Genomic DNA, 72,089 nt, shown 5'->3' with positions numbered 1-72,089 from the left:
CATGTCAGCAAGTTGTAGGTGCTGCCATCGGCGCCAACCTTGTGTGAATGCTCTGAAAAGCTAATCATTTGCGTATCACAGCATCTTCTTCCTGTCGGTTAAATTTCGCGTCCGTAGCACGTCATCTTCGTCGTGTAGCAATTTTAATGGGCAGTAGTGTACTTTCCTTACCACGTCACATGCCCGCAACGCCACCATGTGGCATGCATCCTCGTAATGGGCAGTGATCATAACGCTTTGATTGACCAGTGTACATCTTGTATAGACGTCGTGGGATGTTTCAGAGGACTCTTGGAAAACATCGTGCGGAGACTCCCCTGTGATTCGGTGGTGGAAGGGGGAAATTTCATTAAATCACACTGAGGAGCTTTTTAGCTAACCCATTCGTGAGGGATAACATGTGCTTGCAACAAACATGCTGAAACATTTCAATTCAATGAATGTAGACATTATCCTCACAGATCACCAGTACTGAGTGAAAAGTTAAGAAAGGGGACAAACATTCAGCTTTAGAGGCAAGAATGTGGCGATCTGTGGAATAAATTCATAAATGTTATAAGCCATGTACTAGACAAGTTTGTGCAGTGGAAGATAATGATAAAAAGCAAAGACCCACGTTGTTCAATAGGATACTAGAAAGATTCTATGTAAGCAGAAACCTGCGTCTTAGATTCAGATGAAGCGGAATTCTTGTCTACAATCAAAAGCTGAATGAAGTCAAACCAAGCGTAATAACAGCTATGCTATAAGTGTTTTATTAATTCGAGAGCAAGACTTTATCTACTGAGTTCCAAGTAAAGTCCTACGGAAAATCGCCCACTGGATCAAAAGTGTCTCTCTAGAAACTAATTGATAATGATTTATTTTATTTATTTATTTATTTATTTATTTAACCTGGCACCAACGATGAGGAAATGAAGACTGAAACACTAAATTCTTGTTTATGATGTATTTCACTCACAGTCACAATGTATTTTCTATCCTTTTTTCATGTACCGATGCGAAAACGACGTGTATCACAATAACTGAGGGCAGAATCAAGAAACAATAATTGAAGATACTCGATAGAGGGTAGATCACTCCATCTTAATAAAAAGCGTTAGTGTGGAGCTGAGTCAAGCGCTTTTCGAAAGTTAAGTAATCCTGTATGGCCGGACTGTCTTGATCCGCGTGTGAGGATAGGATAAGCTGGATTTCACATTACCGATGTTTTCCGAGCACACACTAGTTGCCATGGAGCAGTAAGACACTCCATTTCGTTAAGCTCAGAATATGTTCTATGCCTATAGAACAGATGGCATTGGACAGAAATTTAGTGAACCACATTGGCATCCCTTCTTGAAAGCAGGGTCATCCTGTACTTTCTTTTAACAAATTAGCAGAATTTCTCGTTCGAGTGATCCGCGGTGTATTATGGTTAAGAAGAACGCCAACTGAGCTGCTAATGTTGGATAGTAACTGGTAGAGATTCCGTTGAGTCCTGACTTTGTTCAGTTTCAACAATAACTTGCTGTTTTCAACGTCAGTGACACCACAGTCTATATCTATAAACAAACTTGCTCTGTGTGTGTGTGTGTGTGTGTGTGTGTGACGGCATGAAAGGATGTAGAGAGGAAAGGAGAAAAAGGGAGGGAGGTAGAGAGACGGGGGTGGACGTGAGAAAGCAGGTACTCTTGGAAAACAGAGGATGTTTGAATACATTTTTCTCTGAGAAACTGTGTTTTTATAACTTATAAAGGTGGCCAACACTTTTTTTAATGCGTAGCGTTGTGCATCGGTAAAAACTTTCTTTTCTTGGGCAGGGTGGGACCAGGAAAATATCCCTACTTTCAACATGCTGTTGTGAAGGGAGGGGACGTGTCGGAAGGGTGGGGAAGGGCTCTAATTTACACAGAGGGAAAACAAAATCGCAAACAGAAAGTAATTAATGAATAGTTATGGAATACTTTTGTCTAAATAACATATTTAAGTGATTAACATTGCAAGATCACAGATTAGTGTAAACGCGACATCAGCCATTGCAAATATAAAGTGCTGGTACATTAATAACGCGTGTAACCACCAGAATGTTGAATGCAAGCATGCAAATGTACATTCATTGTGTTGTACATGTGCCAGATGTCAGTTTGTGGGATGGAGTTCCATGCCTGTCGCATTTCATCGGTCAATAAAGGGATGGTTTTCGTTGTTTGTGGATGACTCTGGAGTTGTCATCCCATGGTGTCCCATACGTGCTCCATTGTAGAGACATACGGTGATCTAGAAGGCCAAGTCAACATGTCGACACTCTGTAGGGCACGTTGAGTTGAAACAGCGGCACGCAGGCGAGCATTATCCTGTTGGAAAACACTATCTGGAATGTTGCTCGTGAATGGCAGCACATCAGGTCGAATCACCAGACTGACGTACAGTTTTGTAGTCAGGGTTGGTGGGATAAACCACGACAGTGCTCCTGCTGTCATACGAAATCGCACCCCAGACCGTAACTCCAGGTGTAGGTCCAGTATATCTAGCACGTGGACAAGTTGCTAACAGGCCCTCAACTGGCTTCTTTCTAACCAACACACGGCCATCATTGGCACCGAGGCATAACCAGCTTTGCCGGTCGCTGTAGCCGAGCGGTTCTAGGCGCTACAGTCTGGAACCCCGAGACCGCTACGATCGCAGGTTCGAATCCTGCCTCGAGCATGGATGTGTGTGATGTCCTTAGGTTAGTTAGGTTTAAGTAGTTCTGAGTTCTAGGGGACTGATGACCTCAGAAGTTAAGTCCCATAGTGCTCAGAACCATTTGAACCATAACCAGCTTTCGTCAGAAAACACAACAGGCCCCCCACCCTGTCCTCCAATGAGCTCCCGCTTGACACTATTGAAGTCGCAAATGGTGGTGGTTTGGAATGAGTGGAACGCACATTACAGGGCGTCTGGCTCGGAACATTCCTTGAAGTAGCCGATTTATAGCAGTTCGTTGAGTCACTGTGATGTCAACTGCTGCTCAGATTGTTGCTGCAGATGCAGTACGATGCGCCAGAGCCATACCCTGAACACGACGTTCTTCCCTCTCGTTAATGCTACGTGGTCGTACAGAGTCCGGTCTTCTTGCGACCGTACATTTTCGTGAACACCGCTGCCAGTAATCATGTACAGTGGCTAAATTTCTGCCGTGTCTTTCTGCAGTACCTTAGAAGGAACAGCCAGCTTCCCGTAGCCCTATTACACGACCTCTGTGAGATGTTGATAATGCCGTCTTTGTCACCCTACAGGCATTCTTGACTAACAACTCACAGCAGTTACAGCATGTATTTAAAGCAAATCTGATTTACGTCCTACTACCCTCACAATTATGGGACTGACGTAAAATCTGAATAGATACCGTCTTTCAGATGTAGAAACAGGCCTACCTACTTTCTTTTACGCAGCACAATTCGTTTTTGGTGTTGCGATTTCTTTTTCCGTCAGTGTATTTGAAATTCCCTGCAGACAACTTAAATTGGAAAGAACACATAGAAAATGTTGTGGGGAAGGCTGACAAAAGGCTGCGTTTTATTGGCAGGACACTTAGGAAATAGAACAGACCTACTAAGGAGACTTAGAATACTGCTGCGCGGTGTGGGATCCTTACCAGGAAGGACTGACGAAGTACATCGAAAAAGTTCAAAGAAAGGAAGCACGTTTTGTATTATCGCGAAATATGGGAGAGAGTGTCACAGGAATGATACAGGATTTGGGCTGGAAATCATTAAAATAAAGGCGTTTTTCGTTGCGACGGAATCTTCTCACGAAATTTTAATCACCAACTTTCTCCTCCGAATGCGAAGATATTTTGTTTACACCGACCTACATAGTGCGGAACGATCACCACGATAAAATAAGGGAAATCAGAGCTCGTACGGTAAGATATAGGTGTACATTCTTTCTGCTCGCTATACGAGATTGGAATAATAGAGAATTGTTAAGGTGGTTCCATGAACCCTCTGCCAGGCACTTAAATGTGATTTGCAGAGTATCCATGTAGATGTAAATGTAGATGTAGACCTTTGTTGTCCACTACGTTAACAGTGTGCCAGTTGATGTAGGCTGCAGCAATTATCAAACTATTTGCAGGGTGTAGATTACAGTGAAAAACTGTGTCAAACTAGTCTTCAGGGGAAGAGTCAACAACAGATAATGTAACAATACTACAAATGTTGTGCAGACATGGAGGTCGATGAACGACGTATAAGATAGAGGTTAAAGAATGGACGAGAGGCAATTACTAAACAAGATTGGACAAAGAAGTGCGAATCAAGCTGCACTCGCAATTGGCCTCGGAGTCTGTCAACGATGAGGTGAGTGGCTGATGTGAACTACGCGCTCTGTCGTATTTTGCATATTTGCAAGCAGCTTGCATGGAAACCGAGACTACATTAAAATTTTTGGGAGGAATCGTTCAAAAATTTCTTTAAATGCCATGCTGGTCCGAGCACTAGATTGCTTTTTGCTTGTAAGATTGAGGATAGGAGTTTAACGTACCGACTACATCGAGAGCGTTAGAGGCATGTCACTAGCTCACACTGACAAGGATATAAATCGGTACTGACCTTGATGAAGGAATTACATTAGCATTTGTCACAAAAGATTTTGAAATGCTGTGGAAAATTCGATGTCTATATGGAGCTTACAGATGTGTCTTCAGCACTCCACTGTTTTACTGTCACGTTGATTTTTCTTTCAAATATGGAGTTGTATCATCGCCAGGTCCACGATATCGACTCTGACACTCTTTCAGTTTTGTTATCACACGGACAATGGTATAAATCAGTAGTGACATTGTTCAAGGAACCACAAAGGCGTTCATCGGAAATTATTACACTGATTATATGAAAGTACTAACTAGCTCCTCTTGTAGGAGCAATATACCGTAGGTCAGGAAGGGGTGAAGAGTGCTTAATGATTGGAAAAAGGCTTACGACCATTCCCGCTTTCAAGAAGAGTCGTTGAACAGTCGCACACGTTGGTATGTTTTTTTATTTTGGAACATCTTTTAATTTCTCGTATTATGAAATTTCTGAAGACCAAAATTCTCAACTGTAGTAATCAGCTTCCAAAAACGGCGATCGTGTGAAACTCAGCTCTCTCTCTTTTTGTCCTCGGGACCAGTAAACAGTAGATACCGGTGTCCAGGTTGATGCTCTGTTCCGTGACTTATGGAAGGTGTTTGGTACAGTTTGACACCACTGCTAATGAACAAAAGATGGACATGTGGAGTATCAGACCAACTGTGTGACGGGATTGAAGAGTTTCTAGCAAACAAAACACATCAAGTCGTTCTCAATAAAGGGAAATCTTCAGAGGTAAATGTAATTTTGGGCATACCTCAAGGGAGTGTTATAGGACGATTACGTTTCAAGATATGACTGACTCAGTGAATAACATAGACTTTTAGTGGATGTCACTGGTGCAGATAGAGAAGTTGCTCTGCAAGAGAATTGTCGCGAAATGCAGGAAGACGTGCAGAGAATCGACGCGTGGTGCAGTGACTGACAGTTGACCCACAACATAAATACATGTAACATGTTGTGCATGAATAGGCAGAAACAGTCATTGTGGTATAATTACATAAATGCAGAATAATCGCCGGAAATATTCATATCAATAAATTATCTTGTCGTATGTATACAGAGCAATCTTAATTGGAATGACCACATAAAACTAGTGACAGTTACAACAGATAGAGATGTGTTGGAAAATTTCTCAAGAAGTTTAATCCACGCGCAAAAGGGCTAGCTTACAAAATCCTTGCTTCACCAGTACTTCAATACTACTCGTTAGTTTGGGACCTGAACCAGGTACGATTGATACAGGAAACAGAGAAGATGCAAACAGAGCATCGTGTTTCGTTACAAGTTCGTTCAGTGAGCACTCAAGTCTAATAGAGAAGCTCAGCCAATTCCAGTGGCAAATGGTGCAGTAGAGGTGTTCAGGTGTAGTATTCTATTAAATTTCTGAGGGATACACTCGTATAATAGTCAATCAACATATGACGTCTTCCGATGTATATATTTTGAAAAGACCGTTAAGGTGTAATTAGGGAGATTCGAGACCACAAAGAGGATTATTAACAGTGCTTCTTTCTGCGAACCATTTGCGCCTGTAAGAGGATATGGGGGGAGGGTGGGAGGGGACACCAAGTACCCTGTGCCAAGAAGTAGAAGGCAGAAATTGAAACCGATATGGCCACTTTACAAGGTAACATCGCCACACCATGCCTACAGAGGTCGGCAAAAAGTTTTCGATGGCTTATCACCTCAAACAAAAATTGCTGATAGTCCATGAAGAAGGTGCCTCCTCATTGTCAAGGTGTAAGACATGGGTTGTTGAGCTTGATGCGACTTTTCTTCTTTTGAACTAGATCCAAGTGAGTGATGCTCCACAACTGTAATCATAGATGAAAACATGAAGAAAGTTAATACGCTATTTCACGGTCGGCCGTACACTCATAGGTGTGTGAAACAGTTGATGCCGCAGACTTGTCGGAAGAAAAATAACTGTACATTTTACATGAAGAATAACTACGAGAGAGCGCAATTGTACCATAACTTCAAGAAATTTATGTGCAAGATGGGAGCCATATCGCTAATGGTTGGACCTTTATAGAGGAAACAATCAGATTTTGTGTGTCAACTTGGTAATGTGGATAAAAGCGAATTCGTACATGTTACAATTGAAACAGAAGAGCAGTCAAAGCACACCAACACGTACGACATGATTTGTTTGTTGTTCAACAGCACATAGTCAGTCTCATTTTAGGTTATGTTTGGTCCTTTCCACATCGATTTTATCCCTTAGCTTTTCTTAAAAACGTGTTTAGGGAGTACACCTGGTTTTTCTCAGCAAAATGCACTGTTGAGTCTACTTAATCGTTCCTCTTGTTACTGATGAATTATTTTTCAGCTTTGTCAATATATTCCATTAAAGTCGCACATTGCCTTCGTACAACAGGAATTACTTTCGTTTAACAGGTTTTGTGACTCCTTATGAAGATCAACTTCATGAGGGTGTGAGGTAGCTGGGAATAATTCTCCTACACTGACGAAGAAAAATCACAACACCAAAAAATAATTAATGTAGATAATGAAATTTCGGGATTAAATTTGTCTAGGTAACACATTTAAGTGATTAACCTTGTAAGATCACAGGTTAAAGTAAGTGTGAAATAACCCATTACAAATGTGAAGTGTTGGTACGTTAATAACCGGTATAACCACCAGAATGTTGAATGCAATCATGCGAACGTGCATGCATTGTGTTAACCAAGTGCCGGATGTCAGTTTTTGGCACGGAGTTCCATGCCTGTTGCGCTTGGTCGGTTAATAGGGGACGATTAGTGCAGTTTATGGACAACGCTAGAGTTGTCATCCGATGGTGTCGCACATGTGCTAGATTGGAGACAGGTTTGCTGATAAAGCAAGCCAAGGCAACATGTCGATACTCTGTATAGCAGTCTGGGTTACAACAACGGTATGTGAGCGAGCTGTTGGAAAACAATCCCAGGAATGTTATTCATAAATGGCAGCACAACAAGTCGAATCACTAGACTGGATTACAAATGTGAAGTCAGAATGCATGGGATAACCACAAGAGTGCTCCTACTGTCATACTAAATCACAGGCCATAGCTACAGGTCTAGGTACAGGTTGAATGCAGGCCCTCAACTGGCTTCCTTGTAACCAACACATGGCCTTCACTGGTATTGAGGAAGAACCATCTTTCATCAGAAAACACACTGATTCTATTTTGCCCTCCAATGAGTTCTCGCTTGGCTCCACTGAAGTCGCAAATTGCGGTGGTGTGGGGTCAATAAATGCACGGTACAGGGCGTCTGGCTCAGAGCTGTCCTTGAAGTAACAGATTTATAACAGTTAATTGCGTCGCTGTGGTGCCAACAGCTGCTCAAATTGCTATTGTAAATGCAGTGCGGTTCGCTAGAGCCATACCCTGAACAGGACGGTACTTCTGGTGAGTGTCATTTGTTTATTTTTTAACACCATTCCCAGTATTATGTTTGAGATTCCTTAAATTTCAACATTCAATCTCTAGTTCTATTTTTAATGATAATAGCTAATACTAAGTACCTGCCTTATTCTGTGCCTTTACACTAAAACATATTTCCTGACTGTATCTCCATCTGGTCCTCTTCCTTTCTTGCCATGTCTGACACTCCAAAACTATCCTAGTTGATGTTATTTTGTTACAGTTCATTTAACCACACTTCTGCAGTTTATGGTTTCCATTTGGGTTTTGAAGAAGCATTCAAGACTTTATGGATCATGATTTTTGTGTTAACTGAACTTTGTGTAGGAGGTGCAGATGCATCTGCAGCTCAGCATGCTTAAACTTATGAATACTCTGCCTGAGATTGTAAACCTACTACTGCCAATATTCCTTAAACCAACATCCTAGGAACCCACTCATTACTAGAAGAGCATTCTGTTAGCAAAAAGGTGAATGGCCTTTCAGATCATGATGCACAAATTTTAACTCTAAAAAAGTTTTTTGCTGTAACACATGTTAAATATAGTCATCAGCTGTTTAGGAAAGCTGATCCAGTTGCTGTAGAAACCTTTGTAAACCTTATCAAGGAACAAGAGTGGCAAGATGTTTATAGCGCTGATACAGTAGACGATAAATATAATGTTTTTCTCAAGACTTCTCTCATGCTCTTTGAAAGTTGCTTTCCGTTAGAACGTTCAAAACAGGGTACTAGCACAAACAGGCAGCCTGGGTGGCTGACTAGAGGGATAAGAATATCTTGTAGAACAAAGTGGCAATTATATCAAAATGTTAGAAACAGTCAACATCTAAATGCAGCACCCCATTACAAACAGTATTGTAAGGTGCTGAAAAATGTCATTAGGAAGGCAAAGAGTATGTGGTATGCAGATAGAATAGCTAAGTCTCAGGATAAAATAAAAACCATATGGTCAGTCGTAAAGGAAGTGGCTGGTCTGCAGAGACAGGCCGAGGATATAGAATCAGTGCATAGTGGGAATGTCCGTGTTACTGAAAAGTCGCATATATGTACAGTATTTAATAATCACTTTCTGAATATAGCAGGTGAGCTATATAGAAACCTAGTCCCAACAGGGAATCATATAGCGCTCTTAGAAAAAAGTGTTCTGAGACTGTTGCTTGAAATGCTCCTCCATGATACTGACAAGAGGGAGATTGAGTTAATAATTAAATCACTAAAGACCAAGAACTCTCATAGATATGACGGGGTATCTAAGAGAATACTGAAGTATTGTTCTATGTATGTTAGCCCTGTACTTAGCCATATCTGTAACTTTTCCTTTAGGAGTGGTCGGTTTCCTGACCGACTAAAGTGCTCGGTAGTGAAGCCACTTTATAAAAAGGGAGACAGGGATAATGTTGACAATTTTAGACCTATTTCTATGCCATCGGTGTTTGCTAAAGTTATCGAGAAGGTTGTAAATACAAGAATACTGGAGCATTTAAATTCACATAATTTGCTGTCACATGTTCAGTTTGGTTTTAGAAATGGTTTAACAACTGAAAATGCTATATTCTCTTTTCTCTGTGAGGTTTTGGACGGATTAAATAAAAGGTTGCGAACGCTAGGTGTTTTCTTTGATTTAACGAAGGCTTTTGACTGTGTTGACCACAAAATATTACTGCAGAAGTTGGACCATTACGGAGTAAGGGGAGTAGTTTACAATTGGTTCGCCTCTTACTTTAAGAGCAGAAAGCAGAAGGTAATTCTCCGCAATATTGAGAGTGGTAGTGATGTTCAGTCCCAATGGGGCACTGTTAAGTGGGGTGTTCCCCAAGAGTCGGTGCTGGGGCCACTGCTGTTTCTTATTTATATAAATGATGTGCCTTCCAGTATTACAGGTGATTCAAAAGTATTTCTGTTTGCTGATAACACTAGCTTGATAGTGAAGGATCTTGTGTGTAATACTGAAACAGTAACAAATAATGTAGTTCATGAAATAAGTTCGTGGCTTGTGGCAAATAATTTGATGCTAAATCACAGTAAGACTCAGTTTTTACAGTTTCTAGCTCACAATTCAACAAGAACCGATATTTTGATCAGACAGAATGGGCATATTATAAGCGAGACGGAACAGTTCAAGTTCCTAGGCGTTCGGGTAGATAGTAAGCTGTTGTGGAAAGCCCATGTACAGGATGTTGTTCAGAAACTAAATGCTGCTTCATTTACCATAAGAACAGTATCTGAAATAAGTGACACTTCAACACGGAAAATAATCTACTTCGCACATTTTCATACGCTTATGTCGTATGGTATTATTTTTTGGGGCAATTCTTCTGATTCAAAAAGGGTATTTTTGGCTCAAAAACGGGCTGTTCGAGCTATATGTGGTGTAAGTTCGAGAACCTCTTGTCGACCCCTATTCAATAGTCTGGGAATTCTGACATTGCCCTCACAGTATATATTATCTTTAATGACGTTTGTTGTTAGCAACATTAGCCTATTCCCAAGAGTTCGCAGCTTTCTCTCAGTTAGTACTAGGCAGAAATCAAATCTGCATGTGGAATGCACTTCCTTGACTCTTGTACAGAAAGGAGTGCAGTATTCTGCTGCATCCATTTTCAATAAGCTACCACAAGAACTCAAAAATCTTAGCAGTAGCCCAAACTCTTTTAAGTCTAAACTGAAGAATTTCCTCATGGCTCACTCCTTCTATTCTGTCGAGGAGCTCCTGGAAGAGCTACAAAATTAAGCAAATTCTAGTGTTATATTGTTGATTTTCTTTATTTAAACTTACGACTTGTCACCTGAATATGTTTTTTTAAATATTTCATTTTATCTGTTTCTAATATCATGTTATAATTTCATGTATTGACTCGTTCCCTGTCTATGGAGACTTCTCCTTAATTTGATCCCACGGAACAATAAATAAATAAAATAAAACGATAACGTGTCCACTACTCTACCCTTGGCTCACTCGCCTGTCTGGCCCAGTTTGCTGAGACGCATGTCCATCCTTAAAACTTGACACGACAGGGCTCCCACTAATTTCATCTCTTATCCAGTTTCTTCCAAATGTCAAAGATATACATTGTAAGCTCTTCTTATCTAATTATTTCTGGCGGTTGCAGTAAATAAACGTATTTAATCCAATTTGTATATTCTTAGTCTGCAGCCAGATTATAAATCATATTGACACAATATTTCAGTGGTCAATCTGGCTACCATGTTCATGTGAGAGCACTTTTTGCTAATGTTGCCAGAACTGATTCCTATCATGAACAGTGACCCTGACAAAAATAATAAATACTGTAGAGTATTTGGGTCAATACATTCTGCTGGCCAAGTTATAGACCACTGCTTTTCAATGTCAGTTAAAAGAGGATTCCATGTTTTACTTAAAGGGTAGCCAGTCTCTATTTATAATATTATCTGCCAATCTAATTTCTAGTTATTTCTTTAAAAAACGATCCCAACAGTTACACTCAAGACCAATTATGTGTGTCTCTTTATACATTATTCTGTTTCACTTGGTTAACACTGTCTTGCCACACCAGACTTCTCAGTTTGTAATAATCATGTATGCTGATGGTGTTCGATACATCTGACATGAATAGTGACAACTGTCTGGCCAATATAAGATTTCCCACAATTGCAAGCGAGTTTCTAAATGACGGACTTCCTCTTTAACTGTACCAGAGGGTTCTCTAATAATGGCTGGCAGACGAAACATACTTATAGAATTAAATCTTTTTAAAATCCTTCCTAACTTTGAAGATATGCTTTTGGCATATGGAAGGAAAGCAGTCAAACTACATGCGTCTACTACTGGTGCCAGCAGAGGTCAGGACTCAAAACTATCACAGGTCTGTTTGTTAGTATAGCAAAATTGAGGTATTCTACATCTTGTGTCAATGTTTCTGCAGTCAGGTGTGAGGACTCCTTAGCAACATCCTCAGGTTCCTGTGCATTGGTACAGTGGTTGAAAACCGATCAGATGTCGATACCGGTTTATATATATTGGTGTTTTGTGAGTGCTGTGTCCCAGAGTTCTATCATCCTTTCTGTAGATCATTATGTCCAGAAATGGAAGCTTTCCATCTCTCCTACCCTCCTTAATGAATTTGATGCTGGGAGGAAAGCACATGAAATGATCCAAGAAATGGTTGGATGCATCAAGTCCAAGTGACCACACTGCCAATGCATTGTACAGTCAGCTGTCTTCTCAGCTAGAAATCCCTATCAGTTTGTCAGCACGCAGTTCGAGGACATTTGTGGCGTCGTCAGACGCAATAAAACAACATTCAAAATTATTGTATTTATTGCTGAAAATGCAAGTTGTTGTTGCTTCTTCTGCGCCAACTGGTGACTATGTAAACCACAGAAGAATCCGCCGAAACTAATGGCGGAATCACTGCTGCAAAATACGCTGTGTCAGCTTGGAGCGGAAGCCGATGACTCCCTGATGTGGTGATTTTGGCACCCACTGGCGAGGAAGCGTGCCCCATCAGTAGCTCTGCTTTAGGAGATGGTGGTGACCAAGACGTATGTGTTTTGATTCACACGCCATTCTGGGCAGTTCTCCACCTCTCCCACATAGTTGTGCTAAATGCTGAACATGACCCGCCAACCATCAGACACTATGACGCTGGAGTTTAGTGCAGCTTCTGTCCAGGACTAGAGGAGTGTTAGCAGGCCCTCAGTTTACCCGTGAGTGCTGGCTGTTGTGCTGACTTCAGTACTGGATTCTGGACTCTATCAGTTGTTGTTTTGGTTCACTGATCGTCTCGCAGGCCAGCAAGTGCGAGATCGGCATTAGAACAACCTTACATGCACATTGATACTATACCATAACCAGAGAATCATGTGCAAATGGCATGAGCGCCATCGGTCCTACTGACCTAGTGCCAAAAGCTAGTTGGGGTGGAGTATTTATTTCAGAAATGAGGTACTCTACTCTAAGCTGTCGTTCGTAATGACTAAGTTGAATCTGTTCTTCCAAAGCCATCAACGGTCTTTTGTTCCACTACGTTTCTTAACTCATTTGTTACAGAGTGTTTACTGCTTAGTCAAACTATTGCTTGTCTCTGTTGTGTACCAACTAATGTATCTTGTGTAACGTTACAGAAGTAATGAATGCACTTCTGTCTGCACTGCTCTAACCAATTTGTATTGAATTGCTCACAGACTCTCTGAAGAGTGGTGAGGTGGTTATTTTGCCTGATCCAGCGACAGTGTTGAAATGTTTATGGTTCTCAGCTCGCAGTTGGCAAAACTTTCAAGTGGTTGAATAACGCCAGTGGTTGAATAACGCTCCCTTATTAATTTTTTCAGGATATAGCACTGTCAATATACTACCAAAAACAGTAGGTTTTTAGAAGACCATCTTCAGCAATCTGTCCCAAAATCTTCTGTAAATAAAATGGTGATTGTGGGAGATAATGCACTCTCCACAGCCACTACTTCAGTTTGTTCAAAGTACTTGTCACTGAATTAAAAAAAAGTCAGCACATGACAGCAAAATTTCATCATTTCCAAGTCCAGATTTCACTAATTAACATTAAGCACTCTTCAAAAGAAACCTGGGTAAAAGGGGCTAGCACCCTCTACATCTACATGTACAGCCACATGGATACTCTGCAAATCACACTTAAACGCCTGGCAGAGGATTCATCGAACCACCTTCACAATAATCCTCTATTATTCCACTCTCAAGCAGCGCACGGAAAAAAAACATCTATATCTTTCCGTGCGATATCTGATTTCCCCTATGTTATTATGATGATCGTTTTTTCTTATGTAGATCGGCGTCAACAAAATGTTTTCGCATTTGGAGGAGAAAGTTGGTGATTGAAATTTCGTGAGAACATCCCGCCGCTACGAGAAACGTCTCTGTTTTAATTATGTCCAACTCAAATTATCCATCATGTCCGTGACTCTCTCGTATTTCTCGATAATACGATACGTTCTGCTCTTGTTTGGACTTTCACGATGTACTCCCTTATTCCTATTTGGTAAGGATCCCATAACGCACCGCATTACTCCAAAGAGAACGATTTGTGTAGGGGTAGACAGTTTCTTTAGTAGACATGTTGCATCTTCTATGTGTTCTGCCAATAAAATTCTGTCTTTGATTCGCCTTCCCCACAACATTTTCTACGTGTTCTTTCCAATCTACATTGTTCGTAATTATAATTCCTAGGTATTTAGTTGAATTTGCTACCTTCAGATTTGACTGATTTATCGTGTAAAAGTTTAACGGATTCTTTTTAGCACTCATGTGGATGAACTCACACTTTTCACTGTTTAGTGTCCACTGCCAGTCTTCTCACCATGCAGATATCTTCCCTAAATCGTCTTGCAATTGGTTTTTGATCTTCTGATGACTTTACTAGATGACTTATAACACTACCGTAAGCCACGCCAGGAACCACTTCTCTTACACTCAATGACTTTCCATCAGTTATTACAAACTGTGACTTCTCTGACAGGAAATCACAAATCCAGTCGTATAACTGTGATGGTATACCATAAGCAAGCAGTTTGATTAAAAGCCGCTTATGAGGTAGGTGTCAAAAGCCTTTTGGCAAACAAAAAATGCGGAATCAATCTGAAATCCATTGTCGATAGCACTCAACACTTCGTGTATGTAAGAGCTACTTGTGTTGCATAAGAACAATGTTTTCTAAATCTCTGTTGACTGTGTGAGAATAGACAGTTCTCTTCAAAGTAATTCATAAAATTCGAATACAAATTATGTTCCAAAATGCTGCTGCATATCGACGTCAATGATGCGGGCCTGTAATTTAGTGGATTACTCCTATTGCCATTCTTGAATAAAGGTGTCGCTTGCGCAACTTTCTAGTCTTTGGGTACGGATCTTTCGTTGAGAGAGCGGTTAAGTATGGAGCTATTGCATCAGCATACTCTGAAAGGAACCTTATTGGTTTACAGTCTGGACCGGAAGTTTTGTTTTTATTAAGTTGCGTCAATAATCCGAGGATACCTAGTTCTAAGTTACTCAAGTTGGGAGCTATTCTTGATTCGAATTCTGGAATATTTACTTCGTCTTGATTAGTGAAGTAATTTGAGAAGGTTGTGCTAGTAACTGCTGTTGCAGCAATGTCATCTGTAGTATTTCCATTGCCATCGAGTGGAAAAGGCATTGATTCTGTCTTGTCGCTAGCATACTTTACATACCGTACGACAAACGACAAGACTCTCTTTGGATTTTGTCGATTCTGAGATAAAGTTTCATTGTGGAAACTTGTAAGCATCTCGCATTGAAGTCCGCGCTAAATTTAAAGATCGACGCCAGTCTTGAGGACTTTGCGTTCGTTTATATTGGCTTGCTTTTCTCGCTGTTTCTGCAACAATGTCCTGAGGTGCTTATAATACCAAGGGGGATTAGCTCTGTCGTTTGTTAATTTGTTTGGGATCTTTAAATTACTGTCGATACTATTTTTTTGAATTCAAGACACATTGTTAATTTGGAAGGCTTGGAGATTATCTCTCAGATAGGCATCAAGGAAAATTTTATATGCTTTTTGGAATAGGTATATTTTACGTTTATTTTTGGACTATTTGGGGTTACGGTATTGTCTCGCTATGACAGCCATGTGTTCACTGACCCCTGTATCCGTTTTGATGCCCGTTAAGTCAGGATTCTTTGTTGCTAAGGGTTCAAAGTGCGTTTTCACAACCGTTTACTATTCGAGTGGGCTCATGTACTAATTGCTCGAAATAATTTTCAGAGTATGCGTTCAGCACAATTTCGGATGATGTTTCATACGTATCTCCTGATTTAAACATGCATTTTCGCCAACATATCGAAGGTAAATTGAAGTCACCATCAATTATAATTTGATGATTCGGGTACGTGTTCGAAATTAGACACAAATTTTCTTTGAACCTTTCAGAAATTTAATCATCTGAGTTGGGAGGTCGAAAAAGGATGCTATTATTATTCAATTATTTTATTTCGGTAGTCAAGAATGACCTCTACCAATACTAACTCACGGGAACTATCCACTTAAATTTCCCTAGATCATCAAAGTACACAAGCAGATCCAAGTGACAAAGGCACAAATCTTCAAATGCTAGATAAAAACCGTGGAACTACATTTATGGTCTTCACACTTTTTGATGTAAGAGCTAAGAACAGGTACCCACCTAAAAAGGGACTGGATGTGTTGGTGGAATGAGGGCTGTGTAGTGCTGGAATGGTAACTAGGAAGGGGCTGGATGGGTGAGGACAATGACTAATGAAGGTTGAGGCCATGAGTATATGAATGTACGATATATTGCAGAGGAAGTTCACACCTGCACAATTCAGAAAAGCTGGTGGTGGTGGGCAGAATTCATATGGCAAAGGCTATGAAGCAGACATTGAAATAAAGGATGTCATGTTAGGCAGCATACTTAGCAACTGGGTGGTCCACTTGTTTCTTGGCCACAATTTGTTGGTGACCATTTGTGCAGACAGACAGCTTGTTGGTTGTCATAACCACATGGAACGAAGCACAGTGGTTCCAGATTAGCCTGTAGATCACATGACTGGTTTCACAGGTAGCCTTTGATTGGATTGGTGACATTTGTGACCGGACTGGAGTAGATGGTGCTGAGAGGATGCATGGGACAGGTCTTACATCTTACATCTATTTCTATTACAGGGACATGAGCCATAAGATAAAGGGCTGGGAGCAGGGGTTGTGTAGGGATGGATGAGTATATTGTGTAGGTTTGGTGGACAGTGGAATACCACTTTGGGAGGGGTGGGAAAGATAGCGGGCAGCACATTTTGCAATTCAGACCATGATGAAAGGTAGTCGAAACCTTGGCAGACATTGTTCCAGTTCTGGGTGGTACTGAGCTACAAGGGGGATGCTCCTCTGTGGCTGGACGATGAGACTTTGGGAGGTGGTGGGAGACTAGAAAGATAAGGCATGGGAGATTTGTTTTTGTACAAGGTTGGGAGGATAATTGTGGTGTGTGAAGGCTTCAGTGAGATCCTTGGTATATTTCGAGAGGGATTCTCATCACTGCAGATGCAATGACCACAGGTGGCTATGCTGTATGGAAGGGACTTCTTAGTATGGAATGGGTGGCAGCTATTGAAGTGGAAGTATTGCTGGTGGTTAGTAGGTTTTATATGGACAGAGGTACTGATGTACCCACCTATGAGGTGGAGGTCAACATCTAGGAAGGTGGCTTGTTGGGATGAGTAGGACCAGGTGGAGCAAATGGGGGAGAAGCTATTAAGGTTCTGGAGCAATGTGGATAGGCTGTCCTCACCCTTGATTTAGATCGCAAAGATGTCATCAGTGAATTTGAATCAAGGGAGGGGTTTAGGATTCTGGATGTTTAGGAAGGATTCCTCTAGATGGCCTATGAACAGGTTGGCATAGGATGTTGCCATGCAGGTGCTCATAGCCATACCCCAGATTTGTTTGTAGCTAATTCCTTTAAAGCAGAAGTAATTGTGGGTTAGGATATAGTTGGTCACGGTGACTAGGAAGAAAGTTGTTGGTTTGGAATCTATTGAGGGTTGGGAAAGGTAGTAATCAATAGTGGTAAGGCTATGGGAATTAGGTATGTTACTGTAAAGGGAGGCGACATCAATAGTGACGAGCAGGAACAGTGGGGAGTCGGTGGAGGAAATGGTTGGTATATTTCATATAGGACAGTAGGTTCCGTATAATAGGTGCCGGGAATGATGGGGGTGAGGAGAGAGACAGACTCTGGGGAGAGGTTCTGGGATGGGCCTAAGGATCTGAGGAGTGAATGAAGATCCTGCTGGATTTCTCGAATGGAAGCATTGTGACAAAGTTTATAGGTGGTTGTATATGACAGCTGGCAAAGTCCTTCTGCCACATAATCCTTGAGGTTCAAAACAACAGTGGTGCAGCCTTTGTCCGAAAGTAGGATTACAAGGTTTGGATCAGTTTTTAGATCGTGGACTGTGGTTCTTTCTGCAGATGTAAGGTTAGCTTGCTTGTTGAGAAATTTGGCGAATGACTTGGATGAGGTTAAAGGTTATGAAATTCTGGAAACTTAACAGGTGGTGATTTGGGGGCAGTGGTGGTGGATCATCGTTGGATGGAGGATGAACTAAGTCACACAAGGTTCAACATTGGTCTTTAGTTGAGTCTTATTGGTAGGTGAAGGAAGGAGAGAAAGTCTTTAACAAGTCCTGCATGACTGAATTTCAGAGTGAGGCAAAAGGTGAGGCCTTTGGAAAGCACTGATATTGCTGTGGACTAAGGCTTCTGGAGGAAAGATTCATGGCTATGTTTCAGGTCTGTTTATGTTCTGGATTCTGTGTGATGGTGGAGGGAGTTTTTGAAGATGGGGTAGATGTAGTAGGTCTGCAAGAAAGGGTTTGTCCACTATTAGGGGCCATGGTGGAGGCTTGGAGGTTGCTGTAGAGGTGATGGACAGTGGTCCTCCAAGGCAGAAGTGGAGAATTTTTTGTGGTGACACAGTGCATGTTTGCTCCACCTTCCCACCCTAGCCTCCTCCTTATCCCCACGCAGTTGCCAATCGCATCATGCACTGGTGCTGCTGCTTGAGTGTGGTGTCAGTTGCCAGTAACTGCAGTCACATGTGTGTGAGTTGAGTTTGCATGTGTGTTTGTGTGTGTGTGTGTGTGTGTGTGTGTGTGTGTGTGTGTGTGTCATCTATTTTCGATGAAGGCCTTGCTGGCCAAAAGCTTATTTGTGACAGTATTTTTGTTGTGCCTATCTGTGATTCAGCATCTCTGCTATATATGGTGGGTAGCAACTTACCTTTTTATGACATTGATACATTCCATCCCAGTTTTCCATTGTTTGATAAATAACAAAGCTGTTTTATAAATGTAGAAGAGATTTTTCAAGTTATGCTACTTTTTATTTTGCATGTCTACTTTCAGTTCCATGTTTTGCTAATTATTGTAGTGTGACATTAGGCTTTATTACTAAGCTTTATAATGATATTGTCATTTTGTTCAGGAAATGTGCTCTCAGTCATTGATCATGCTTTAATTTGGAACATTATTGTATGCTACAGCTGATAGTCTTTGTTAATTATATACATGGTGACAGTTATTGAACTATATGAAAAAAGTAAATTAGTTATAAACTATAGTGTGCACACACTTCATTCAACATGTAAATGGCACTACAGATATACGGATTTAGGTTATGACATCTTCAATATGCCTGCCGTCATTGTTGATGATGTGGGACAGATGAATAGTGAAATTCTGCATGACCTGCTGAAGTGTCAGAACATTGATGCTGTCAGTGACTTCCTGAATGGCTGTTTCAGCTGAGGAATGGTTTTGGGGTTATTGTTGTACACCTTGTTTTAATATAGTACCACAAAAAGAAGTTGCATGAGTTCATATCCAGAGAATACAGCAGCCAGTACTCAGACCAGTCCCCAAAGTGCTCCTCCAGGACATCAAACACTTGCCTACTTTGATGGGATCGAGTTTTGCCTTGCATGAAAAATGCCTCGTCAAAGTCAGTGTCACTATGCTTAATGGGGATGAAACATCTTCCAAAAAATTCACATACCATTCAGTAGTCACCAGGCCATCAAGGAATATCACAAGGATTATTCTGTGACTGGACATTGCACACCATACAGTCACTCATTGAGGGTGAAGAGACATCTTATTTGTGAAGTATAGATTCTAAGTCCCCTAAATGACCAAATCCAAATGAAAAAAGGCTTCATCCCTAAACCAAACCATGCATGCACATACTAGTCCCCATCATGCCCCATGCCTAAACATGCTGTTTGAACATCTTAATGCAAATCGTTCAGAAGTTACGATGATTTCAATTTATATAGTTTAATAATTATCAGCCTGTAAACATAACAGCAGTAACATTAGATACTACAATAAAAAGGTCTTTATAATAACCAGATCTCTTTATTAATGTTTTACCATCTTGAAACTCATTTCTGAAAGTTCTCCTTCAAACAAGCACCTAAGTAAACCAATGTATGTATAACTGAATGAATAAAATATCTTGTTTCATAAAATGTGAGCCAGTCTGCAAGTAATCAATACAGTTCCTCTTTTTTATATTTTAGGACTTGAAGCATTTAAGAAATATTTCCAGAGCTATGCATATGATGAAGAATTGTGCCCTGGTACATATGTTGAATTCACAAGTGTGTGCTTCAGATACTTTCACACACTTGTACATGGAATTTTGAAGTATGTATGAAACAAGGCAGATGACATCATTCACTATTGATATTTGACAATGGAAAATCCAGGATTGAATGTAACAATATTATGAGAAGGAAAGTTACTACTCACCATACAGAGGAGATGCTGAGTTGCAGATAGACACAAGAAAAAGACTCTCACAATTAAAGCTTTCAGCCATTAAGGCCTTTGTCAACAATAGACACACATACACACACGCACTCACTCACTGATGCACACACACACACACACACACACACACACACACACACACACACACACACACACACACACACACACACACACTGGCAGGGAGGTTTCAGTTGCCTGAGACTGCAGGCATGTGAGTTGCATTTACATTTGTGTGATTGAGTGTGTGTGTATGTGTGTGTGATTGAGAGTGTGTGAGTGTGTGTATGTATGTGTGTGTGTGTGTGAGTGTGTGTGTGTGTGTGTGTGTGTGTGTGTGGAGAAAGGCCTTAATGGCCAAAAGCTTTAATTAAGAGTGTCTTTTTGTTGTGCTTATCTGTGTCTCAACAACTTTGCTATATGGTGAGTAGCAACTTTCGTTATCATAATATTGTTGATATTTGGTTTGCTACATTATTTTAAACATGATATATTGTTAATGTAGGTTATGTTCTTGGCTGTAAATTTTCCTTCTCATAGTCAGGAGAACCAACGTCAAGAACCTCATCCAGAGTTAGATTTTCCACAGTGTCCCTAAATTGCTTAAGAAAAATGCAAGGATATTTCCTTTGGGGGAGAAAAGGCCAGTTTTCTTCGCCATTCATTCAACACTCCAAGGAATGTTTATCAGCTGCAATTCATATTCATACAGAACAACACACCATACAAACACCTCCAGAAAAATTCCATATATTTAAATATATACTCAATGTTAATAAATTTCACTTTTTCAGAAATACTTTTTATGCTATTGCCTGTCTACATTTTATACCCTCTTTACTTCAGGCTTTGTTAGATATTTTGCTGCTCTAATAGCAAAACTCATCTACTACTTTTAGAGTCTCAGTCCCTAATCTCATTACCAGATTTCATTCAGCTTAATTCCATTGTCCTTGTTTTACTTTTTGATGTTCATTTTATCATCTCTTTTCGAGATATTATCCTTTGTGTTCAACTGCTCTTCCAAGACCTTTGCCCTATTTGATAGAACTGCAATTTATTTCTTCTTCATGAACATTAATTCCTTGTCCATTACTGCTTCCCTTTCATGTTCTGATCTGAAGACTGTCACCACTGACTGAAATCTATGATCTGATGACAAAGTTTTCTGTGATCATACACAGGAATAATACAAACAAATTCTACATTTCATGGATCAGTAATAATCATGGAAAGGATAGATCACTATTCACCGTAAGGATGACACTTTGAGTTGCAGACAGGCACAATTCAAAGACCGTTACGCACAAAGCTTTTGGGCAAAGACTTCTTCAGAAAAGAAAAGAAAATGTGAATTCACACATGTAGGCACACCTCATGACCACTATCTCTGACCACTCTCACCAGACTGCGATCTATTCTTTTCATAAATGTTGACATCCCAATTTGGGCTCTGCATGTTTCCTGGATCACTGTTTTTTATTTGCAACTGTACTGGAGCTTGTGATGTAATCTTATACTACTGTAATTGGTGGTGGCTCTGTATGTATCTTGGGTATGATAATGTGTTCACTATACTGTTAACAGCAGATTGCCTGTAGTCCTGTTTTCTGATTCATTATTAGGCCTGCTCCTACATTATCTTGCATGTTTATAACACTGTACTTACCTGACCAGAAGTCCTGTCTTCCTGGAACCACACTTCACCAATTCCCACAATATCTAACTTCAGCCTATTCATATCTTTTTCAAATGTTCTGTTTTTTTACTCAGTCAAGGGATCTATTATTCCACTCTCTGACCCATAGAAGCCTGTGTTGTTTCTCATAATGACATCCTTTTGAGTAGCATCTGCCCAGAGTTCCAAATGGAAAACGTTTTTACCGCTGAAATTCTCCCTTTGTCTTCCAGGACAGGTTATTTTTTTTTAAAAAAAAACATAGAAGACTGTCCTTAGCAACTAATGTTTCTAGCTCCTATTGCAGTAGTCACCTTGGCTATCTATACCCAGTTTTCAATGCTTCTGGAGGTCTTGGAAGCAAGCAAGGAAATGTTTAACTGTTATGTTTGTAAGCTCATTTGTATAGCCCACTGGATTTCTGCAATATCTTGATGAAGCTTTCCTTTCAGTCACCTTTACACTTGCAGAAACAAGAAAAAATTGCAAGGTGAGAGGTCGGGCGAACATGGCAAATGTGGGAATTGCAATAATAGAATGTCTGGTCAGATACCTGGTGACAGATAAATCAGTATGAGATACTGCATTATCATGCAGTAAGAACCAGTTCAGAGAATGTCACAAATCAGGGTGACCACGTCGAATTGCTTGTCATAAATGTTTCAAGACTTTTATGTATAGAGTTTGGTTCACTGTTTGACATGTAGGAGTATACTCATGGTAAACTGGTCCTTTACTGTCAAACAATGCAGACAACATTTTCTTTGTCCTTTCAAGTTATTGTTTGACTTTTTTCAAGGTTGGTGATCCAGGACTCCATCATTCAGTACTTTTTGAAATTTATAGTACCAACTTCACCACCAGCAACAATGTTTGACAAAAGTCTGGGATCACATCTGGCACTATCCAGTAGTTCATCAGAAGTTCTTTATCTTTCCTCTTTCTTTTTGTCTGTTAGTTTGTGAGGGATGAGCTTTGCATTAAGTTTCTGTTCCCATAAATCTTATGACACATATCACAATTCATATTAAGTTCTTCAGATATCACATGCACAGTTACATGATGGTCTCCTTGCAATAACTGCCTTATTTGCTCCATGATTGCATCAGTAGGTGCTGTTGACGGGCAACCACCTCTGGGATCCTCTTGCACTAAAACTCTGCCTTCATTAAACTTATTGTGCCACTCAAACCCATGGCTCCCTGAAAGTACCTTGCCTGCATGGGCTTGTTTAATCATTGTCCATGATCCACTGGTACCAGGAAAATGAATCTGTCAAACTTGAAAATCAAAGAGGGAGGGACTCTAATAAAAGACCCAATATTTTTGGCATAGTATATAAATGATTATTTTAGTAGCATAGGAATAAAATTATAGGAAAATTTTTCTAACAGCCCCTCAGGTACAAAAACCAAATAATGGTGTATCATGCTCAATGGTGTTATTCCCTACATCCCAGGAAGAAGTCTACAAAGTAGTCAGCAAAATGAAAAACAAAAACTCAGCGTGTCTGGATGAAGTCCCCATTTTTATAATTAAGGACTGTACCAAGAGCCTACTTCCACCTCTAGTTGATATTGTAAATCAATCTTTCAAGCAGGGCTACTTTCCAGACTATTTAAAACATGCTAAATTAATACCTCTCTTCAAAAAAGGCGATGCAGGAAAAATTGAAAATTATAGGCCAATTTCTCTACTCTCATGCTTTGCAAAAATCTTAGAAGCTATTATGAACATGAATTATTTAAATAAATACAACTTACTGTCTGTTGGCCAGTTTGGATTTCGGTCAGGGAAAAGCACAGAATCAGCAACAGCACACCTCACAAAACACATTCTAGAAGCAGTAGATAAAGGGAACTACACAACAGGCATATTTCTTGATCTAACTAAAGTGTTTGATACAGTAGACCACAACATAATGTTAAATAAATCAGATGAACTGGGAATAAGGGGACTTGTGAAAAAGTGGTTCCAGTTATTTCTAAAAAATAGAAGACAGGTAACTGAAATCTCACATATTTGAAGTTGCTCAAACTATGTTGTAAAGTATACTTCAGACCCAAATTATGTAAATATAGATGTCCCACAGGGTAGTGTCCTTGGCCCAATACTATTCCTCATTTACATAAATGACTTCTCACAGAGCATCAAGCATGGACAAACAATATTGTTTGCAGATGAGTTAAATGTTCTAATCAGTGACAAATCACTAGATGCACTGAAAGAAAAAGCCGAACAAACACTAAACAGTGTACGTGAGTGGGCATCCAGTAATAAACTAATACTAAATTAAAAAAAAAAAAAATGCTGTTAACTCCTATGTCTGCAAAAAACTACACTATAACAACTTTCTATTAAACAATGAAACTATAGAATGTGTAGACTACACAAAATTTCTTGGATTGCATGTTGACAGTCAGTTAAAGTGGGAAGAACATATTAAAATACTTACTAAGAGAATTGCTACAGCATGCTATGCACTTAGAATTCTGACTGCAGTGTGTGACACTACATGTGTCAGATCTGTATATTTTTCTTATATCCACTCTGTTATTACCTATGGAATAATACTTTGGGGAGTCAACAGTAAAAATATACAAATAGTTTTCAAATTACAGAAAAGAGCAATTCGTATAATAACCAGGAATGGTAGTAAGGCTCACTGCCTTTAACATTTCCAAAAGCTGGAAATCCTAACTGTCCCCTGTGAATACATTTTTCAAAGTATTATGTACATAAAAAAAATATTGACTGCTATGTTAAAAATTCTTTAGTACACAGCTATGAAACTAGAGACCAATACAATCTGCATCTAGAAAGGAAGAATAAAGTTAAAACTCAAAAGAGCTTCTTGTACAACGCCGTTAAATTATATAATAAATTACCCCAAAATATAAAAGATATTGACACAATTGGACAGTTCAAAACAAAACTAATTTTTTTTATTAAATAAAAGTTATTACACAGTAACTGACTATTTGAATTAAAACATGTAGCCTGCATTGTAATACATGAGGAAATAATTATGATATGAAATCCAGAATTGTACAGTACTATAAGAAAATTACATAAGGATATAAAACTAATGTAAATAAAGTAGAAAGAAACTTCCACACGAGAAAAATATATTAAAAACAAAGATTCCAAGACTTACCAAGCAGGAAAGTGCCGGTAGACAGGCACAATAAAATAACACACAAACCCACACACAAAATTATGAGCATCCACAACCGGCGGTTGCTTCGTTAGGAAAGAGGGAAGGAGAAGGAAAGATGAAAGGATGTGGGTTTTAAGGGAGAGGGTAAGGAGCCATTCCAATCCCGGGAGCGGAAAGACTTACCTTAGGGGGAAAAAAGGATAGGTATATACTCGCACACACACACACATATCCATCCATACATATACAGACACAAGCTTGTGGATTGAGATTTGAACTTGCAACCTTTGCCTTTAGTGGGCAAGTGCTCTACCAACTGAACTACTGAAGCATGACTTGTCTCTCATCTTCCAGAATTCACAGAAGCTCTCCTGTGAAACTTGTGGCACTAGAATTCCAGAAAGAAAGGATATTGTGGTGATTTGGCTTAACCACATCCTGTGGAGTGTTTCCAGGAAGAAATTTGCACCCTGCAGTATGAAAAATTAATTACTGCCTCTTTGATGGTTCTTAACTGTTAAGTTCTTTACTTAATAGTATTAGACAATCAGTAATGTTCATGGTGTAGCAAGGTGGTTTTTTTAATCTATTACTTCTTTCTACTCCCATAAATAACTAAATTTGTTTGCTGATTTTCTTCTTATTTTCAACACATTAACATGTCTGGCATGTAATATTTACATGAAAATCTGAAGACCGTATTTAGAATTGATTTCACTTGAATTTATTGTGTAGGTTATCATTTTGGTTGTTCTGTTGACATTGAGGTGATTAGTTTTCATTAGGGCATTTGCAATTTGAAAAATATAATTATTTAATGTTATTACCCCAATTTGCAACATGAAATATACTCTGGGCTAGTGAATATATGTGACTCACACCAACAGAAAGTCTGGCAGTCACATTTTCCTGTAAAGTATTTTGAATCATCTGAAATTAATTAACATAAAAAATAATTAACATCAAAGTTCCAGACTATTAGAATTTTCCACAGCAGATTTCATTATAACTATTGTTAGATTATGGACTTTGATTTATATGTTTTTTACTTTAATTGCTCTTTACAAAGTGACATACGTTACTGGCTAACTAACTCATTGATAATTTCAGGTGATGTACACTAAATTGCAAAATGACATTTATATATGTCCACATACTGGAACAATAACAATGTCCATTTTTTTTCTAAATTTCTACCCAACAACTTTTATACGATCCAAAATTATATTAGTTCTGATGGTTCATTCAGAACAGTAAAATCCTGCCTAACTCATTTTTAAAGCATAACGTAGTTTACAAAATAACAATTTATTCTGATGCCAGTCTCTTAAGTTGTTGGAAGTTACCCAAAATTGATAGCTCACAGTATCAAAGCTCACAAAAAAGAACTATGTCAGGTGTGCTCCAAGTGTTGACTAACACCATTACTATGACATTCTTTATGTGATAATATGTGCATTAACATCTGTGAAACTCTATAACACTAATGTTTAATAACTTTTGAGCATTTCCAGGATAAAATTTTCACTCTATAGTGGAGTGTGCAGTGATATGAAACTTCCTGGCAGATTACAATTGTATGCTGAACCAAGACTTGAACTCGGGACATTTGCCTTTTGTGGGCAAGTGCTCTACCATCTAAGCTGCCCAGCCACAACTCAGAACCTGTTCTCATGACTCTACTTCCACCTGTACCTTGTCTCCAACCCCTTCCAAATTTCACAGAAGTTCTGCTGCAAAATTTGCAGGACTAGCTCTCCTACCAGAAAGGATATTGTGGAGACATGGCTTATCCACAGCCTGGGACATATTTTCAGAATGAAATTTTCCATGCTGCAGAGTAAAAGTCACTAGCTGCATTACACTGCCAAACTGAAAGTGTGTGTTCAAAAAGTCTCCTCACCAGATTAATTTTCTTTGGCACTATCCTAACAGTGTTGTGAACTGCATAGATAGCTGTTAGCTCCTTAGGAGTAGCCGGCCTCAGACTGTCGTTAGCCCTACCCTTCTGACTGTCACATGTACAGACTGAAGTCTCCTCAAATACACCTCACCATGGCACTAATCTCAACAGCATGGCACACTGCAGTGGCTCAGCATGTGTATGTGTACCCTGGCCATTGGTGATATGATGTCTCCAAATGACTCAACAAGGAACACACACTGAGGCTGAGCCTGCACACACACTCCTCTAAAAAAGGGCATGCAGGGTAAACTGCACACTGTAGCAGCATGCCATAAGATAGAAGCTGATAAGCTACTCATATTACTCTACAGTTTTTTTTTTTTTTTTTTTTTTTAATTTTGGCCCAGCCGTTGTCAGATACTGCAACAGAAGTAAAATAAAACAGTGGAGTAATGCAAGCCATGCTTTACAAAAACAAGTTAAAGGGCAGTCTTACCAACTACAACAGAGTCATACAGGCAACTCCAACCCAACAATTTGAACTTATGTCTGCAAGTTGAAGGTACACTTGCATGCATAACATCATCAAGTGAAACAGTAAAAAGTAATTCCTACTAACTGCCACTAGTGGAAAGCATGGAACAGTATTACTGTATATAGTCATTTACATAAAAAACTGATGCCAATATGCTTAAAAAACATTCAAGAACCACATGTCGCACAGAGGCCGATTGTAAATTAAAAGATACAGTTTCAAAGAACCTTTTGCCATCAGTAGGGCCAGGTCCCAAAAGTATTTGTTATTAATAACGAAAGTTTCAGAAACAATGTTATTGTATCCCCTAATCATATTTAGTGCTACACATGTATAATAAGACTTGCAGTCTTCCTACATTTACAAAATACAGACTGAAGCCATCAATATCATGTAAGTATAGCACATAATAGGAAGACTTGCATCATTAAAAAAACTAAAATGAATAAAAGCATGAATTAAAGGTCAATTTGGCAGTGTCTTATGGTGTTATAACCATGAAAATATCCAAAGGAATGCCAGTGTGGTGGCCACTCACAAGCTGAGTAGCCAAAGCTGTAATACCTGCTTTCACCTTAGGTATACTACTGCAAGATCTGCAAATGAGTGTGACACTGTTAAATCAGTTACTTGTGAAATATTAAAAAAGTTACTGCTAAATTTGTTCTGTTCATTCAATAATAATTGTGAGAATTTGTTTCCATGTGCTGTAAGCTGGATCATTGGTAATATGTTCAAAGTGTATTCCTTTTTAACCTTGTGCAGAATTTACATACTCTTGAATAGGTGACCCAGTTCATGTGTCTGTTTTGACAAATGGTTTCTGAGTACACTGCTGCTCACACTGTAGTTGTGCTCCCTGAAACAAAATGCCAGTTTCCTGTCAATCTGGCCAACACCAATCTTACCACAACTAAATCTATTTTTTACGCTCCCAAACTGTCACATTATCAGAAACAGTAACACAATCTACTTAAAACCTACACTGGCCTTAGCCTTCCTAAAATTCTCATCAGTTATTTCAGATTTGACGTGTTTTGATATTTTGCTCTCTCATAATTGTTTCCCTTTTGTAAGCTATGTGTTCACATTATTTATCTGCACAATTGCATTGAGCTCACTTTTTTCTACATCTTCTTCAAATTTTATCATCAGCCTAACATTTATTGTTAACTTGAAAAATTTTCCTATACAGGCCTACTTTCTTGGGAGATAGGTATTAGATCCATGAAATTAATATGTTTCTAATTCCTGAGTTTGACCATAAATCAATTTTGGGTTACTAGCACTCATCCTTTTGGATCTTGCATTTTGACAATTCTATCTTTTTATAATAAAATGACATCATCTTGGAATGTGCCTTCCTTGTGATGATTGTGGCATTTAGTAGCTAGTCATTGAATGTCCATTATCTTACTATGATCTGGCTTTATAAAAAAATTTTAACTAATGGACACAGCACAGCTTTGGTTAATCTGACTGGTTTTCAGAGTATTTTCACTCACAACAGCATTCTAAATGTTAATCACAGGTAGACATTTGCAATCTACTATGAAACTTTTTGATAGTGGCCATATTTTTACAGTGCACTTTCACAAGCAAGCTCTGGCTGACGAATATCATAAATTAGTTTTGATTACGTAGTTATCATATTATCATACATGATGCTTCCATACTGAATGCTAGTAGTGGACTCTGATGTAGAGATTTGATTTGGGTTGTGGTTAGGGGCAAACTCTTTACACATAGATGTTATAATGATTATTTACAACTGTAGACTGCTGACTTATTATCTGGCAGTGGTATATACAGGGTGCACATGAAATGATGGAAGAAAATGAGATAGCTGGTAGAAAAGGTCATAACAAGCATATTTCACATAGCAATCCATGTCCACATCCCTTAGTGCATGGTGCAGACTCAGTCAGGCTTCAGCTGCCAGACACTGTTGTCATGTGTGTGTGAGTTGCATTTGCATGATTTTGTGTGTGTTTGTCTGTCATATATTTTTCAAAAAGGCCTTGTTGGCCAAGAGCTTATTTTGTGAAGGTCTTTTTGCTGTGCCTATTTGCAACTCAGAATCTCTGCTATATGGTGAGTAGCAACTATCCTTTTCAAAATATTGTTACATTCCATCCTGGATTTTCCATTGTTTAATTAAATATATCTACATAAGACTTAAAAATTTTCTATAGATATGATATGATAACTACTGGTATATTTTAACAAACAAATGAAATTATTTAAAGAGCAGATTGGTAGCAAATGGAGTAATTGCACCTTGTTTCCTTTCAGTCTACCCTGATGAGTCAAAACATTATGATCATAGCCCACCTGGAGACTGAATGCCACCTGGTGGAGCTGCAGGTCCATGATGCAGTTAGAAAAGTATATGAAGGCAGCAGAGACAAGTGGGGAATCACTCTAACAATGATATATTCTGAAAATGGTGAAATTCACTGATGTAAGCAGTGATGACAAAGGGCACACTGATATGGCTTAGCGCATGGAAATCAGCATCTCAGAGTCAGAAAACCTGTTCGTCATTTCCCATGCTACCATGTTGACAGTCTATGGAGAGTGGCTGAAAGATGGTCCAGCCACATATGTGCAACAAGGTGTTGTATAGCTATGTCCCATCCCAGAAAGTGAAGATCACAGGCTTCCCACTCTAAAAGCAAGTTTGGCAGTGATCTGTGCCAGGTGTTTCAACTGAGCACAATGCTGGTGCAAGTATGCTCCACAACAGATGACACTTATATGTTGTCATGTCAACCTAATACATTCATCAATTTGATCGCAGGGCATGCAGGATCATTCAGGACTGGATTTTGGGTCAATTGAAGCATGTTGTCTGGTTGAATGAATCATGTTTCTCATGACACCAAATGACGGGGTCCAGATATGACATTATCAAGGCTTATGGCTGCTCACAACATGCACTGTACCATTGACACAGGCCATTTGGTACAGTATTATGCCATGGAGGATATTCATCTGGGCATCCATGGGACCTGTGGCAGGAATCAAAGACACTTAACAGCTGTGAACTATATGAACATTATCACAGACCTTCTGCATCCCTTCATACTTTATGTTTTCCCATATGGTGATGGTGCCTTCCAGCAAGATAAATGTCCATTTACAAGGCCAGAATTATGCTACATTAGTTTGAAGAACACAATAGTGAATTCATATTGATATCTTGGCCACCAGATTTCCCTGATCTGAATCTAATAGAACACATGTGGGACACTATCTGGAACTAGCTTTGCCTCCACAAACCACTGATTTGTAGTTTATAGAAATTGCATATTCTGTACATAGATATCTAGCAGTACATATATCCCAAAACCTATCAAGGATGTGTTGAATATATGCCACTTGGAATTGCTGCTGCATTTAATTCCAAAGATGTACCAATAGATTCTAAGGTAACAGTCATACTGCTTTTGCTGATCAGTGTATGTACCACTAGTAACAAGGAGCTTTTTTCCCCAACTGTTATCTTAAGCTGCTACAAAATAATTCTAATGATGTGTACTAAAATTTCAGCAACTGTATGGTTTGAATCACATTCCTCTCTGTGTCTTTGTGCAGGATAATGACTGAAGAACGCAAGACCATTAAGGAGCTTGTTCTGAGTGAATATTTTAATGCGCCATCTATAATAATTAAAAAATTTGAAGAACTGTTGATTGGAGCAGTTACTCATTCTAGTAGGAAAGAGGATGAAAATTTTGACAGAGAGGTAACTTATAAACATTTATTAGGCTTTTCTTTCAACAAAAATGAAGTTGGAGCCTGAATCTATTTTCCTTAAGTATGATATAGCATTTAAGAACAAAGAAAGAAACTTTAAAATGAAATAAGAATCGCTATAAACTGCTCTCACTGCTACATATAAATGGCAGATTGTTATGTCAAATCTACTATTAAATTTTAACTTATTTATACTCATAACTTGTTCTTTCCTTGACCTAGAACCTTGATCTATTTGCATACTGAATTGATAAAGGGTGTTGCTTCTTCAGTTTCCTATTTTTTGCCTGGTGATGATTTCCCAAGCATAAATTTATAACATTTTTGTCACCCCTTTTTATACCAGCCACTGTTGTTGGTTGCTAATTACAATCTGCATTAATGTAAGAATAATAGCTTTATATGAAAAGAACCACACAGATGTAAAGAACATCAATATGAAGGAAATTGCAATATGTTTGTGTTGTCATTTGTCAGAGAAGAAAAGGAAAGACTGGAGTTGCTTATAGAATATAAAAATGTGGTTCAAGTGATTGATGTAGAGGTATTTTTTAGATAGAGAATTAAACTACACATGCAAAATTTAAAATTCAGGGAGCATGATAAAATAATGCTAAATAAATAATAGGACACTGAACATGTTTTTGATTTTTTGAAAATGTGTCACTTTCTTATATATGGAATATGCAGCAGATAGAAAAAGTCCATCAAATACCTTAGGAATGACACACTATTGGTGGGAGCAGCTGCACCATATTACACTGAACTGATACAGAAAGAAAAAGTGCTTGGCAAATATCCAGTTGTGACTGAATAACATGAAACCCCGAAACCTAGCAAGGATATTGTGTCATGCAAAGACCTCATGCATACTGATGTGCAAGAACTGGAGGAATTGTTTGAAGATGACTGACCAGAAGTCATGAATATCATAAAGCAGCTAAATGACATATTAGAGAAAGCCACTGCATTTGTTCTGACCTGCACTTTGTAAGTGAGCCTGTGTGATAACACGTTAATTTTATTTTGTATTCTTATGTGGTGACAAATTGGGTACAACTGTATCCAGTTTCTTATGTATCAGGACAAAATTACTAATACTTTGTAACCAGTTAGCCTTAATGTTATTCATATCATTTGATAATACTATTTAAGTACGCCAAGGATAGCCAAAACATTTATATTGGCTATGAAAGGCACTGGTCTGCAAGTTTGGCTCCTACACACCAAATAAGATGCTACATGGGCCATCTGTGTACTTGAGGTGTGTGACCTCAGCTATGAAGCACATCGTAACTTTTACCTCTCTGTTTATCCAATGAAAGGGATCAACTACTAATTCCAAAGCAACTGGTGCATATAGAAGCTTGATCATATATTTCACCCACTATTTCAAATCCGATGGCTTCATCTTAGCACTGTCTATCATCAGTGTTATTTTGACACTATGATTACATCTGCCAGTCCATCTAGCACAGGAAAAGAGATGTTTGTGACTAACCTTGTTAAAACCTCTGAAATAAATATTACAGCTGATCTCTTATGGTCACCATATTCTGAAAGAACTGATTTAATTGATTGATTCTGATAGTTACTTTGAATTAATAATCAGTTCTCTTTATATGGTTTGTACCTAAAATTCAAGATGGAAGCAAGCAGTATTGTTTCTGATGCCATTCTTAGGCAGCCATTTTACTTGAGTAATTATTGGAAATCATTTACTAGATTGTTAACATTCACTCGGAAAATTTTTATGTCAGCAAATGGGAAAATAATGGTGACCGATGCATATGTTGTTTTCATCAGTCTGAAGCCTGGTTTGATGCAGCTCTCCATGCTAGTGTATACTGTGCAAACTTCTTCCTCTCTGAATAACTGCTGCAGCCTATATCCTTTCAAACCTGCCTACTGTATTCATCTGTTCCTCTCCCTCTATAGTTTATTCCCCACATGTCACTCCAATGCTAAATTGGTGATCCCTTGCTGTCTCAGAATGTGTCCTATCAACTCATCTGTTCTTTTAGTCGAGTTATGTTAGAGATTTCCTTTCTCCCCAATTCTATGCAGTACCTCCTCATTGGCTAACATGAACTACCCATCTAATCCTCATTTTTCTTCTGTAGGACTACATTTCAAAATGGTCTGTTCTCTTATTGTCTGAACTGTTTATCATTCAGGAACGATTTTCTTCCCATTGCCAGTAAACATTTTACATGTAAAAAAAAAGAAAAAAAAAGTCTAAGGCTATGTAGTCAACCATTAAATCTGAGTGAGGTGTTTAATACTGTAACTAAAAAATTTCAAAAATTAACATTAATGGAAACACTATTGTAAGCCCAACTCAAATACCAGAGTGTTTTAATGAGTTCTTTATAAATTTAGTGAAATGTGATGTAATTGTAACAGATTATCACAACAAAGTCATGATACTGTCCCCTTCTCCTAGGATCCATACCTATACTTTTCTTGTGGGTTGAACTTATGAGAGCACTTCCTCATTCCATTCTGGTTGGTACACCCCTTATAAAACATCCCTATTTTTTAAGCTACGGGTCATCCCATCTCCACATACGTACGCTTGCCCTTAGAAATTGCTAGGTATGCCCCCCTTATCCTTTCTGATTGGCCTCACAGTTCATTACCCTAGCATACATTTCTATGTACAACATAATCAAGTATTTTCTGGTAAAGATATAAATCTATCTTAAGCTTCACATTTATTCTTTAATACATCATTTACTCCGCAGAGTCCTCCTCTACTTATCAACTTCTATACTTTCAATTGATACTATGTCAACATATACTATTCATGTCCCACTATCCTTCAATTCATTAGAGTATTTATTATACTGAAATTTTCTATTGATCATCATGATTAATGTTCTCTCCTGCTTTTGTTTTCTCTCTTTGCTCATGGCTCTTTCTTAGTTTATAAACATGTTTTCTTATGTATATTCAATGTAGAACTGATATAGATTTCTATATAGGTGTGCATAGTTCTATAGGTAACCACATTTTCCCCTACAACACTTGGCAGTTCTCACATCATGACAGGCTTTCTAGTCTGTAGCTGTATGTTTGTGTCTAAGTGTATACTTGTGTGTACACGCACGTGTGTTCATGTGTAGTCTAATTCTCCGGCCTTCTTGTCTAAAGATAAGATGTAGGTTATTAGAAACCACAGAAATAAGGAAGGACTTCAGCGATAGAAGTTTATAAATATGGAAAGAGGTAAAAAATAGGCAGGTCCTCAAATGACAAGTAAGAAAGGAAAAAATAGACGTTGATGCTAGGATCAAAGAAGAGAAAGAAGATAGCCCCAAAGACAGTAAACCCTTCCCACCTTCTTTCTCCAGGATCTCTATGTTATAGGTACTTGAGTGAGATGCCGGAGGAGGTTTCATGTTAGATCGTCTCCTACAGAACAGACTTGTCTCATCTTCACCATCAAAGTCCCCGAAGGAAATCCCAGCAACCCTACGGAAATGGCAAATGATGAAGAATCAGGCACACTTGTTTGTGAGGGTTGTTTGAAAGGTGTGTTGTGTGTTTTGTGTTAGTCATGATTTATCTTTTCTTGTAAATCGAGCTTTTAGCTCCAATACCCACTCCTTTCAAAATAAATACAAATCCTACCATCTATATCACATCTCATCACAGGTATAAAATACTCTACACGAAATAGAGAATCTATACACAACAGTATAACAGTTGTTCGGCTAGTCACATCTTATTATATTTTCCACAAATATGATACTCTAGTTTACTTTGTCTAGATATCACCTGTTTTTCTGTGATTCTTTTAGGTTGCTCTATATTTTATAGTCGTATTCGGTTTTCTAAGCAATAAGATTCCAGGATAGTTCTAGATTTTAAAGGATAGATGACAGAATAGTAGAAGATTTTAAAGGAATTCTGTGCAGGAAGACTATTTTGGAAGAAACACCAAAAACAACTTGGGATTCGATTGTCGTCACTCCGCCCATTAACTCAGAATGTTAACGTCCCTGGGGGATAGATGACAGAATAGTTTAAGATTTTAAAGGAATTCGATGCAGGAAGACTATTTTGGAGGAAACACCAAAAACAACTCGGGATCCGACAGTCGTCACTCTGCCAGTTGACTCAGAATCTTAACGTCCCTGGGGGATATACAACACAACATGAAATGGACTCAACTAATATCTGAAGTAGTGCCATGGGGAATTCACAGGATGAATCCTGCAATTCTTTCCATAAGTCCATAAGAGTACAAGGAACTGGAGGTCTCTTCTGAACAGCACATTGCAAGGCATCCCAGGTACGCTCAATAGCGTTCATGTCTGGGGAGTTTGGTGGCCAGCAGAAGTCTTTAAACTCAAAAGAGTGCTCCTGGAGCCATTCCGTAGTAATTCCGGACATGTGGGGTGTCACATGTTCCTTCTGGAATTGCCCAAATCCATCGCAATGCACAATGGACATGAGTGGATGCAGGTGATCAGACAGGATGCTTACGTACATGTCACCTGTCAGAGTCATATCTAGATGTATCAGGGGTTCCATATCACTCCAAACACCATTACAGAGCCTCCATTAGCTTGAACAGTCCCCTGCTGAAATGCAGAATCCATGGATTCATTAATTTGTCTCCATACCAGTATATGTCCAGCCATTCGACACAATTTGAAACAACCCTCCTACATATATCTCATGAAGAGACCATGAGGATAAAATCAGAGGGATTAGAGCCCACACAGAGGCATACCAACAATCTTTCTTTCCACAAACAATACAAGACTGGAATAGAAGGGAGGACCGATAGAGGTACTCAATGTACCCTCTGCCACACACCATCTGGTGGCTTGCGGAGTATGGATGTAGATGTAGATTGCTCGTCTGACCAGACAACATTCTTTCCAGTCATCAACAGTCCAGTGTCAGTGTTAATGGACCCAGGCAAGGTATAAGGGTTTGTGTCATGCAGTCATCTATGGTACATTAGTGGGCCTTCAGCCCTGAAAGCAGATATTGATGATGTTTCATTGAATGGTTCAAATGCTAACACTTGTTGATGACCCAGCACTGAAATCTACAACAATATGCTGAAGGGTTGCACTTCTGTCATGTTGAACAATTCTCTTAGAGCATCATTGGCCCTGTTCCTGCAGGATCTTTCTCCAGCAGCAGCAAGATTGGAGATTTCATGTTTTACCAGATTCCTGATACTCATGGTACACTCATGAAATGGTCATATGGGAAAATCCCCATTTCATCGCTACCTTGGAGAGGCTGTTCCATCAATCGTGTGTCAACTATAACACCATGCTCAAACTTGCTTAACTCTTGATAACCTGCCATGTAGCAGTAGTAACCAGTCTACTACCTGTGCCAGACATTTATTGTCTTACATAGGCATTGGCAACCACCTGTTTACATCTCTCTGTGTTTGAATACACATGCCTATACCAGTTTCTTTGGCTCTTCAGTGCATTTCCCAAGGGATTGTAGCTGTAATGTGTGATGGTAGAAGCAGAGATACAAAAAGCAGACAGGCAATAACAAGAAAATCATTTCTGAAAAAGAGCATTTTTTTAACATGTAATATAAATGTAAGTGTTATGAAGTCTTTTTCTGAAGGTATAAGTCTCAAGGTCAGCCTTGTATGGAAGCGAAACACAGATGATCAGCAATTCAGATAAGAAGAGTAGAAGCTTTGGAAATTTGGTGCTACAGAAGAATGCTGAAGATTAGATGGATAGGTCAAATAACTTATGAGGAGGTAATGAATAAAAGTGGAGAAAAATATATGGAACAAATTAACTTAAAGAAGGGATCATTTTATAGGACATATTCTAAGACATGAAGGAACAGGGAATTGGTAATGGAGGATAGTGTTGAGGATTAAAATTGTAGAGAGAAGCCTAGGCATGAGCAGTTTCAAATGAATGTTGATTGTAGTAGCTATTCAGAGATAGAGAGTCTTGCACAGAATAGAATAGCATGGAGCGCTGCATTATTTATTTGTTTGAACTTATGAAAATGATAACCATAACAACAACAGCAACAAGAAAGTCTGTATGAGATACTTTTTTAGTACCCAGAGACAGAATGTCCCTTATAATATGGCATGGTTGGCAAACCTGATAAATGTAATTGTATCTTCCTAATCTTCCACGAACCAGTAACTCTGTCTGATCTCTCATCATGCTGTATATTTATTATTATTATTTATTATTAATTCCTTTAACTCCTTATGTAGAGCATAGAGCTGCAACAAAGGATCACAATCTTGTTCTTTCTTCTGTTAGTATTTTCACTTCTTCCCATCCTATTCCGCACTGTTGACCTTCTGCTTCAACAGATCATCTCCATGTCATTTTGGGTGTGCCTCTTCTCTGTCATCCCTGTGGGTTCCAATAAAGTGCTTCCCTTGCATTATGTTCATTTGGTCTCCTAAGCATATGTCCCAAGCATGTCCACTTTCTGCTTTCTATTTGCAGCTCAATTCGCTTCTGGCTGTTTCTTTGCCAGAGTATTTCAGTAGAGATGACATTTAACCTTCCTAATACCCCCAGGATGTTCCTCAGACATCTATTGTAGAATTTCTGCAGCTTATGGATTATGTGCTTTGTCACTTTCCATGTTTCACATCCATGTAGACGCACAGATTTTACATTACTTTCAAATATCTGCAATTTTGTCCTCAATGTTATTTCCTTTGATCTTCACATAGAGTGGTGAGTTGTAAAAGGACCTTTAGCATTGTTGATGCAGCTGTTAATGTCCTCTTTTGCACTACAAATCATGCTTTCAAGGTAGCAAAACTTATACACACATTTGATTACCTGAGTCCCAAGCTTAAGCTATGTGGTGTTGTTATCATTTGCCTGCAAGTCTTTTACTTTTTGGGCATTGATTTTCAAACTGAATTTCTTCACAGCAGATTTCAGACCTTCTAGTTTCTCTTTTACATTGTTGAGACCATGGGATAGAAGGCAAAGGTCATCTGAAAAATCTAGATCTTCTAGATTCCACTGCATAGATATTATGTATGTAAATGAAATAAACATTTGCAATGACATATATTGAAAACCATTACAAGATGTTCTGATCTTAATTATAAATGAACATGTAGTTCCCCGGTTGTAACTTTTAGTACTGGTAGTACGTACAACACACTGCTTAACTCCTGAGAAGTGTTTCTATTCCTCATGACTCCATTACTCAACACAGGAAGTTTTGTTAATGCAGTATAGAAAACACTGTCAAACTCAAAGTTTGTGAAGAAGGTACACTTTATGGTTGCTCAGGAAATGTAAATCAATCCTGTTTGGGTTGATTATTAACTAGGTGTTGCTGTCATTGCTACATAGGGTACGAAACGAAATCACCTAACATTAGCACACAGAAGTAAAACAAATAGTAATTAGCAGAAAAGAGAATAAGCACAAAGTCCAAATGAGTAGCAGTTGTCACTATGATATATAGATTGTTTAGCTATAGCAGGTGGAAACATAGGAATCTGTTGATATGCCTTGGTGCAACTTATTACATCGAAAAATTTTGCACCTGCCGAGACATGGGAGAAGGCAAGTAGATTTGGTATGTGACACCTATGAAGTACCACACAAGTATTAAGTTTCCTGTAATCTCCACAAAGCCTGAGGGATCCATCCTTGTTTGGAAGTAAATGGATTGGGGAGAAACATGTAGTAGAGGAAGGTCTGATAATTCCTAAATTTAACAGGTTTTCGGCAATTTTTTTAGTCTTTTGAAGTCTGCCTTAGTAAATATTGGGGGCCCGTCCACAGTATGAATGTGATGCTCACGTCATGTAAAACAATACCCAGTGTTGGGTTCTGAATATTTACACTTTTCTGACTTGGTCTTGGGGGCCCGGACTGCACACCACTGATCTTGTGTTGACGTTTGTGATAGATGGAACTGACATCAGGCAACACTGTCTCTTTTAGCCATTGTTTCATCTGTTGATGTGATGGTGATTGACTCTGGCACTGCTGAACAGGTTGCTGCTGCTGTAGTAGGATAGCTGACACTGATGAAATGGCCATAGCCCTTTCTGCAGCAGCTGTAAAATGACATGGAGCTTGGTGTTGCTGGAATAGCTTGTGATGTGTTCATAGACATCCTAGTAACAGCAATTTTCTAGTGTTGTGAAGGTAGATGTATCCATGGTGAACAATGGCTATGTTGCTTCTGGATGCCTTGTCTCTTTCCTAGGTAATGTTGTTAAGTAAGTTGCTGATGACTGTAGTGTCCCTCTTGATGTTGGTCTCACTTTGGCGCAGATTAGATTCTGTTCACTTCCAGAAATTCTAGTTCTCATTCTAACACTGATGCTCACAATGATGTATTTTAACCACTTAAGGCTGTGACTTCCTGACTAACCTCCTGTAACTGAGAGCTCTTGACAACAATGTCACTTTCTGTTTGACATACGGAGTCCATACAGTTGCTCCTACTGTTGTGTATCGATAACATATCAGTGAGACCTGCTGTTTCTGTTTTATGCACTGTACAATTTGAACCCGAGTTGCTAATTTTCTTTGTAGCAAGATTTATTGAGAGTTTATAGTGACTCAGGAAGTCTGACCCTATAATTGAAACTGGCACCACAGTGATACAAAAATTCCACCCAAAACTGCATTCCAGGACAAAATCATTTGTTAATAGTTTGTAGCCAAAATGCTATATTGGTGTGTCCTATATAGATTGTAATGATAATATCCCATATTTGTCAACTGTACTTCAAGGAACAGTGCTTATCAATGAACAAGAGTCAGTAGGGAAGTGTGTTTGTGATATTCTGAATGACAAGAATATTCCTAGGTCACTAGGCCATGAAATATTTTACACAATTGTAACTCCATATACTGTCAATTTGGAGACATGAGCAGTCACTTTATCCAATGCACTGATGTGTGGCAGCTGCAATTGATGTGCAAAACTGCAGGGTGGGTTGTATTTACATACCAATGTACCGAATGTTGCATGGAACCAACAGAAGCATGCTGACTGGTGTTACCATGTAGAAGAGGTTGTGGTGAGTGCTTTCCAGGTCTTGTGTTCACAAGGTTTTGGCTGTCTCCAGTGGTGACCATGGAGTCTGTGTCCAGTGCGTCATTGTGCCACTGTTGTGTGTGCTTGGAAGCAATCAGGAAACTCTGAGACCTTGCCCATCTCTTCATATAGGCCTCGCAGCTTGCACTGTTTTAAAGTTACATGTAATAAAACAACCACCTTGCACTTGTCTCTGTTGCACAGCAAAAAATTCTGTCTGGCCAAAACAAGTTTGTTGTTGATAGAACCCCATCACAGGACACTGAAACTGTTTGCAATGTAGGAGGTAACTTTAGACTCCAGATCCTCCACAAAACTGTGTCTGACAAGATGTTGGTTCTTGCAGAGTGACGTAGTTGCCGCCATAAGTGTGATAGTGTCTTATTGTCCAGTGTATCCTTGTAAAGTACCCGATGCGCTGTAATTCTGGTTACTTTGATAATCAAGATAATAAGCACTTTTTAAGCACATCAAAAATGTTTGATGATGGCAGTGCAACTGTTATCTTGCTCTCTATAGTAGTGTGTTTACTACACCATTTAACAAAGTCACGAACTTATGGTTGTTTTCAGTGATACCATAGCTCTGTAGATCTAAATCAACAACAGAAAATCATGTTTGTGTGTCTTCTAGTTGAAAGGATGACAGTTCAGGTACAGTCCTCACTACCTGCAGCATTTGCTTGTCCATGTGTTGCCTGTAGTAGATGTTGTCATGAGAGATAGGTAAAATCTCTTGTGACACTCTTGGTGCAGATGAAAATGTGGGATGACACTAGTACATATTATGTGGTTGTTGCTTGGGTCATTTGAACTTAGAATGTGTGCAACTGGAAATTGTACAAATAATGGTTTGCATTGTGATACATCTTGACACTGATAATTGAAGTGCAATGCAGTGGCTCCGGTAAACAACATTGACGAGTCATGTACATAATGAGTACTGCCAGAATCATACACAGGATGATGAAACATTATTCCACTCAGTGCATGTAATGAAACACTAGAATCACAGTTACGGCCCACAGTGGTGCAGGAAATATGTGTGTCTTCATTCTCCTATGATTGCTACACTCACTTTCTTCTTGCACTGTTGGAATTCAAATGTTCTGAAATTCACACGTCATATCATAATTCTGATATTGATATCTGTATTATCCCTCTGTGGAATGTACGGTACATAGAAACTGGTGAATGTACATGTGAATCGCTCACTGTACCAGACTCATAATTCCATTGTCTGCCCTTGTCAGGATCACTATTATTGTTCCTTGGATGTAACTTGTATTACTGGTAGTAAATAAAACACATTGTTTAACTCCTGATAACTATTTTTATTTATTATAACTGCATCTCACAACATACGACATTTCATTAACATGGACTTGTTGGGCTTGTGACGAAGAAACACTTTATGGTTGCATGGGAACATAAATCAGTCATGCTTGGGTCAATTACTAAGTACCATTTGCAATTGTTTGTTCAAACTTCCTTGCTGTATATCCTCTCCAAGAGAATCAGGATATGGCAAATATGCGTTTATCAAAGTCAATGAATTTGCAAATCTTTGAAAAAATGTTGTTGTTGTGGTCTTCAGTCCTCATCTCAACAATACAAGATCAATAACAAAAAACAGTAAATGTGCTGAATTAATGCATAAATCAATGAAACTAATGGAGATACCTACATGATTATGTTTGATTTGTGCTGATGTAATGTTATTTGCAATGGCCATGAGTTAGATTAGGGATTATCACCTCTGGGAAGGTATAAAGTCATTTATAAGTTACCATAAAAGAGGTTAGTGAAAAAGAATAGACATTATCACACATGTTGTAGGTTACATGGCTGCTATTAGGCATTTGAGCATGGTATTCAATCTTCAGCTGCTCCAGTTGATACATGATAGCTGTATTTTAAATGCAATTTTGCCCCATGTACCCAAGGTACTGATTGTTCCCATCACATTTGATATTTGTAATCATCTCTCCTAATTTCAGGTTTCAGATAGACTCTGATATAATTAGGAATATTTGTTAAGTCTTTTTACATTTATGTGGAAAGTGATTTTACTGAATAGAAATATAAGTATGCTTACAGATGTGATATTTGTAAATTCCAGTAATCTGTGTCTACATTGGATTCTCTACTGGTGATTTACTTTTTGTGGCATACGTCAAAACACTGAGGAATGAGGGAAGATTCATTTCAACCTTTACAATGCAACTTTGTATTCAATATGATTTTTTGGGTTTATAGTAAAGCATTAACATTTTAAAAGTTTACCATTGGTATTAACACCAAAGTTAAAATTAAAAAATGGAAATTCCATGTAGGGATATCAACAATGTAGAAAAGATAGATTGCTCCTTACCATAAATTTAACACACTAAGTTTCAGACAAGCATAATTAGAGGACACAGCCTTCATCGGAGAAAGAGAAACACGCCATTCGTTCATGCAAGCAAGCTCATATGTGCATGAGGTGTGCTTGCTTTTGTGAATGAATGGTATGTGTGTCTCTTTTTCTGACAAAGGCTATAGATGAAAGCGTACATGTAAGTGTCTTTTAATTGTGCCTGCCTGCAACTAAGCATGTTATCTTTATGGTAAGCAGCAATCTATCTTTTTCTATAACATTAAAATTAAGATATTTACTGTAGATTCAAACACCATTTGTTGGGATTAAAGTCAATCACAGTCAGACCAGTACAGAAACCCACTACATGTAAGTGATGAACTAGTTTGAATCTCAAAACTTATTCAACAGTTGAGCACAGCACAGGGGCATTGCCATGCAAATTCCGTAATAGATAACCACCTTGGATCATGCCATTCTCTTATTTATAGAGTAGTCTACTGCAGGTAGATTGTTGATACTGAGCTCAAAACTCATTAGCATTGTGACAAACAAGGTGACAAATTCACAGTCAGGCTCTTGCTGGTAGAGGAAATGTACAGCTGCACACTTACCATGTAAACAGAGTATTTATGTGGAGAAATGTGTCATCCACAAAGGCAGAGAGGAGTCTCTGTACACTTGTCGTGTAAACAGAGGTATTTATGTGAAGGAAGATGTCACCTCCAAAAGCAGACAGAAGTCTCAAATATGATATGTTGTTGTTGTTGTTGTCTTCAGTCCTGAGACTGGTTTGATGCAGCTCTCCATGCTACTCTATCCTGTGCAAGCTGCTTCATCTCCCAGTACCTACTGCAACCTACATCCTTCTGAATCTGCTTAGTGTACTCATCTCTCGGTCTCCCTCTACGATTTTTACCCTCCACGCTGCCCTCCAATGCTAAATTTGTGATCCCTTGATGCCTCAAAACATGTCCTACCAACCGATCCCTTCTTCTAGTCAAGTTGTGCCACAAACTTCTCTTCTCCCCAATCCTATTCAATACCTCCTCATTAGTTACGTGATCTATCCACCTTATCTTCAGTATTCTTCTGTAGCACCACATTTCGAAAGCTTCTATTCTCTTCTTGTCCAAACTAGTTATCGTCCATGTTTCACTTCCATACATGGCTACACTCCAAACAAATACTTTCAGAAACGACTTCCTGATACACAAATCTATATTCGATGTTAACAAATTTCTCTTCTTCAGAAACGCTTTCCTTGCCATTGCCAGTCTACATTTTATATCCTCTCTACTTCGACCATCATCAGTTATTTTACTTCCTAAATAGCAAAACTCCTTTACTACTTTAAGTGTCTCATTTCCTAATCTAATTCCCTCAGCATCACCCGATTTAATTTGACTACATTCCATTATCCTCGTTTTGCTTTTGTTGATGTTCATCTTATATCCTCCTTTCAAGACACTGTCCATTCCGTTCAACTGCTCTTCCAAGTCCTTTGCCGTCTCTGACAGAATTACAATGTCATCGGCGAACCTCAAAGTTTTTACTTCCTCTCCATGAATTTTAATACCTACTCCAAATTTTTCTTTTGTTTCCTTTACTGCTTGCTCAATATACAGATTGAATAACATCGGGGAGAGGCTACAACCCTGTCTCACTCCTTTCCCAACCACTGCTTCCCTTTCATGCCCCTCGACTCTTATTACTGCCATCTGGTTTCTGTACAAATTATAAATAGCCTTTCGCTCCCTGTATTTTACCCCTGCCACCTTTAGAATTTGAAAAAGAGTATTCCAGTCAACATTGTCAAAAGCTTTCTCTAAGTCTACAAATGCTAGAAACGTAGGTTTGCCTTTTCTTAATCTTTCTTCTAAGATAAGTCGTAAGGTCAGTATTGCCTCACGTGTTCCAACATTTCAACGGAATCCAAACTGATCCTCCCCGAGGTCTGCATCTACCAGTTTTTCCATTCGTCTGTAAAGAATTCGCGTTAGTATTTTGCAGCCGTGGCTTATTAAACTGATAGTTCGGTAATTTTCACATCTGTCAGCACCTGCTTTCTTTGGGATTGGAATTATTATATTCTTCTTGAAGTCTGAGGGTATTTCGCCTGTCTCATACATCTTGCTCACCAGCTGGTAGAGTTTTGTCATGATTGGCTCTCCCAAGGCCGTCAGTAGTTCTAATGGAATGTTGTCTACTCCGGGGGCCTTGTTTCGACTCAGGTCTTTCACTGCTCTGTCAAACTCTTCACGCAGTATCGTATCTCCCATTTCGTCTTCATCTACATCCTCTTCTATTTCCATAATATTGTCCTCAAGTACATCGCCCTTGTATAAACCTTCTATATAATCCTTCCACCTTTCTGCCTTCCCTTCTTTGCTTAGAACTGGGCTGCCATCTGAGCTCTTGATATTCATACACGTGGTTCTCTTCTCTCCAAAGGTCTCTTTAATTTTCCTGTAGGCAGTATCTATCTTACCCCTAGTGAGATAAGCTTCTACATCCTTACATTTGTCCTCTAGCCATCCCTGTTTAGCCATTTTGCACTTCCTGTCGATCTCATTTTTGAGACGTTTGTATTCCTTTCTGCCTGCTTCATTTACTGCATTTTTATATTTTCTCCTTTCATCAATTAAATTCAATATTTCTTCTGTTACCCAAGGATTTCTACTAGCCCTCGTCTTTGTACCTACTTTATCCTCTGCTGCCTTCACTACTACATCCCTCAGAGCTACCCATTCTTCTTCTACTGTATTTCTTTCCCCTATTCCTGTCAATTGTTCCCTTATGCTCTCTCTGAAACTCTGTACAACCTCTGGTTCTTTCAGTTTATCCAGGTCCCATCTCCTTAATTTCCCACATTTTTGCAGTTTCTTCAGTTTTAATCTACAGGTCATAACCAATAGATTGTGGTCAGAGTCCACATCTGCCCCTGGAAATGTCTTACAACTTAAAACCTGGTTCCTAAATCTCTGTCTTACCATTATATAATCTATCTGATACCTTTTAGTATCTCCAGGGTTCTTCCACGTATACAACCTTCTTTCATGATTCTTAAACCAAGTGTTAGCTATGATTAAGTTGTGCTCTGTGCAAAATTCTACTAGGCGGCTTCCTCTTTCATTTCTTAGCCCCAATCCATATCCACCTACTACGTTTCCTTCTCTCCCTTTTCCTACACTCGAATTCCAGTCACCCATTACTATTAAATTTTCGTCTCCCTTCACTATCTGAATAATTTCTTTTATTTCATCGTACATTTCTTCAATTTCTTCATCATCTGCAGAGCTAGTTGGCATATAAACTTGTACTACTGTAGTAGGTGTGGGCTTCATATCTATCTTGGCCACAATAATGCGTTCACTATGCTGTTTGTAGTAGCTTACCCGCATTCCTATTTTCCTATTCATTATTAAACCTACTCCTGCATTACCCCTATTTGATTTTGTGTTTATAACCCTGTAGTCACCTGACCAGAAGTCGTGTTCCTCCTGCCACCGAACTTCACTAATTCCCACTATATCTAACTTTAACCTATCCATTTCCCTTTTTAAATTTTCTAACCTACCTGCCCGATTAAGGGATCTGACATTCCACGCTCCGATCCGTAGAACGCCAGTTTTCTTTCTCCTGATAACGACATCCTCCTGAGTAGTCCCCGCCCGGAGATCCGAATGGGGGACTATTTTACCTCCGGAATATTTTACCCAAGAGGATGCCATCATCATTTAATCATACAGTAAAGCTGCATGTCCTCGGGAAAAATTACGGCTGTAGTTTCCCCTTGCTTTCAGCCGTTCGCAGTACCAGCACAGCAAGGCCATTTTGGTTAATGTTGCAAGGCCAGATCAGTCAATCATCCAGACTGTTGCCCCTGCAACTACTGAAAAGGCTGCTGCCCCTCTTCAGGAACCACACATTTGTCTGGCCTCTCAACAGATACCCCTCCGTTGTGGTTGCACCTACGGTACGGCCATCTGTATTGCTGAGGCACGCAAGCCTCCCCACCAACGGCAAGGTCCATGGTTCATGGGGGGGAAAATATGATATATGGATTACAAATGGCAAAGGAAATATCTAGTATCCTTAGGAAATTTTGTCATGAGAATCTGCTGTTAACACAAATATTTCATAATAAGTGTAAAATGTTAAAGTAGTGAACATTACCCTATCACCTCTCATGTTTGTGCAACAATGTTACAGATAGCTGATGAGCTGTTCCGACCAAATATGACCACCTTTGGAATGAGCCTTCCTGGCATTGATATACAAAGAGCTAGAGACCATGGTGTGCCTCCGTACAATGATTTGCGTGAGAAATGTGGGCTTCCAAGAGCAAATGACTTTGGTGATCTCATTGATACTACCCCTTATCCAGTAAGTGATGCATATATCTCATTGTTGCACATTTCTCATAATACTGAATTAAGTTATAACCAGAATTCAATGAATGTGATATAATGTTTTTCTGGTGTATTTTTTAGTTTTAGAATTCTCGGGTGTCTGCCGAGGTCACATCCATGATATTTTGGCAAGCAGGCTTGTTGCCAACTTCAGGTGGTTCCTGATGACTGATACTCTGCTCAGGTTGGCATCCTGTATATGTTGGCTGTTACCCAGTCCAATGCTCCAATCCTGTTGCTCTCAGTGCAGGGTTCCATGCCTGACTCAGTTGTTGGCTGTTATTAGACCTCCTTGGATCCTAAGTTCAATGGCATTATTAATTGCACAGAGCCGAGCCAAGGAGAAACAAAGTGTTCTGGTACAGTAAGGTCCACACTCTGTGTATGGAGAATGAGAACTTCAGATCACAGTTGAGTGTCACCATATCCATGACCATACACTACCAACACCAACACCACCACCACCACCACCACCACCCACCACAGTGGCTGCATGGAGAGCAACAAGAGTAGAATGATGGAGGACTTAAAAGCCAATGTTTATTGGACACTAACCTGAATGGAGCAGCAGCCATCAGCAACCACATGAAGCTGGTAAAAAATCTGTTTACAGAAATATCCTACAGAACTTATGACATGACCTTGGAAAACACCTGAGAGTTCTAGAAGTTTATTGTTAATAAAGCTGTGTGGCTCTAAATAACCTTCCCCTCTCCCCACCTCTCTCTCTCTCTCTCTCTCTCTCTCTCTCTCTCTCTCTCTCTGCCTCTCTCTCTCTCTCTCTCTCTCTCTCTCTCTCTCTCTCTCTCTCTCTTCCCTTCTTCTCTAGCTATCTCCTTCCCTCCTCCACTAGAAGAAGGTATGTATACCTGCTTATGTTTATTCTGAGTAACTATTTTCATCCTCATTTACTACACAGACCTGTTATTTTTAAGCACAAGTTTTGACCTTTTCAATAATTTATAATGATTAAAAAAATATCTTTGTTTTACTCTGATGTTTAAAAAAAGCTGACTTGAAACTATTAAAGACACAAGTTAAATTGAAGCAGAATTCTGTCCTAAGACACATGTGATTACCCCTTCCTGTTCTTCATGTTTTAGACTGCAGAAGTATTACAGTGGGACTAAGATTTATGTCCTTTTCATGCATAACCTGTGTGTAATGAGTTACTAATTTCCTGTCAGTAGACTATATGAGCTAGCCTAATAAGAGGCCAATATTACAGTGTGTGTAAAAAAAATACTACAAAGGGTGTGGATTACTGCATGCATCTGTTCCAGTTATGACTTTCATTAGTTACCTTGTTTATATTTTCATTTCAACTGTTGTGGCAGATATTCTGTAAACTTTGCTGTTCCATGTAATGAACAGTATGACTCTTACTTCCTAGCACTCTAAGTCATCCTGTATTTATCTGCTTTTTGGGATGATCCTGTGCAGTTCATTGGATAAATGTACATTTTGTCCTGATATCTACATGAACTGTATCAACCATCGTATATGCATGTACCCGTACTCTTCAGTTTACATTGTCAATTCTCTGTTACTTCTCCACAACTGGTTAATATTGTTTTCAAAGGCTAATATCTATGTTGTATATCTATAATAAACAAATATTAAAATTTTCTCTCACTTGTGTCTTAATATATTAGTTTTTATATGATTAAAATTCTGATCAAACAATTGTTATTTCTTTTCCAGGCAATTGTAAAAATGAAAAAAGTTTATAAACATGTTGATGATATTGATCCCATAGTTGGAGGAGCCTTAGAAAATAATATCCCTGGAACATTGATGGGTCCAACATTTCTGTGTCTTATGGTTAATCAGTTCCTCTTATCGCAGAAGTCTGACAGATTTTTCTATCTCAATAGGAAACAGGAGTATCCCTTTACTGAAGGTAAGTAAGAGAGAGATTAAGGCCGAATAAATCAACAAATGATGGAGATGATCATTCTTGGCATACAAAACAGATCAGAACACTGTTGCAGAAACAACAAAAAGGCATGCCAAATACAAACAAATGCAAAATCTCCATGTTTGGTGAGTTTTTACAGAAGCTCAAAATTTAGTGTGGACATCAATGTGAAATGCTTAGAATAGTTTCCACAATGAAACTTTGTCTCAAAACCTAGCAGAAAATCCGAAGAGATTCTGGTTGTATGAAAGTATGATAGTGACAATACACTTGATAGCAATAGAAATACTATCAATGACAGTGCTGAAAAGCAGAGTACTAAACACAGCCTCCTGAAATTCCCTCACCAAATGAGACAAAGTAAGTGTTCCAGAATTCAAATCAAGAACAGGTGCCAACATGAGTAACTTAAAAGTAGATATCCTTGGAGTAACGAAGCAACCTAAATCACTTCATAAAAGCGAGTCTTCTGATATAGACTGTATACTAATTAGATTCCTTACACAGTATGCTGATGCAATAGATCCATACTTAACAATCATATACATCTGCTCGCTCGACTAAAGATCCATACCCAAAGAGCGGAAAGCTGCACAGGTTACACCAATATTCAAGAAAGACAATACGAGTAATCCAGTAAATTACAGCCCACATCATAAACGTAAATATGCAGCAGGATTTTGGAACACATATTTTGTTTGAACATTATGAATTACCTTAAAGAGAATGGTCTATTGACACACAGTCAACACAGATGTAGAAAACATTATTCTTGTGAAACACAAATAGTCCTTTATGCACATGAAGTGTTGAGTGCTATTGACAAGGGATTCCAAATTAATTACATATTTCTAGATTTCCAGAAAGCTTTTGACACTGTACCACACAAGCAGCTTGTAGTGAAATGGCATGCTTATGGAATATCATCCCAATTATGTTACTGGATTCATGGTTTCCTGTCAGAGCAGTCACAGTTTGTAGTAATTGATGGAAAATCATTGAGTAAACCAGAATTGATTTCTGGTATTCCTCAAGGTAGTGTTATAGGTCTTCTGCTGTTCCTTATCTATATAAATGATTTAGGAGATGATCTGAGCACTGTCTTAGTTTGTTTGCAGATGAAGGCTGTTGTTGATCTTCTAGTAAAGTCATCATAAGATCAAAACAAATCACAGAATTATTTAGAAAACATATCTGTATAGTGTCCGCAGCTCATTGTCTTGCAGTAGCATTCTTGCTTCCCGTGCATGGGGCCCCTGGTTCGATTCCCGGTGCGGTCAGAGATTGTCCCTGCCTCGAGATGACTGGGTGTTGTTGTGTCGTCTTCATCATCATCATTCATCCCCATTATGGTTGGAGGAAGGCAATGGAAAACCACCTCCACTAGGACCTTGCCTAGTCAGCGGCGCGGGTCTCCCCCATCGTTCCCTATGTTCCTCGGAGTGTGGAACCTCATCATCATCATCATCATCTGTATGGTGCAAAAATTGGCAATTTCTCCTAAATACGAAAAAGTGTGAGGTCATCCACATGAGTGCTAAAAGGAATCCATTAAATTTTGGTTACACAATAAATCAGTCAAAGCCCAAGGGTGTCAATTCAACTAAATACATAGGAATTACTATTATGAGCAACTTAAATTGGAAAGAATACATAGAATATGTTGTAGGGAAGGCAAACCAAAAACTGGACTTAGATAATGTAACACATATGCTAAATAGACTAGGCTTGTCTGTCCTCTTTTATAGAGTACTGCTGCACTGTGTGGGATCCTTACTAGATAGGATTAATGGAGTACATCTAGAAAGTTCAATGAAGAACATTATTATCATGAAACAGGGGAAATCAGGGCTTGCATGGAAAGATATGTGTGTTAGTTTCTTCCACTCACTGTTGGAGATTGGAATAATAGAGAATTATTGTGAAGGTGGTTCGATGAACCCTCAGCCAGGCACTTAAGTTTGAATTGCAGAATATCCATGCGGATGTAGATGTAGATGAAGTACACACATCAAAATTTATGCTTTGCTGTTTTTTTTCCCTAGAGCCATTGGAGAAACTAAAACTGTAGCCCTTCTAGTTTGCTTTTTCATCTATCAAAAATCCGGCACATAGTTTTAATCTGCCAGGAAGTTTCTTACTTGCCCTTTTTCTCAAATGTTCTCATCATACAGAAACCACTGGAGAGCAAGTGGTAGTTTGTTCTGTTTTCTAGTACCTCTTCCATTGTTTCAGCTGATATGATGACCTTTTGCATAAAGGTATCCACCACAATTTAAAATCCCCCATTTAACTTTAAAGAGACCAAGGTGGCTGGATTCGGTGTTACATGACAAATACTGATCTGCAAAATGCAGTCAATCACACAATCACAACTTTCTTGTTGTGATGCTAAAGTCATAGTCAGATGGTAGTTACCAGTGCCCCCTAATGGGGAATTAATGGTACTTGTCAGATCTGCCACTGTTTGTTACAGTCAATAACATTCTTGTTACTATATGATTGCAGTTTTGGGCCCCACATGCACTGGCAAACAAGCAATGCTCTCTTATGTTTTGGGGACAGAGTTTGTGATGTTTGCCTTTTTTATTTCTTCGTTGATAGTCCTCAGTGTTGACGTACTGCATTGTTACACTGGCTGAAAAAAAGGAGGGGGGAGGGGGGGCAGGGTGGAAGTTCACCGTTGACTACTATGTAGCCAACAGTTGCACAATTGTGTTTCAAAGTTCTTTACTTTCACTGTTCATAACCACCCAATGTTACATAATTATATTCACACTTGACTATTGGTAAATGTCGATAAGCCCCATTAAGAGGTTGCTGGCAAACATCAGCATTCTGCTGCAATAGTTTGCTAACCACACAGTTCACAGTTCTTGCAGAATAATAAGGTACATGTGACACTATTTCACAAATAATTTGAACAGATGTGGTCATTACTTGATCTAACACACGGCCTATTTGTGTTACACTTATTCCACTGTTAAGTTGATGCGTTGTTGTTACTTTAACTACTACACAATTCCCCTCTGAAAATAGGCCATGGATTGTCTGTCTCAGGACCAAAAATTGGTCCTTTATGTATCCTCACAATAATAGGCACTGAAACTATACATTGTTCAATGTTTAAGTTACAGAAATTACAATTAAAACACAACTCATTCAATTAACTGAACACATCAAAAAATTCCTTCTTTTTAATAGTACAGTCTACCACAAGGGTTAGGCTGCATTTTTCGTTTAAATAAGGAAATTAATAGATTTAGTTATACAAACAATACTTTTGACAAACCTGGTAATTGTTTTGGAATTCATTAAGGGCTGGCTTTGCTAATATGTTTTCAAAAAGAGCCAAATAAATACTTTAAGAATCCTAGTAGTCCTTCGAAATGTTTATAATTAGTACAGAATATATATTTGTTTATAAGTGAACAATAGAATCTAAGCCACAAAACAACTACTGATTTCACCCTATAACAAAAGTATTAGCTAGGAATGGTCAAAATAAATTAGGAAATTGATTACATACACAAAACTAAGCACAAAATTAGATCTGTTGCTATATTCCTTAAGACTGAGGGCCAAACTTTTTCTTTATGGAAATGCAAATTATACTCATGCATGTTAATGGTAATTAGGCAAAAATGAAAATAAAATGAATTTAAGGAGGCAGATGCCTAAACAAGACATGGCCGTCATGAACAATAAAACATACCTTCATCTATTTTATGTGGTGTATCTCAAAATTAAAAACCCACAACTGCCCAAGGTAAAAATTTCTTACATTGTCAGGCAGGAAGTGGCATGTTTCGTATATAATCAAATGACAGACTCAAACAGTCATTCTGTCTTTTCAGATTTGAGCTACTTTTTCCACTGTAGTATTAAACTTACAAACTCATCTTTTGTGTGTAAACATTCCTTGAATTACCTCAGTGAAACATTTGTGGTACACAAAGTATAAAGAGTATTCTGCCTTACCTTTCTTTTATTGTCTGTTTTTTCATCATTCTTTGGAACTTCAAAATCTGAGCTGCTCTTCTCAATACTGCTGCGGAATAGTTACTCAAAGCTTACAGCAAAAATCACCAACTGGTTCACCATGATGCCAGACCTGCCACATTTCTTTTGCTAACATGGCAATTCCTGTAGGTGTCCCCTTTTGGAATAAAATGCAGATTTCAATCTGATCTCTCAAAGTGCCAAGGGAATGATGATGTCCTATTTTCATTGCTATCAATCCACCTATGTCTCAATAAGCCAAAAGCAACAAAATTTGCATTTTAAATCTTTGAGGGATTATCACATTTTTGTAATAATGAGAGTCAACTGAAATCAGCCAATTTATACAAGTTTGTGGGTGCAGCAATTTAAAGTGATAATTGTAGGTAAGACTTCATTGAAAGGATACCGGGAAATCAAGTTTGTTGGACACATAGCTTATAGTACTAGTAGGAGATACTGAACATATAGAAAGTGGGGCAGTGTGAATGGTCACAAGAGAGAGTGTCACTGAGGTGCTAACAAACATTAATTGGCAGACACTTGAATTAGACACTATAAAGATTCTGACCTTTCTTGCTGCAAATGCTGCTTGCAAGCAACCTGATCCTACTGCTTAACCCCAGTAAGATTCCTGAAATGTACTGTTCTACATGATTCTTTGGCTTCACTTTTTTGTTTAGGAGCAGACTGTAAACCCACTGCTCTAGACACCTACCACAGTGAGTTGTACTGTCCTGATGCTCTACTGAAACCTAGTCTATATACGTACAAGATAAAGAGTAGAGATCTAAACTATAGACATCTGCAAACTACAGACATTTGCAAACTACTGACATCTGCAAGGTATAGACATCTGCAAGCTATAGACATCTGCAAAAAGGGTGTTGGGCAGCAGGAGGGAAACCTTGTCCCTTCTGGAATCTGGATACAGGTTTTTTATTTATTTCAGAATTCTCATGAATTTCTAGCAATGTTTGTCTGCAACTCCACTATACTACATATTCAACATCACTTACTGTGACGGGAAGTACTGTTACTTGAGAAACTTCTATTTTTATATTTAATGTTTTTTGGTTGTCACACTATTTATGGGAAATTAAGCTGATTCCCTGGTGCAGTGACAGTTTCTTCCCTGTAGTCAAGATAAGTGTGAACCATTACAGAATAGTACCAAGATAGTGGCTCCAATCATATCTCTTTCACATTATAGTACAGTTCTTGTCAAGCTGTAGAGAGGGACTGGTTCAACTCCCTGACACACTGATTCCTAGCATAGAACAAACATAGAAGCAGTTTACATGCCCATCACTTATCATCAACTCCCTCAAGGAATGTCCCCTCATCTTAATACACAGTGGAAAACAACAGTAGCTTGCCATTTGTATGTGAACAAAGAAGACCTCTGAAAACCTGCTAATTCCACAGTCTGTTTTACACTCCAAAGTTATATTGGTAGGTACTGAAGAACATGGCCATGTATGTGTGTTCATCTATACTTAACCTATAAGCTAAATATATCTGTTGAAAAACAGAAAATGCTGTTTTTGTGGTAGAAGAGTGGAAAAAAGTGTCAAGCAAGTCACTGGGGTGTAACATGGTGCCACATCCAGTTGCAGAGCTAGAACTCCTACAGTCTAATTGGCTGGGCTGCACAATTATGTGGCTGACTTCAAGACAAGGCCTGCCTTGGTTCAGTCTTGAGCTGTTAAAACTTTATAATTCTGTCCTTAATGGTTGTTTCTACTGTTTTAGGTAGAACAGTTGTAATTGATATGGGCCTGTAGTGTCTGCTGGATTGTATATATGACTTTACATACTTGTAGCCTTTGTTAATTCACTGACTATATTTCAGGACAAATCAAGGAAATTAAGAAATCTAGCATTGCCAGGCTTATGTGTGACCATACAGGTGTTCAAAAGATTCAAAAGCAAGCATTTTTGCAGATATCTAAGAGGTATGTACAAACAGATTATATTCTACTACAGATTACTTTTCTCTCTGACAGTTTATAGTTTATGCTATTTATGTATTATGTAACAGAAACTGAAAGACTAAAAGGTTGCTCCTACAGTGCTGAAAAGAACTGTATATATCCACATACCCTGAAATTTGGATTTTTTGCACAAATGGTGATGAGTACACTGAAATAAAATTAGTGTCTACTCATACATCCTTCTTGAATCAGTATGGTAAGCAACTGAGAGATCAGTGATTTGGTTAGTTGTTGTTGGACATATTTCCATTGTCATGTTTTTGTGGGTTTGCTGTTTTGTGATGGCTGAACTTAAAGAACATTGTGTCTGTAGAAAGTCTGTAGAAAGTATTGTTTTTAGCTTGCTTGGGAAAACTGCTGCCTAAATGTACAAATGTTGATGCAACTGGCATAAGTGTTGCAAAAGTATGCTGATGATGACAACCCTGGCATCACATCAGAAAATGTTTACAAAATGAGGTCTTTGAGAGTAAGTTATTGTACATGTGAACTTATTCACTGAGAAGAATTAACTTGAAAAGGACTGCCGTGAAGTTTGTGCCATGACTGCTTCAGAATGGCCAGAATTACCATGACATGGATGTCTTCAGGGATCTGAAACAATTGTGTTACTACAACCCAAACTTTCTTTCAAAGGTTGTGCCATGATTACAATTCTAAAATTAAGCAGTAATCATTGCAGTAGAAAGGTTGGTCTGAGAAATCAAGGGTAGCATTAAGCCCATGTTGATACCTGTGTGTCATTGTTAATAAAGAGCTCATGATTCATAATCAGATGTTCAATAATATTGAGGTGAGTCTGCGCTTTCACATTTTTAGATCTGTCACCAGCAACTCACAAGGATTCTACAGTTGATTATTGGTAAAGTCACTACTCATATTTGTTTACTAATTCTTTTATAGAAATCTGTGGACACTACATTCAAAGCAGAGCATGTGTCTAGTATCACTGTAATGGGTGTGAACTGTGACAAATTAAGTTTCCAACCAATGTTATTGCATATATTTGGTTGGGAGACAAGTTAGATAAGTGCAGGGGACAGAGAAGCATTGATATATACTGTTCTTTAAGGAAGCCATGTATATTCCTTGCCAAATGCAATCAGGCATTTTCCTCTGAAAAGTGATACATGGAGTTGTCTGATAGTGAGCCAGTATACTGAGCTAAAAACTTCTTTGATATTGATGGTGGTTTTCAGTTTTCCTTTATTAAATGTGAATCAAGGTAATGTACTGTGCTCAATGACAAAAAACCCATAATTTCAGGTATTTGTCCACAGTAATGCACAATTTCAGATTACATCCATAATGGTGGCATTACTGTAGACAATCTTTATAGTCAAACAATCTTTATTTACATAATACTCCTTTCCTGAACACTGAGTAATTGTCAAACCACTGTTCAAAAAAGGTGATAAAGCAAAGAGTTTTCCAACTGTAGGCCAGTTTCATTGCTAACAATTCCTTCTAAAATCCTAGAGAAACTTATGGTCAAGTGAATTGTGGACCATCTTAATAAACATAACATCGTTAATAAAAGTCAGTTTGGATTCCAAAAGGGTATTCCAACTGAACACACAGTTTTCTCATTTGTCAACCAACTTCTAATATCCATACACAATAAAGTGTCACCAGCTAAATCATTTGATTTAGATCACAAAATTCAGCTTATGAAGGCTGATCAGTGTGGCTTATGTGGTAAAGTACGGATGTGGCTTGAGTCATATCTAGATGACAGAAAGCAGAAGTCAGTAGGCTGGTGCTTGGTCCCATACTTTTCCAATCTTTACAAATGATTTGCCATGGTGTATGAAATAGAGTGCTGCAATGGTCAATGTCTGACCGGCCACAGCTTGCCTGTTGACGGGCGGACCGAGCCGCTTGTGTCCGGCCCCATACGACTCGGCTCAGTCATGTACTTGCCCCATGTCTGTTGTCCGGATTCCAGACACGTGAATAACTGAGCATGACAGGTCACTGCTGACATCTCACCTCACCTCGCCCCAGCTCGCTGCACTGTACTGTACAAATCCAACGTCTCTCTCTCTCTCTCTCTCTCTCTCTTTTAATACAAAAGTAATGTTTCAAAGAACGGGTATGAAACACAGCTAAATTCATAGAGCACTTTCTTTTACAATATTTTCTCCCGTCTTCTTAACGTGCAGGAATTTTGTTGTAAATAAAACATTGTTCACAAGAGACCAATCTGTGTTAAATGTAATGTGTTGTAAGCATCAAATAGTGCACCTGCTTATGCGAATAAGTCCACATATCAACTGTCGCAGCACATGTTTTATTAACAACTTCTGCAATTGTTCTTTGAAGTGTCTGCTTATAGCAGAGGGATTTGACATAATATCTGGCACGTTAACTTCTCCATAATGCACACCTAAATGTATTAATTCTTGGCATAGTTCCCTGAAGCATTCACTGGAAACAGCACTAAAAGATCTCATATCTTTAGCACACATTGCAACACACTTTGCTGTAATACAATTTTTTATTACTGCCTGTATCCCTGAAGGAGCTGTATCTTTGTGAGGTTTTTTGCAACTGTGTTTCTTTAAATGAGTGGTTCCCGACTGGTAACACAGTAATGTGGAGCAGTTAATGCATGATACGTACCAAGTAGACGCACTGTTTCCTTCTACAACCAACAAAAATGTACTCCATACTTGACTTTTTAGACCTTCCCATTTCTTCAATGTTTAAACATTGGTTTCAATCTTATGTCTTACTGCACTGGATTCCTCGAGCTGCATGTTTACAGAGAGAGAGACACACCACAAATGAGAAGCCCGTACTGGCTGCAGTCTCACATGGATAATGACTCGTGTAATGTGTTTGAAGTTATGTGCTACGTATTCAGTCATGGCTTCTATGCTCAGTCACTAGAACTAGTGCTGGCAGCCTGTCCAGTTAGGGTGTGCTCGCCTCATCTTGTATTTTGTGCTCACTTACTTGGTCATGCAGGACTCTAGTATGAAACAAAAGCACACTTCTCTCTATTTACAGCCAACACAACCATTATGACTGACAAAGTGCCAAGCTGCAGTCTAGAGAACTCTGTGACAACTATATTCAAAGAAGTTATAGACTGGTTCACTTCAAATGGTCTGTTCCTCAATGTTAACAAGACAGTTCATGCAGTTTCAAACTGCAAACAAAAAATGTAAAGTTTTGAAATAACATGTGGCAACAAAGAAATATTGAGGGTTGAGTCTTCCAGATTCCTGGGATTACTTATTAACAATAATCTAAACTGGTCAGTTTGCATAATTGACCTATGTAAAAGACTGACTTTGGCAACATTTGCCATTTGCTCAATTTCATCTGTAGCTTGGGAAAAATAAAAGCTGCATATGTTGGATATGTACATTCACTTATGACATATGGTATCATATTCTGGGGAAACCAGTCATGAGCAAATAAAGTCTTTATAAACTCTTTATTGCACAGAGTTCTTTCTGTTCTTTACAGGAATTTTTTGACAATATGTAATAGTTTGTGAACTGTGTTTAATTTTAAGCATTCATATAAGAAATGACTATGTAGGACTGGTATACCAATTATTAACAGAAGGCTTTCTATATGAATTAGAATGTAAGCCTTATAATTTGTTTGTGGAGCACTGTTGCTACTGTAATCTGTGTTGCTATTTGAACACTTGAACCTCACGTATATTTTTCATATGATTTAGATGGTAAGCCACATGCTCATCTACATATGATTATTATTGTATGAATCTGACATGTTCTACATCCTACGAATACATTCACTTCAAGGAACCATGAAACTCAAAAATAAATAAATAAATAAATGCTGACACCACACCCTGAAATGTTGACTAGAACTTGATTTGTTTTTTTTTCCCCCCTTCATTGTACAGCTCTCCACCAGCTCATGTGATGTAAAAGTTACCTTACTTGGCACAGGAAATAAATGAAAAATTAATGAGGATGGCTAAACAACTATGACCAGTATAGTACTAGACTCTTCAGCCATAATAAAATTGTGATTTACTAAGTAGTTGCCGTTTATGCTACATTTCATGAAATATTTTCCAAGAGAGTTAGTGATTTATTGTTCAATTGAAGCACTTATGTCAGCACTGATTAAGGATGCTATCAGTATTATTTTCTGCTATGTAACTGATCCTTACAGTCAATCATTCAGTAATATGAAAGTTGAGCAATTCTATGAATTAGGAGAAATTTTTAAGGTACTCTGTATCTTTAGTAAGTAGTACCATTGTGGAACTAGAAATGAAGGGGGCTTTGCAGAATGATTGCTTTGTTAGGAACTGATGTCTGTGCCTCTGCATGCAATTGGTTAATGTAAGATGCACTCATGAGTATGTACCCTTGCCTATCCTAGGACAGTTAGTAATAAAAAAACATGAAACTGCCACCTACTTTTAATTAGAAATTTCTATGCTCACTGGTATAAAGTAATAATAAAATACATGAGACAACTATACATTGGAGGAAAGGGGAATATAGAAAAATTTGGCACCTCTAGATGAAACTGGAATCTAATAATGTAACAAGACAAAGCAATGGAGACTTCATTTTCAGAGCCCAGTTGTGATACATAATAGACCACTAATGTCCGATTCATTTGAACTGTTTAATAATGTGATGGTACATACAGAAAACCAACTGCCAGTAATATAGACAGGGAAGCCCAATACAGATTCCAGAAATGAAACATTTCAGTAAAGAATGTCACTGATACCCAAAGCACACTTGCTTCCTAACACTAAACAAAATACCATATCCAGACATTTACTTTATGACGCGTGAGCAAGTTTTTGGTCACAAACTGCATTTGTACTTAAGTGAGGAAATATTCATCTTTAGTGTCGAATTTATGTTATGAATATTACTTTCAATCCCTGCGTCTACAATTTGGTGGGTGCATATGTTGAGGTGCATTTGTACCGTATACCTACCAATATTTATGGAAGATGAGGCTTTATTTAATTGTTGTGGAAAGTGCATAAAAGAGGCAGCACCATTCAAGATACCAGTGCTCTCAACTCTATGTCATATATATGGCACAGAAAATAATTAATTTGTTACTAAAACATGAACAGTAATGAAGAAATTATGGTAATTTACAGCAGAGAGTGAAATTGTGTCCCACATTAAAATGAATAATGGTTTGACTTAGCCATGTGTCAACAACAATATCTACATTTACATCTACATGATTACTCTGCTATTCACAATTAAGTGCCTAGCAGAGTGTTCAATGAACCACCACTATACAGAGAGCAGTGCATCATATTATGAGCTGAGAATGGAGATGGGAATTGAGTGCAGTTTACTACAAAGAACCATCCTGCCATTCAGTTGAAATTCAATTCTGAAAAACCTGTATTTAAAATGTCAAACAGTACTGGAATATTGAATAATAATCTAGCATCTGAACGACAAAGCCACCTTATTCAGTTGTTCTGCATTCATAAACATGTAAAACAATTTCTGGAGAGTAAATCATGCTTAATGTCGAAGTATCAATGTGCTCTGAGGAAAGTCATCAACTCCAAATCAGATTCAGCAGCTGGACTGGTGTACATGAATAACAAGTTAGTAGCACCCTGTGTCCCTGTCTGTGTGTAGCAAAGTATTACAACATGTTAAAGTTTTTAGCGCTTTACCATATGGTTACAGAATACTAGGCTCATGAGTTCATAATTTCTTATGGCAAGGCAATTATGAAGAATAAAGTTTTTCTTTAAGTTCATTCTTCCAGCTACATTCCTGAAAATAAACCTCTGAAAATTAATTTGTCACCTCTCAAATTGTACCCACCCCTCCCTGACAGTAGAAAATGTTCATCAGTGTCTAGCAGACAAACAAAGCCTAATTTTAAGCTCTTTTTACATGGCTTTTATTTTTCTAAGTCCATGGTGGATGTGAGTCACAGGCCAACATGTAAATCAGCCATCAATCACATTGTGAGTGAATTGGCAATTAGATTATAAATACTTTTTGTTCCATATATCCATAGTGAGGAGATCATCAAATATGAAGAACATGACAAAAGACAAGAAAATATAATACATACTAAAAAATAAATTGCTAATATTTAAGTGGAATAGCCCTAGATAAACTGAAAGAACCAGTGGTTGTACAGAGTTTCAGGGAGAGCATAAGGGAACAATTGACAGGAATGGGGGAAAGAAATACAGTAGAAGAAGAATGGGTAGCTTTGAGGGATGAAGTAGTGAAGGCAGCAGAGGATCAAGTAGGTAAAAAGGTGAGGGCTAGTAGAAATCCTTGGGTAACAGAAGAAATATTGAATTTAATTGATGAAAGGAGAAAATATAAAAATGCAGTAAATGAAGCAGGCAAAAAGGAATACAAACGTCTCAAAAATGAGATTGACAGGAAGTGCAAAATGGCTAAGTAGGGATGGCTAGAGGACAAATGTAAGGATGTAGAGGCTTATCTCACTAGGGGTAAGATAGATACTGCCTACAGGAAAATTAAAGAGACCTTTGGAGAAAAGAGAACCACTTGTATGAATATCAAGAGCTCAGATGGCAACCCAGTTATAACCAAAGAAGGGAAAGCAGAAAGGTGGAAGGAGTATATGGAGGGTCTATACAGGGGCAATGTTCTTGAGGAAAATATTATGGAAATGGAATAGGATGTAGATGAAGATGAAATTGGAGATATGATACTGCATGAAGAGTTTGACAGAGCACTGAAAGACCTGAGTCGAAACAAGACCCCGGGAGTAGACAACATTCCAATAGAGCTACTGACGGCCTTGGGAGAGCCAGTCCTGACAAAACTCTACCATCTGGTGAGCAAGATGTATGAGACAGGCGAAATACCCTCAGACTTCAAGAAGAATATAATAATTCCAATCCCAAAGAAAGCAGATGTTGACAGATGTGAAAATTACCGAACAATCAGTTTAATAAGCCACAGCTGCAAAATACTAACACGAATTCTTTACAGACAAACTGAAAAACTAGTAGAAGCCGACCTAGGGGAAGATCAGTTTGGATACCGTAGAAATACTGGAACACGTGAGGCAATACTAACCTTACGACTTATCTTAGAAGAAAGATTAAGAAAAGGCAAACCTACATTTCTATCATTTGTAGACTTAGAGAAAGCTTTTGACAATGTTGACTGGAATATTCTCTTTCAAATTCTAAAGGTGGCAGGGGTAAAATACAGGGAGCGAAAGGCTATTTACAATTTGTACAGAAACCAGATGGCAGTTATAAAATTCAAGGGACATGAAAGAGAAGCAGTGGTTGGGAAGGGAGTAAGAAAGGGTTGTAGCCGATGTTATTCAATCTGTATATTGAGCAAGCAGTAAAGGAAACAAAAGAAAAATTCGGAGTAGGTATTAAAATCCATGGAGAAGAAATAAAAACTCAGAAGTTCGCCTTTGACATTGTAATTCTGTCAGAGACAGCAAAGGACTTGGAAGAGCACTTGAATGGAATGGACAGTGTCTTGAAAGGAGGATATAAGATGAACATCAACAAAAGCAAAATGAGGATAATGGAATTTAGTCAAATTAAGTCAGGTGATGCTGAGGGAATTAGATTAGGAAATGAGACACTTAAAGTAGTAAAGGAGTTTTGCTATTTGGGGAGCAAAATAACTGATGATGGTCAAAGTAGAGAGGATATAAAATGTAGACTGGCAATGGCAAGGAAAGCATTTCTGAAGAAGAGAAATTTGTTAACATCGAGTATAGATTTAATTTCAGGAAGTCGTTTCTGAAAGTATTTGTATGGAGTGTAGCCATGTATGGAAGTGAAACATGGACAATTAATAGTTTGGACAAGAAGAGAATAGAAGCTTTCGAAATATGGTGCTACAGAAGAATGTTGAAGATTAGATGGGTAGATCACGTAACTAATGCGGAAGTAATGAATAGGATTGGGGAGAAAAGAAGTTTGTGGCACAACTTGACCAGAAGAATGGATCTGTTGGTAGGACATGTTCTGAGGCATCAAGGGATCACCAGTTTAGCATTGGAGGGCTGTGTGGAGGGTAAAAATCGTAGAGGGAGACCAAGAGATGAATACACTAAGCCGATTCAGAAGGATATAGGTTGCAGTAGGTATTGGGAGATGAAGAAACTTGCACAGGATAGAGTAGCATGGAGAGCTGCATCAAACCAGTCTCAGGACTGAAGACCACAACAACAACAACAACAGCCCTCGTTGATGGGAAATAAGTAAAAAAGGATCTTAAACATTGTTTCATTTAGGATGTAATAACAAGCTTGTCAAAAAACATAAAAACGCATAACACTCTGATGTGCATATGAAAATTTTTGGTAATGAATATTATCAATAATATATACGTACACCATTCAGTTCTACTACAAAATTTGTCAGTGGAGTAGGAGTATTTAATCACCAATAAATATTTCAAGCTACTCTCAAACTGTATTTTATTAGGAGTCAAACTTTTGAAGGCTACTGGCATGTTATTGAAAATGTATCCCTGAGTAATGGAAACCTTTCTGTAGTAAAGTAAGTGACTTTAAATCTTTATAAAGGTTATTTGTATTCCTTATATTGAGTCCATGAAATGAGTTATTGGTCTGAAAAAGAGGTGTATTACTTATGACAAATTTCATTCAGGAATAAGTGCATTGGAATGTAGTTACTAGTATTCCCAGTTTCTTCAATGGGCCTCTGCAGGGCACTCTGAAAACCTTACCTCAGTTTGATGAGTTATCCCAAATATTGATCCTGTATGACATTATTACTGATTTTTATTTTCATGTCATTGATGTCTAACAGCCGGCCGGAGTGGCCGAGTGATTCTAGGAGCTACAGTCTGGAACTGCGCGACTGCTACTGTCGCAGGTTCGAATCCTGCCTCGGGCATGGATGTGTGTGTTGTCCTTAGGTTAGTTAGGTTTAAGTAGTTCTAAGTTCTAGGGGACTGATGACCTCAACAGTTAAGTCCCATAGTGCTCAGAGCCATTTGAACCATTTGTTTGATGTCTGGCAACTACCACACTGCAAATATAGAACAACGGAAAATCCAGAATGGAATAATGACAATATTAAAAAAGAAGAGATTGCTGCTCACCATATAATTGCACACAGGCACAACAAAAAGACAGCTAAACACGTGAACTTCTAAAGTAGACAACACACACACACACACACACACACACACACACACACACAAACCACTGTCTCTTGCCACTGAGGCCTTGGCGGTCATGTCTGTGTGAGTTATGCTTCTGTCAATGTGTGTGTGTGTGTGTGTGTGTGTGTGTGTGTGTGTGTGTGTGTTTTGTGAAGAAGGATTTTTGGCCAGAAGCTCAGTTGTTTAGCAGTCTTTTTGTTGTGCCTGTCTGCAACTCAACATTGTAAATATCAATTTGTTAAAGTGCATCAGCAGGCTGGTGATATGTGTCCCCAATTGAATTTATTATCAAGTTGTAATCCCAAGAATTTTATTCTGTGAAACTTTTCCATATGACTGTCAATATATTTTAGACCTATATAGGCAGGCAATCTCTTACGAGTCCTGGAGTGAATATTATGTATTTTTTCAAAGTTTAATGACAAGCAATAACAAAAGCCATTAATTAATGTCCAAAAATTTCAATAACCAATCTTTCTAAAACTGTACTTGATCTGTTATTTTTGCATTTTTTTTATCACCTGCAAACCAAACAGACATTACATATGATAATGTTATTGGTGAAAGATCATTAGTATACACAAGAAAAAGTACGAGCCGTACGATGGAAACTTGTGGAACACCACATTTGATTAGTCCCCAGTTGGATGATGAATGATAGCTTAATGAAAGATTGTCAATATGTTTAGTAGCTGCATATTTTGTCCCTCCTTGTGTCAAAGTTAGATACAATAGAAGCTAACACAGATCAGTTTACCCTTCTGGTGTTTCACTGGTCAGTATTTCTGTTACTCTCAAACTCAAATGGATTGTTGAGAATGAAATGATGTAGTGTGCCTCTGTGGTTAATATTCCCAGCTGCTTAAAAAGATGCCCTCAATGAATTATTTTTGACTCAGTGAGGAGTTACCTCACAATATTTTCCTGAAGACATTATTGTATGAAAATATGGAAAATAATGTACTGACTTTTATATTCCCAAAGCTGACAGTCATACTAGTGTTCTGAAATGTTTGTATGATACTTTTCATATTCTGTCATTTCCTACAAACAATAGAATTTGCCTTACAAACAACAATGTAGGAAAAATAGATTGCTACTTACCATAAACAAGAAACGTCAATTTGCAGACAGGCACAGCCTTCCTCAATAAAGACACAAACATACACAACACACACACACACACACACACACACACACACACACACACACACACCAGTCAAATTCAGCATTTGGGTCTGGAATACAACACCCCGAGGGATGCTAACAGCAATCTGAAGGTTGAGGGTGAGGGTGAGTAGGGACTAGTTTGCCAACAGGTGGAGAATCGGGAGGTTGTGGGGCAGGGAGGTGGGGAAAAAAGGACAAAGGAGGAGAGGAGTGAGAAAAGATGGGTGGATGCATTGGCAGAGGGCTGCAAATAAACAGGGTGGGAGACAAGCATGGGCAGGAGATGACAGGACAGAGGGGTTGGAACTGTTCATTGGAGGGTGCGGGGATAGTATGTTACTGTAGGTTAAGACCGGGATAATTACAGGTGCAGAGAATGTGTTGTAAGGATAACTCCCATCTGTGCAGTTCAAAAATCCTGGTGGTGGAGGGAAGGATCCATATGGCTCAAGTAGTGAAGCAGCCATTTAAATCAAATGTGCTATGTTCAGCTGCATGTTGTGCCACAGAGTATTGTACTTTGCTCTTGGTTTCAGTTTAGTGGCGGCAGTTCATCCTTGTGGACAGCTGGTTGGTAGATCTGGTGAATGATGTGGGTGCTTTCACAAGTGGCCCAATTCCTGATTGCAAAGGACTGGAATAGAAAGTGCTCGGTGGGTGCATTGGGCAGGTTTCACACCTGGGACTTCCACAGGGATATGATCCTTGTGGCAAGGGGTTAAGATTGGGAGTGGCATAGGGATGGACTAAGATGTTGTGAAGATTGGGTGGGTGATGGAACACAACTTCAGAAAGATTGGGAAGTATCTCGGGTAGGATGTACCTCATTTCAGGCATGATGATAGATAATCAAAGCCCTGGCAAAGGATGTTGTTCAGTTGTTCCAGTCTGGGGTGGTGCTGGGTGACAAAAGAGACACTCCTTTGTAGCTGGTTTTTGGGGGCGGTGGGAGAATTTGGGTTATGAGGGGAAATAACATGGTATACCTGTTTGTGTACTAGTCTGGGGGCTAGTGCCTGTCTGTGAAGGCCTTGGTGAGACCCTCAGCATACTCATCAAGGGAGTTTTTGTCACGGCAGATAAACCATCCTCAAGTAGCCAAGCTATGTGGGAGGGAATTTTTTGTGTGAAAGGGACGACATTCATCAAAATGCAGGTACTGCTGCTGGTTGCTGGGTTTAATGTGGACAGAGATGTGGATGGTGCCATCAGAGAGGAGGAGGTCAACATCTAGGAAGGTGGCATGCTGGGTTGAGGAGGACCCCATGAAGCAGATGGGAGAGAAGGTGTTGAGGAAGTGAAGTAATGAAGACAGAGTGTATTGGCCCAGGTACACACCTTGAAGATATCATCAATGAACCTGAACCAGGCTGTTTTGGGAGGCTAGGAAGGTCTCATCCAGACGACCCACAAAAAGGTTGGCATAAGAGGCTGCCATGTGGGTGCCAGTGGGTGTGTTGCCGATTTGTGGTGTGTTGCCAATTTGTTTATGTACCTTCCCTTCATATGAGAAGTAGTTGTGGGTTAGGACAAAGTCATTGAGATGTATGAGGAATGAGGTAGTAGGTTTGGAGTCTGAAGGACGTTGAGATAGGTATTGTTCAATAGCAGGAAGACCATGGGCATGAGGGATGTTGGTGTATAGGGAGGTGGTGTCAACAGCGACAAGCAGGAATTCAGGAGGTAAAGGGTTAGGGGTGGTGGAGAGTCGGTGAAGGATGTGGCTGGTGTCTTTGATGTGGGAGGCTAGATTATGGGCATTTGGTTGGAGGTGTTGGTCAGTGACTGCCAAAATTCTTTCAGTGGGGGCACAATAACCAGCCACATCGGGGCATCCAGGCATATTGGGTTTGCGGATTTTGGGGAGCATGTAGAAGGTGGGTGTGCAGGGTGTCATAGGTGTGAGGAGAGAAATGGATTCAGGGGAGATGTTCTGGGAAGGGCCTAAGGTTTTAATCAGGGATTAGAGTTTGTGTGGGACTTCTGGGATGAGATCACTCTGGCAAACTTTGTAGGCTGAGGAGTCAGACAATTGGGAGAAGCCTTGTGCCAGGTAGTCACAGCGATTCATAACAACAGTGGTGGAATCTTTGTCTACAGGTAAAAAGATTAGGCCATGATTTGTTTTGAGATTGCGTATGGCTGTTCTTCCTTCTGCTGAAAGGTTGGTGTTTTGTGGAAGGTCCTCCCCCTCCCCCCAGCATGCTGTTCATTGTATTATACATACTAGAAATTGTTTGCAGAATAAATGCAATAATAATAATTTATTTTCGTTTTTGCATGTTTCAGGAATTCGTTAGTAGATTGTAGACATATTCCTGCTGTTGATCTGTCAGCGTGGGAGGAGAAATGGAATGTTGCTTGAACTATTATCAAGAGCAGCAACCTGCTTTGAGTTATTACTGTGAAAACACTGCTTTGAAATCAGTGTGAAATAGTAAAAGTCTGTCAAATTTGTAAGAGTCTAAAGTGCTTCATTTCACTGTTAGATGGGTGAAACAGTTGGGTTTGGGTTTAAAGAAAAATTTTGTAAGGAAAAAAGTGTTTAATCATGAAAAATAAAAGCAAAGAAAAATTCTTACTTGTCTGGTCAGTCTCTTAATGATTTGTCATAACAATGCAGTTTCTACCTGTTTCTGTGCCTCACTATTTTATTTCAGTATGTATTGTAATCGCTCATTTAATAAATGCCTTACATTTTTACTACCTCTCCAATTAGTCACATGTTACTGAATAGTAGTGACCAATCGACCTTTTGAACCAATTTAGTAGATTCTAATTGTAGAGCTGGACTAAGTGATTTTGTGGCACATCAGATCTAACTTCTGACATTAAATGAAGACACAGTTTTCGGTACTAAAAGCAGTATTAAGAATCACTGTTGTAACCTGATTGTAACTATGATATGTTAAAAAAGTGTTAAAATGTCAATAAAAGATTTTATTCATGTATCCAGCCTAGAAAAATGGCTAAACTAGTAGTAAAATTTATGACTATTTCTTCAGTTTAGGGCACATAATAGGTGGGTCATTAGTGAGTATTTTGTTTATTTATTTATTTGGTCCTGTTGATTATATATTATACAACCAGTGTACAAGTAATATATGACAAGACAATTGATACAGTTACAGTAGTACATGAACATTTATACATCACATGGCACAGACATTTGTTTATTTACCAAGAACAAATACTTGCATCTAGTATTAAAGTCTGCATTATGCCAAAAACAGTTTAAGTGACTGTTTAAAATAGTAGAATTAGTGATAGTGCATATTTTTGTGCTACTGACATATATAAGCAGGTAAAATTGCTTCTAGAATGATACAAGTATGTATGCGAGGCACTATGTGAAATACAGGTATGCTGTTCTACCGGAAAAAAAATGCTTCTATCAGTACACAAAACTGTGACTGAAAAGTGGAGTAACAGCTGCCTCATTACACCTTCCCACAGCTCCTTTAAAAACGTTCAAAAAAATTGGCACTTGAGCATATCCATGCTCTTTTTAACTTGCAGCTTGCATCTCATTCCCACAAGTAACTTGGTCATATTCACCATTACATTGCTGCAAGGTGCTTATACCCACCCACTGTCATTTGCCCATTCTCAGTCACTCATTCAGCCCAACTCATTGTCTTTATCTCTTTGTGTCTTTCTATCTGTCACAATCTCCTGTCTCACAGCCACAATCTCCTTCAGTCTGTCCTACTACTACAGTCTCCACTCACTGTACTGTCTTCCACTTGTTCTCTTTTATTGCTACTATCTTATTCATTCCTTCTCACTGCTGCTCTCTCTTCTCATGTCAGTACCTCTCTCTTCCTCATTGGTGTTGCCATGAACTTTGTCTCTCATTATCACAGTCTGTCACCCACTCCTACTTTCTCCTTCTCTTTATTTCTCTCCCACTGGCACAGTCTCCTTCACTTTTTGCTTGGACTGTTCTGTCATGTTAACTGTTTCCACTTTACTGTGTCCCTATCTTTCTCTTACACTGTAGCAGTCTCTATCACTCTTTTTATATCTCAATGACTGTCTACTAACTTCCAGTATTTGTTACTTTTTCATCTCTTTCCCACTGACACTGTCTCCTTCTCTCTCAGCATAAAAAAGTGCTAATATGTTTGCAAGCCAAAATTGGTGTGAAAATTGTTAAAGGTGCTGACAGAGGTAGAATGAGGCAGCTGGTACCCCACTTTTTAATCAGAGTCTTTTAAACTGGAGCGTATCATCTTTTTTGTACACCAATAGAAACATTTTTGTGCTGGTCTCCTTTCTTTTTCTACCACAGTACAGGATGTCAATCACATGAAAAGAACTTTATGAGTTGGTATAATTTTGATAGTTTACTTATGTGAAACTGAAATAATGCAAAACAAATTTTACATGCACAAAAATTTTGCACATGCTTCAGTATTACGATATGGGCTCCCAGTGAAACATGATAACAGAGAAACTTTACAGCTTACTTCTGTGTGCTACGTCACTTTATAAACTACATTTTCACCTCACAACAGGCTTTATATGTGTACTTTGGTGAGCATGTATGATGAATTTGAATCTCTGTGTCGCAGAAATGGATATTGTATTGTTTTATTGACCCTCTTCATAATTTTTTTTTCATAAATACAAACTTAATTGTACAAGCCTATATTATGTAAAGATCAGATGAGACAACATGAATTAATGTAATGATTATAAACTGTATATCTACTGCAAAAATACAGAAGTGTGTTACAACAAAAGCAGTAAACAAATTATACGTGTATTAGATACACACAATTATAAAACCAATAGGATGTTTACAATTCTTACCATGTCATGTGATCATAGTTTACATCATATTTTTGCACAAAAGATACAAATGTACACTACTTCATTATACTCTGCTTATGAAGCCATTTGAATCTTCTGAATGGCTTCCACCTGTCTGTTGCCCAGTTTCTGGCAAAATTTTATGCAGTAGCACTGCTTCAGTCATTCCGTCATTTTGCTTACAATGAAACACCGACACAAGCACTACACACTACCTCATTCAACTGCTGCTTGTCAGCAACTGACACTATTGACAGGTGAAAAAATATTCACACATGTTCACAAAGGTTCAAGGTCATCTCATGCACGCACTCTATATTCAGATCCAATCCGACCTCATAGATCAAAAATATGTCGCCAAGTGTTCCTCAATCTTGCTGACAGGAACTTTCAGAAAGTTCTGTGTTGGGAATCACTGTCTTCACTGATGCAGGAATATGTATTGCCTATAGTCACTTATTGAATAGTTCCTGCTCCCTTTCTTGTGATCAGATGTCTCTAACAGTTGCCCTTGGAAAATCAAGACCAGTTTAAAATGGCATCACTAGCTTTGTTGTATAGCTTATAAGTGGATGACTTCTTGGGTGGGTCAGCTGTGGGAGCTGTAGCTCAGGAACTTCAAATCCAACTGACTCAACTACTTGCTTCTGGGGGATTTTCATGTTCCTGGAAATGACAACCATTCTGGACCCATGGTCATCTGTAACGTTGGTCTCATCATAATTTTTGAGGTTCCTGAAGAGGCAGTCCAGCGTTATTGAAGATGGTCAAAATGTCATTAAAACTGACATGAGGATCTAGATTGCTGTGTATTGGAAGCAGTTCTAATGGGCAGGTTGTCTGAGGCTGTATATTAATCAAGGAAATCTGGACTCGGGTATTCTGTTTGAAAACGGATACAACTCTCCTGTTTACCTACGTACTTTCTGACAGCTATAGTAGGGCACTGCTGGTATGGGTGGAGAATGTGCTGAAACAGTAGGCCTACTTTCTTTTCTGTTGTATTGCAGCTGAGACTATTGTACATGCCACATTTCGCTGACAGCAGCGACAGCATTTCCTTATCTCTAAGGTCATTCCAGGAATCACGACATCCTGCCGTGTGCCGAGGTACGCTTGTACTTCTGAAAATTTTGCATGAAGCACACCCCACACACTGAGCGACGGTCGCTCCCTCCCACTCTGTAGCCAAATACAGTAAAGTATCTGAACTTCCAAAACATTAGTCAACTGTGTTTGCATTACTGACTTCCAAAAATTCGTTAAACTAACGTCTCACCAGTCACATTGGTACCTCTGATTTGAAACTATATATCATTCGCCACGGAATATTGGAATAAGTAGTCAGCAGATTTCTCTATAAATAATTAACAAAATAGGCATTCATATTATTGAAAACTAGTTTTTTAACCTTAAATACCATCCTGTCTCACAAGCTCTGAAAACGTAAATGATAGGAAGCGCACTGTCACATACTACTTACTCCTGTCACCACCAGATTGCTATACCGTGAAGAACAACTGCTCAGCGCCACCAGCAGCTGCTAGCAATGATAAACAGGAAAATTCGTATTTTGTTTGTTTGTTTTTTTTATCACGATTTCGCACTGCCACCAGTGGTTTACTGCACTGTTGAAAAACGCAACAGCATCGTAAGTTAATTATTTGTTGCATCTTAAATTTTGAAAGAATACTAAAATATCTGCAAAATACGTCAGCAACGCAAAAATTGCGATGATTTCGTAGATAGTTGAGGGAGAGTTCGATTTTTAAATTACGATTTTGCACACTCGCCAATTGATTGCTGCACGGTAAAAAAAAAACGCAAC

At 38.7% G+C, this 72,089-nt stretch overlaps 1 protein-coding gene across 1 annotated transcript; it reads left to right on the top strand.

Annotated features, from left to right (window-relative positions):
* Window positions 1–47,083: 47,083 nt before the first annotated feature.
* On the top strand, window positions 47,084–67,867 carry LOC126275430 (peroxidase-like protein 3). Its single transcript, XM_049977201.1, has 4 exons — window positions 47,084–47,110; window positions 48,906–49,104; window positions 54,980–55,082; window positions 67,733–67,867. Exons 1-4 carry the CDS (start codon window positions 47,084–47,086, stop codon window positions 67,806–67,808), a joined length of 405 nt encoding a protein of 134 aa, XP_049833158.1. The 3' UTR covers window positions 67,809–67,867.
* Window positions 67,868–72,089: the final 4,222 nt, after the last annotated feature.

The sequence above is a fragment of the Schistocerca gregaria genome, chromosome 1 (assembly GCF_023897955.1).
Source record: "Schistocerca gregaria isolate iqSchGreg1 chromosome 1, iqSchGreg1.2, whole genome shotgun sequence".
In the NCBI taxonomy this organism is placed as follows: Eukaryota; Metazoa; Arthropoda; class Insecta; order Orthoptera; family Acrididae; genus Schistocerca; species Schistocerca gregaria.
Note: the sequence above shows the minus strand (reverse complement) of the source record. Positions and strands in the feature narration are given on the sequence as shown.

Coding starts and splice junctions, on each gene's coding strand:
- LOC126275430 (XM_049977201.1), top strand. CDS start 47,084: ATGGTGTGCCTCCGTACAATGATTTGC. Junction 47,111..48,905: donor GCCTCCGTACAATGATTTGC/GTGAGAAATGTG, acceptor TTTCTTTTCCAG/GCAATTGTAAAAATGAAAAA. Junction 55,083..67,732: donor TTTTTGCAGATATCTAAGAG/GTATGTACAAAC, acceptor TGCATGTTTCAG/GAATTCGTTAGTAGATTGTA.